The 72,089-nt window shown below is 42.3% G+C and overlaps 1 protein-coding gene and 2 long non-coding RNA genes across 4 annotated transcripts; 2 read left to right on the top strand and 1 right to left on the bottom strand.

The window, feature by feature from the left end:
• The first annotated feature begins 29,417 nt into the window (after nucleotides 1-29,417).
• Nucleotides 29,418-36,231, top strand: LOC146717047 (uncharacterized). The gene is made up of 2 exons (XR_014922666.1): nucleotides 29,418-30,024; nucleotides 34,326-36,231. It is a non-coding gene; the product is annotated as an uncharacterized LOC146717047 (long non-coding RNA).
• A 10,921-nt stretch (nucleotides 36,232-47,152) lies between these two features.
• Nucleotides 47,153-50,688, bottom strand: LOC146717046 (zinc finger MYM-type protein 1-like). 2 transcript variants are annotated; one of them, XM_085471371.1, is made up of 3 exons: nucleotides 48,757-50,688; nucleotides 48,218-48,332; nucleotides 47,153-48,011 (listed from the first exon to the last, which is right to left on the bottom strand). In XM_085471371.1, the coding sequence occupies exons 1-3, from the start codon at nucleotides 50,283-50,285 to the stop codon at nucleotides 47,484-47,486; spliced, it is 2,172 nt and encodes a 723-aa protein (XP_085327497.1). In that variant the 5' UTR covers nucleotides 50,286-50,688; the 3' UTR covers nucleotides 47,153-47,483. The 2 variants fall into 2 exon arrangements, 1 of the variants encoding a protein (XP_085327497.1); XR_014922665.1 differs by having other exon boundaries at nucleotides 48,218-50,688.
• Nucleotides 50,689-50,977: 289 nt separating this feature from the next.
• LOC146717045 (uncharacterized) lies at nucleotides 50,978-53,662 on the top strand. The gene is made up of 3 exons (XR_014915829.1): nucleotides 50,978-51,034; nucleotides 52,721-52,825; nucleotides 53,419-53,662. It is a non-coding gene; the product is annotated as an uncharacterized LOC146717045 (long non-coding RNA).
• Nucleotides 53,663-72,089: the final 18,427 nt, after the last annotated feature.

The following is a 72,089-nucleotide window of genomic DNA, read 5'->3' as shown; positions in this document are numbered from 1 at the left end:
TTATTTTAAACGTCATGTTTATTAAAGCACATCCACTGCTGGAGCACCAGCAGCCTGACTGTAGACGAGCTGCTGCTGATCTGTTGGATGTGTAGATGTGAAAGGAAAAACATTTGTTTCCACATTTATTGTGTGCAAAAAGTGTCACTGAAACTCTCAGAGTAACGGTAAAAACTTGCTGTTTGTTAAATCCTGTGGTGGCAGCTGCTGTTGTTGTTTTCTATAGTGTGAAAGCAGGAAAATAAGATCTTAAAAAAAGACGAGCAAAGCAACTTGTTTCCATGATTGACTCATAGAGAAACAGTTGGTGCACACACTGATGTAAAGACAGACGTCTGCAGGTAAGAAAACAGCTCGATGCTGCTTCCTTATACCCACAACCGCAGCCTGTGATCCAGGATGTAAACACCTGCAGGGGGAGGCACACGGGGACTTCAGAGAGTCTCAAATCTGGTTTTGTGTGTCCTGCGAATGTTGATTCAGCGTTTGTTTCTTCACGGGGCCGAAGGGCTCCGGCACCCAGCTCCATTTCCCCAGAGACGCACTTGGATGTATGGAGAGGTGTTGTTGTTTGTGTTGGATACAAACCAAACACCTGCAGCTTTGTCTCGACTGGCAGCTCAAAAAAACCTGTGCGCAAAAAGGTAGAAGAGTAATTCCTGCGGCGCTTCACACTCTGACAACTTTCCTCAGCAACTTTTTGTAATGTTTTCCAATGAATTACATCCGCCGCAGCAGCAGAAACAGAGGAGAGCAGGTTGTGTTTGTCAGGGGTAAAAATGAGAATCTGGATGTGCAGAGCGTCCACTCGTCCGTCCTGAGCCATGCTTGTCACGCAGCAGCTGAAGCATGCCTCTCCGTCTTATTTGTCCCGGTAACGTCCCGCTCTGGATGGATGACGCTCGGCGCTCTGGAGGCCCGTCGACACAGGTGAAAAGTTTGCTTCGTTAGTCACAGTTGTTTTTATTTTTCGATATCACCACCTGGGCTTTCCTGCTCGAAGTTCATGAATGAGGCACTCAGTCCCATGAGGCGTTCATGAGCCTCAGACAGGACAAATGGAGCTGATCATCTATCTCTGCAGCCGGCCGCTGCTTCTTTCTGCCATCACAAGAAAAAAAACACGGAAAACGGAAAAGAGAAAAAAAAGCACGTCACAAATGTTCCCTGTTGGAATTGTGTGATTTATGATTACTTGAATCAAAAATCATCTCATCACCTCAGACCTGCAGGTGCCTCCAATAGACTGCATATAAAGGATGGAAGTAGGTTCTAATGAAGCCGATATGGAAACGTAATCTTTTTTGTAAGCCCAGGAGGGGGGGGGGTTGGACGGACTCCTCTGGTTGTAAACAAATCCTACAGTTCACTGAACTATGAGCTCAGTACACATTTACTGAATATAACCTGAATGTTCACTTTGGAAATTATAGCCTGATAAAGCAGAGTATGCTGGGTATGTCCCTCAGTTCCACAGTCACATCCGACCCACACTCATGAGGTCCCAAGATCTGGTAGGTTACCCATTGTAACAAGGTTTCCAAACAAGACCACAAAGTAGACTCCATGCCACTTGGTTCTTGACCTTGATTTCTCCATGTGAAACAAAGTCACGTTCAGGCAACCTCTGCTGAGGGAATCCACCCTGGATTAAGTCTTACAGGCTGGTGAGATCTGGAGGCCCAGAGGAATGAGCTGAGGCAGTGGGTGTTAGAATGAAGAGCTCTTCAGCAGCTACACCCACAGCAAAACAGCCCTGTATGGAACCATGTCTGCTTCCTCTAAAACGTACCTCAAACGTCTTTGATTTGTTCCCCCAGTGAGTGACTTCAACAGCTAGCTGCTACAGCCACCTGTGCTAAAGAGTGACAGCTGGATTCTTTGGCACTTCATCGCTGCCTCTTTTTTTGAGACCTGGATGATGGTCTGAGATAGGAATCCACAACAGGAACAAATGTATTTTTCATGACCATCATGAACTGTTAAAATCCCACCTTTTATACTGTGAAATCATTCCCAGCCTCACGATGGGTTATCGTGCAGCTACAGTGAATGTTCCAGAGAAGATTAAACTTTTCGGCCTTTTTATTTTTGCAGTGTAGAAGCAGACATGTGGCTCTGCACTGCCAGTACACTTCCTTTACAAGAGCCCATCTGGGAGGCACTTCTTTTTTAGCGTGAACAACAAAAGAGATCCATGATGAGCAATGGGACCTCCAGGAGCTGCAACCTGCTGGGAATGATCCCAGAATGCTCTTGGGAGAAGAGAATTATGGGAAAAATGTTCAGATATTTTTCCAGTGCTCTGAGGGTTGGTGGCCAGCTGCTGACGGCGAGGTCAAAAGGAAGTTTCTCTGGGAAAAGAAGAAGACGAAGAAGGGGAAGGCTTTTTTGGGTAGTGAGTGGGGACGCCCAGTGTGATTGTGTGTTTATGTGGGAGAATATAAATGAGCTCGTTCCCACGGGATGCTGAGCTGTGCCAATTATTTCGTGTTGGGAAAACACTTGTGGAAAGATGGAAAGAGAGAAGAAGAGGGAGGCGGAGAGATGAAAGGAGATCAGATTTGGCCTTTTTGTTCCCAATGATTCATCAAAGAGCGAGGCTGTGTGTCGCCGCGGTTTGTTCGGAAACAGCAGCCGCAGACTGGCTGGGTTTGTCACCCTGATGGGAGGAGATAATGCACTGACACCAACCATCCTGCCACTCACTAAAGTGTCCTTGAGCAACACAGAGATTCCCACCAGCACAGCGCTCCCGACCTCTGAGCTCCGAGCTCACTGTGTAGGCAGAAAAACAAAACACTGGAGTACTCTCCTCTGGGGACGCAGCGGTGGTGGCAGCGTTAGCTGGAATAATAATTATTGTGAAGGCCGCGGACGTGCTTACCTGCTACTTCAATAAAAAGCTTTGTGGTGGGGTTTATTTTGAAGTAGCACTTTGTTTTTTATATAAGGCCATCAGTGGACAGACAACCCTGCAAGAAACTTTACAAGCTTGCAGCCAAGATCAAAATAAAGCCAAGTTCAAAGATGAAGGGTGATCCCACCCAGCACGAGCCACCTGGAGGAGTCTGCCTGTAATTCTCCAAGTGTGCACCAATACTGGATGAGCTACATTTTCCTTTCAGGATGTCAGCTTGGCTCCAACATCGTCAAAGTTGAACCAAACCAAAACCAATGGTCTAATTCATCTAGTTCGTTGTCCTCATGACCGTGTTACCTCGTTTCTCATTTTTACGGATGTTAATCTGGAGGTTTCATCATTTTTACTCAACTGTTATTTTGATTCCAATGAAGCTCCAATTTTCTGTTTTTTAACAACTTCTTTGATTCATTGACATAATCTGATCCTTCCCAACTTCATATTCCTACTCTTGGGCTCTACTCGAGTACCTTTGCGTGATTCACCACTGAAAATAATCTTATGCGTATATTCTTTATGTTTTGTCCTGTCTTTCTCTTCTAAACCTCCAACCGGTCGCAGCAGATGGCCGCTCCTCCCTGAGCCTGGTTCTGTTGGAGGTTTCTTCCTTTTAAAAGGAGCGTCATTTGATTGTTGGGGCTTTACCTTGTTGGGATTTGGCGCTTTATAAATAAAATTGAATCGAATTATACTGAGCACTTCTGGTCATGATTAATTTAAAGCAAGTGAAAGTACAATACTATAACAACTCAGCTTGTAAAAGATTGATGAAGCCTCCACAACATCACTATTTGGTTAATGACGCCTCATTTTAAGCCTCAGTGTTAGAAATCTGGCTGCTGTAATGTTGATTTTTTTGGAGCCCTAATTTTAAACCTTAACGGCATCCAAATGGATAAGTTATGGAGGGTGAAATTAGCAGAGAGCCTTAAATGGTTTCTTTTCACCAGGCTGTAAACACACAGTTTTCATGGCTCAAACATGAAGTAATCATCTGTTTCTTGCTGTCTGTCGCCTCTCTGCTTCACGCTGCAACTTCCCCTCCACGTTACACTGCATCTGCAGAGGCATTTAACCCTGATAATCTATTCACATTATGAAAAATTGATTCTGATTCAAGACATAAACTGACAGCCTAATTGAACCATTTTGGCTCCTGTGTTATTTCCCACAACCCCCCACCCCCACCCCACTCTCCGATCGCATTCCTCGCTCAGTGATTGTTTTCTCATTCCTGCAGAATTAATAGGTGGAAATTAGTCACACTCGAAGATAAACGATGTGGGATCATATTCACCACGCTGCACCGCATTAATCACATTTACATTGGCTTCAATAAAACACCATTTTCAAGGAAATCATGTTCATATTAAGGTTGGATTCACTGCTTTCCAGGTGTGTGTTTATGTAGACCGAGAAACCTTCAAGCTGGAGCGAATACTTCAGAAACAACATCTCTTTAAATGCATTTTAACCACATCATGGTGCGTACTGGACTCCTGACTTTGCGTTGTTTTGAATCACAGGCAGTTCTGGATTTGATACCAGACTGGGTCAAATATAAACTAGAAGAACACTAAGCACAGACCATCACCCCAGGCTAACTTAACCTGGGCGAGGGTCTGTGCTAAACACTTAACACTGCTGTGTGAAAACTACAATAAACTAAATAAAAAAGAAATGAACCAGATTCAGAGTATGGGGACACGCTCAGAAAGTCTTATAATCAGCTGCACACTTGATCACTGACAGCAGAATATTTTTAAAAAGTAAACTCTCCACAAGTTTCACTGAACTTGTTAAACTGCCATTAAATGTCCCCAGGGCTACGGCATCCCATAGTTATGAAGGGTGTCTCTAAAGAAATTCATTGAACTTTTGTTAGCTATGCGGTGATGGTGTAGCTGCTGTGATTGGCTGATAGAGAGAAGCAGCCACACTCAGGATTGCGGCTGCTCTAACCTGACTGTGTTTGTGATGCTGTAAAACTCTACAGAGCTCAGACACATTGCCTCAAACCCCAAAAGTCTGTTTCTGATCTCAGTAAATGTAACAGAGTAATTTCCTCTGTGAGTAAAAGATGCAAAAAGTCTTGCATGTAATCGACAATAGCAGAATATTTATCTATTATCTTTTAATCTGGCAGCATGTTCTCCTGTTAAAATCTGAGATTATTTCATATTACACATAAACGCAGACTAGGAGATTATCTAAATCTAGCATGTTCAATCGTGTTCGCCAAAACCATGTTATTGGAAAACACTGAAAGTAGTGAAAATATTGCACGTATTAATTTCACTATAAAAAGTTACAATGTTTTTGTAAAAAAAAAGTTTAACTTTAACGCCATAAACTGAACTTGTTTAGTTGAAGTTAATGATTCTAAATGTTACAAACTTTACACGGACATCAGTACAGGAATAAACGCTTTCAAATTTACAGGCTCACAAATCGCACCCTGGCTATCTTCGCTCTGTGCTGTTACATGATTTACTGATGGCTACATTCTATAATGTAAAGTTAGTATCATGGATCGCATTAGGTTCAGAAATCACTTGGAAAGCTAGCTAACTAGCATTTCCACTCAGAAAAGCAGTCAGGTGTTTCTTACATCTGATCCTGAGAAAGTGGCAGTTGAGGTTGAGCATAAGCGTCACATCTTTTGGACTTTTCCAGGAAATTAGCCCATCGGGTGTTAGAGAAAACTAAGAAAGTCTGAAAGGTCCTCTCTGGCACAGCTGGCTGCCGGCAGAGCCCACAGGCACGTCACTGCAACCCCTTCTGGCCTCTGCTCTGTGGTTGCTGGGTGACCCCTCTCTGGGGCTCTCCTCAGCTCTTCCCAGGAGGGTGGCACAGTTGGTCTTCGTATTCTGGGACCTCTGGATGTCTGGGGCCTGGATCTCCTCCATACCTGCTTCATGCCCTGGGGGACGGGGCTATGGCTCCCCAGACTCCCTAGCAGATCGTTGCATGGAGAAACCTTTTGAATACAAGCGTGCTGATCCACACAGGTGTGCACACGGGTACTCACAGACACAAACCACACCTTTCTTGGCTCCTACCTCAAAGCACATTGTGCGCTGTCAATCTTGCGTGCTGCACAATAACATTTAATATTTAGTATCTACTGTTATCTACTGTTAGCTAGTTTATTGTGATGGTGTTGTATTTATTATGTTGCTCTTTTTTGTTTGTTTTCTCTTCTGTTTTTACTTCTCTCGACAGGTGATCCGGGTGTTTTTTTTCTTTGTTGTTTTTTTTGTTTGTTTGTTTGCTTTTCTTTTTTTTTCTCTCTCCCCTCTATTTTTTTTTCTCCCTCTCTTTCTTTCTCTCTGTCCTAACCCCCAGCCATGTCTGTCCCCTCTGTAAGAACTGAAAATAAAATAAAATAAATACATAATTATAATAAAGGTCAATCAAATGGACCGATATGGCAAGGCCATGAGTAAATCCGCTTGGCATCTTTTTTGGCCTTCAGACAACAATTCTGATGACTGAAGATCCAAACGGGGCAGGCTAAAAAAAAAAGAAGAAAGAAAGTCTGAAATCTATATTTAACCAAAGAAACCATCCCTTTAAACACTGAATACAAATGTTAAACAACTAAAAACATGTAAAACATATCATTTAAATAATTGTTTTTTTTAAGGTTGCATTTAGCTTGCTGTTTTTTTCGAGACTGAGATGCATTAAATATAATTTTTATACTTTTTAAAATTCCAGCAGTTTTAGTCCTCCATATCTTCAGCTCTGTGCAGTGACCTTCAAGCAGCTTTTCTCTGAAGCCAAACTGGAGTCCTTGCCCACACACTCCATCAGAGTGCTGTGGAAATTATTATATCACATTGCCAATTTATTGTCAGGGCTTTTAAAAGTTTGAGAGGCTTTTTACACTTACAAGCATAAACACACCACACACACGTAGCACACGCACAAAACACCATCACACATTATAAGTAATTTATCAGTTTTTGAGCTGCTGCCTTTTAAAGGATTTTTCTATTCTGTTCTGTTCCTGTTTGCTTAAAAAGGACAGAGAGCTTTAATCACCCTGTGAACTATTAATTTGAAGGTCAGCAGAAAAATCAGACATTTTTCTATTTTACCCTTTTTATCCTGAGGTCCTTCAATTTGCTGCTATTTGCTGAAGAAAGCTTGCGTGGTCCTCAAATCCTAAGGGAAATGCCATCCTGCTGGTGAGGTCGAGGTACAAGACCTCAGCGGGGATGATGAGGATGATGATGGGAAGGTGGATGAAGGCTGCGTCAGTGAAGAGCCTCTGGGCTTACCCACCCTGGGGATGGGGTAGAAAAAGTGCCCTGAAAGCAGCTGAAGATGTTAATACGACTCTACAGACTGGCTCGCTGGAGCCTCTGGTGGATGTTTGAAGAACTGCAGTTAACTTCTGCAATGTGCAATAAAACTGCTTTGAATTTGATTTTTTTTCTCCTCTGGCTCTACACAGACCCACATTTTCTCTTTAGATACCATCACCATTCGTTTGGCAGCAGTATATCACTGGTGTGATGGTGATGAGCTTTCTTTCTGTCCTTGATGTCCTTATTTTTGTGTGTAGGCAGGTTTTTCACATGGAGGAGTCTGATGAAAAATACTTTGAAGACTGTCTGTTCTTTTCAAATATTATGCTTCTTTTTATCTGAAGGTGTTTATCAAAATATGTTTATCCACTGCTTTTGTTGCAGCATCTGCACTCGCTGAACCTTTGGGTGTAAATGTTTGTTTTATGTGTATACGTGATTCAGCCCTGAGAAGCTGAAAGATGTGGGCTTGTTTCTATTCAGCGTGTTTTCTACAGTTATGTTTGTAATTCTTTAAAGATGGCACTTTTGCAGATAATAATAAGATGCACTCTGATTCCGGTGGATTATTAAAGTTTGCTGATCAGCTCACCTTTTAAAATCACTGGGATCGCTGAGAGTTTGTCTCCTGCCACACTGTTCTGTTCTGCACTTTATTACATCTCTGTTCATCCTCCTCCCACTCACTGCGGTCACTGTCGCCACCTTTTAATGCGCTTTTATCTCATAGCTTTAATCTTTTATTTCATAATTTGGTCTTTTGTTGCAGTGGCAACCTGCAAATCCGCTGGTGGACCCCAGTGGTGGAAAGGTTTGGATGGTTGCATGGATGGATATTTGTTATTAGCAAACTTGGTTAGCAAGCAGCATTCTACTGTGTAAACTGAGAACATCACAGATACAGATACCTGCTGGTTAGTGCACCCTAACATCCAAATAACCTCAAGTGTAGATGTGGGTAGCTGGACAGTGTTGTGGCCACACTACTGTCTTTGGAAGAATAGATCGGGGTCCAAATTTGAACCCAGGCCGCTTCCATTAAGTGTGTTGACCAAATACTTATTTTCCACCCTGATTTACGAATAAATTCTTTACAAATCCTACCATGTGAATTCATGGATTTTTTTTTCACATTCTGTCTCTCACAGTTGAAGTGTACCTCTGGTGCAAATTACTGACCTCTGTCATCATTTTAGGTGGGGGAACTTGCACATTCGGTGGCTGACTAAATACTTTTTTGCCCCACTGTATGTTTTTCTGAAGATCTGAAAATGGCCAACTGTACCAACCTTCTTGGTGTCTGGCAAAATCCTGGTAAAATAAAAAAGGAACTGAAAAAAGAAGTCATCATTCAGAACCCGTTCGCTCGCTTACTGGCGAGCATCTTTCCTGTTTTTATAAATTCGAGACCCAGAGTGGAAGCAACAGCGAGCAGACTGAGCTTCAGTTTGCAGAAACAAGCATGTCTGTGCACAGAGGCGACCTTCAGCACTTTCAGTCTAAATAATCTGTTTCTCACAGTCCTTTCAGCTCCAAACTTTGTTTTTTAAAACTGTGAATCCTCCGCTGTGTCTCTGTGGGAGTTTTTCCTGTTAACAAGATAAAACTGGTGAAAGGAGAAAAAAAAGGTGACACTGAGTTTGAGTCAAGGCATCACAGAGGATGAATTCCTTCTTCTCCATTTCTGAAATATTTATTCTGTTAAAACATTGAACCACAGCCGGTTTGTTTTTAATTAAGTTCGTTTGAATGGTGTGAATAGTTCAAATAAAAAAATAACAAATCTGCATTTGAACACGTTCCTTTCATTAAGCTCACCCGCAGTTTACACTGAACTCATAAAGTGACTTTTGCTGTTATTTCCTTTCAGCCTCGTGTGGAGATTTCTCCTTAAAATGTGTGAAAATCACAAAATTCATTCCTTTAATTGAGAGTGGAAGCTCTGGAGTCTAATTAAAGTCAAAGCACATCACAACATTTGGAAACGTACCTTAATGATCTCAATTTTTCAGTTTCCAGTGTTCATGTTCAGTTTAAACCTTTTCTTCCAGCAGATGTTTGTCAGGCACCAAAGAGGGAGCCCATTTCTGCCTGTAGAACCAACTTAAATTAAATAATAGTTATTATTAATACTATTATTATTATTATTATCTGTGACTGAAATCTCTGACTCATCAGATCACAGAAGACTGGGTTAAAAATGTAAATGTAATCTGTTTTTTATCCATAGATACATTTTATATAACGCAACATCATTCATTGGGTTTTGTGCATATTGAAACCAGATCAAACCTCTCAAACTCACTGGCATTGCGTTGATCCATCGACCGCATGGGCGCATGGATGCATCCCTGAGATGGTCCTGTGAAGAACTCGTGTGTGACTTTATCTCTCGCTCACGTCACTGTGGAGGAATCTTGGCCCACTCTTCTTTACAGCATCATTTCAGTTCATTGAGTTGTTCGTTTATGCACAGCTCTCCGAAGGTCCTTTATTCTTTTCTTGCGGCTGCAAAATAAGTTCAAATCATCATCCCTCCACCATCGTGTTGATAGCTGGTCAGAGGCGTTTGTGCTTTATGGACAAGCACCTCCATTTTTGGTGACATTTGTCCAAAGGACGTCTTGATGCATGCTCAATCATCCAAGTAAGGAACCCCTTCTCCCCCCAAAAATGATTCTCTTCATCTGGACATAGCGTTTTCAGTGGGTGAAACATTTTGTCACTCATCCAAAAGTCATCCTTCAGTCTCGGCTGACTGCAGGTTTCCCCGACCAGCGACGGGTGCTAGTTTCAGTCATTGTGCAGCTGTACTGTTTATAAGGTTGGTTAAACCTAAAGTCTTTTGGATGAGTGACAAAATGTTTGTCCCACTGAAAATGCTACGTGCATGAACATGTTCCAGAAGTCTTGGTTTGTTGTGATGCAGATTGCCGACCTAAGTCGTGCTGCCATGTTCTTTTTTTGGAGAGAAGAGGCTTTCTCCTGCTTCCAAACAGACCATACCTGTTCCATGTGCCATACCTGGCATGAACTCTAACCTTTCACACGCTAGCTGAAGAAACAATGGAGCTCTTGGGGGGGGGGATAGTTTCTCTGTGTTGCTCAGTCTGAGCTTGGGTTGAATTTGCTGGGACATCAACTCCTGGGAAGACTGTTTTGAATGTTTGGCACTTGTGAATGATGGACTCGTTGATGATTGATGATGATGATTGTTTGGAAATTCCCTCACCACCCTTCCTCGATTGATGAGCACTGCAGTCGCTGACGGCTTTCGTCCTCAGCATTCTGTTAACACACACCTGAAAGCTCCAGACCAGCAAACTGAAACACGTCTGCTTTCATAGAAGTGCTCGCGCTGACTGATGATCACTTAATCACTGAATTTGATTGTGAGTGTCTGGATGCTACTTAGCTTTTTATTCCTTTGGAGGCATTAAGAGTGGACCGCCTCTGCATTCTGGCCTAATTTGTCTTAAAGAAACTGTGTCGTATCTGAGAAACGACACACACACACACACACACGGTGAGTTTCAGGTAATCCCTGGGCTCAGCTCTGAGCTATCAGTCTAATCGTGGACGTAGCCTTGCTGTGTGTCCACACCTCTACGGCTGGTTGAATCCTATTGGCTCAGGCAGGCACAGCAAATAACCGTTTAATACACACCCTCCCTCTGTGTATGTGTGTGTGTGTGTGTGTGTGTGTGTGTGTGTGTGTGTGTGTGTGTGTGTGTGACCAAACAATTGTCTCTTTTTATTTACCGGGAGGATATACTGATGTTAAAAGGCCAGAGGCTGGCTGCCATGCCGCTTTCCATTTGGCTCGCTCTTTATACACTGACCCCCGCGGGCATCGCCCCGCCCTCCCCACACTGCCTCCACCTCCGCCTCACTGCCTCTTCAGAGTCAGTGGGTGTGTTGATTGAGCTTCACAGCGCAGAGACCTTTTTCAAAGCAGATGTTTGGACTCGTCACAGCAGGAAAAGCGCAGAATAACCGTAAAGATGGCCGAGTTCCATTTAGCGCTGCATTAATCCACGCCATTCAGCGAGGAGCCTTAAACAGCTCACCTAAATGGCATGCAACCATTTATACTGGTATCAGCTACACCTGCACTTTTCCTGATATGGAGAGTAAAATATGTCAAAATGAGAGCGTGCGGTCTCTTAATGTGACACTGGAGGCGAATGGCGACTCTCTCACATCCCTCGGAGACCTGAATCGGCCATACACTCAGCCAAGATGACATTTTTGAGGGTAGAGAGCAGCCTCGAGGGTTACCAAGAGAAAAAGCAGGATCCAAGGAAGAAAAGCAGGAGGAAAGAGACAGGAAATGTCACGGGGTGCGCAGGATGTCCTCAGGGAACATGCTGGCAAGTTTCCTTTGTGAAGAGTCTTTTCCTCCTTCTGCTGATGAGAAGGTGGATAACAGATCAGATCCAGGAAGTGATTAGCCTAGCTTAGCAAGGAAACTGTTAGGGTAGTTTGATTAAATAAGGACACTGCACCGGATGTTGCTCGGGTTATTTTTTGGCAAAGGTGGTCCATCAGCAGTGAATTTAGAAACATTTTTAATAAGACCATTAGTTTTATGTGTTATCCCTTAAAACTGGCCTGAGGACAGAGTCAGTAAAAATGGATATGATTTAAAACACTATCTTCCCATTTAGATAAATTAAAATGTAACCCTGCACTTTTTCTGTCAGACAAATTCCAGCTACAGATACTGGATTACCTACTTCTGTCAGATTTTTAGATCCTATGTAGTTGATGCCTGTGTGCAGACCTTTGAATCCATCCAAAGGGCAACTCAACAGTGAGCAACACGTATTTTTCGGACCATAAGGCGCACCAGATTATAAGGCGCATTAAGTGAAACAAAACAGTCAGATAAGTCAAACTTTACTCATCTCATTCTTCTTGCTTCCTCCACTTCCGTACCATTGATTCATTAATGTTGAATTCTCTGGCAGCTGCTCTATTCCCATGTTGTTGCAGTATATTAATGACTAACCTCGTATTGTGGATGGATTATCTCAGTTGTTCTCCTGACTGAAGTTTGGTCAGTTTACTGCATCCTGCCATGCGATTGCATTTGTCCCTAACAATCAGGAACCCTCACGTTAACTTCGAGTGGAAAAAAGTTAGCGTTCGTCCTCCAGCTTCACTGTGTTTATGTTATGCTAACATAGCTGTGTCACAAGCGATCACGTAGCACATCATTATATACCAGCTAGCCCAACTTCAGTAACCCTACAAACGTCACTGCTGTTTAGTTTTCTGTTTTTATTTATGTTGGAAGTGATAGCAACACTGATCACTTTATTAAAGATGAAAGAATTTACACAGTTTTTAGCTCTCAGTGACGCCGAAGTGTTCGTTTGATTTTGGAACCTGAAGTGGACAGAGTTTTGGACCCAGATTACTCCATGAGGCTCCTGACTACAGCAGCCGTAATGCTCCTACAATCCATCAAGCGGTGTGGCTTCGTAGCTTACCAAAGTCATACTCCAACATTTTTTGACAGATTTTTGAGCGCTGTGTACTACATAAAATCGGTTCGAGGTCAGTAAGCAGAACCAGAATTCATACATAAGGCGCACCGGATTATAAGGCGCACATTGTTGAGAAAATTAAAGGATTTTAAGTGCGTCTTATAGTGTGGAAAATACGGCAACTTACAGCTTAGAACCAGTTACCAGCGACACAGACTCCAACACAAGCTCCACAGAAGAAAAACAAACAAACACCTGTGTGACTTCACACAGGATTCAGACAGAGACAAGATTAGAGAGCAGTCTAGCTTCTATAGGAAATGTTCTATGCTAGTCAGCAAGACCAGCTGAGCTAAGCGGACATTAGCTCAGCTGGTTTTCTTTCTTTAGTGATATTTAATGATGTTCAAAGGTTTACTAATAAAAGTGAGAATGTCTTGTAATGCAGTGACTTCTGGCCTGTGTTACGTGTGATGACTCTGGAAATATTGCTATTAGCGCTGTCAATAGATAGCAGCATCCACAACTAATGTATGCTTCCCGTCAATATGATATTTTAAGCTGGAGGTGCTTCGGTGAAAAGAATATTCCTTCTTGCACAATGCGCTTAATACTTTATGTCAGTCCACTGTTCCGTCTTGTTATTTTTTTAATACTCAAATTTCCCATCGAGAGGGCCAATGTGCGTTTATCATCTTCCATATTGAGATGATTGGTTCAGCTGCCCGTCACTACCAGATCAACTGCCCATTTGCGCATTTGTGAAGGTAACTCTACTTGGAAAAACTGCCCGAAATGCGTTGACAGAAACATTTTGAGTCATTCTGCACTCCAGATGCGTTAATAGCGTTACTTTTTTTTTATCGCATTAATCATGATGACGGCTTAATCTGCGTTAACGTGTTAATTTTGACAGCACTAATTGTTATACGATGTTATCTAAGATGGGCTGATATATTTTTCAATAATGTATAGTCTTACAAGCCCTCTCTCACATGGCTCGTTAAAAATATTCGAGGGAGTATCAGTCAGTTTAATCCACGCTGATGTAGTTCAGTGTGGTTCATATCGATGGATGACACAGAAAGAGTCAATCTGATGGTCTCTAATCATTAGACAATCTGTAAGCAGATGAAATTCTTCTCCCTGTTCTGTCTGGTATCGGATTCAAACTTCTACTGAGCCGACTAGGAAATGTTTCACGTAAAATGACACGATACCTCGAAACCCTCCTCATCGTCTGTCAGGCAGCAGAAAGCTCCGTACAGCAGTCCGCACTTGTTCTTGTCACGGCCGCGGCTCGCCGTAACACGGCAGTCCGGCATGGACGGGATGGAGGCTGACTGCGGCGCAAATACCAGCTGCCAATCGTCACACTCCTGACCTTTTCTGTGATTCTTCTGTCTGTGAGCGAGCAGAAAACGTCTGCTAGGAAACACTGCACAGTCAGTGAAGCGCAGGTGATCTCAGGGTGTGTGTCTGATCAATAAAACTGCAACACTACACTGATTACGACACTAAGTGAATAAATATACTGTTAAAGAATGGTCTGAATAAAGCAACGTGAACCAGAGGAATCCAGAACAGTTAATGGGCAATAAAATCTTAAACTCTCGGCCTGAGGTCCACTTGCAGCTCACGTCACCCATACTTGCCCGTATATTGACATGAAGAAATATAATGCAACACATGTGAACAAATAAAACAAAGATTTTTCTTTTGCAGGATCCAAGGTGAGTGTCTCTTTTTTTGACGTCAGACTTTGTGCCGTGTCTGTTTGTGGGCTTTTGACTGGCCAGCATTTCTTTGCACCACTTGTAGCTTTGGGATGCTCTTGACAGTAGTTTTTTATTGATTTTTTTTATTGATTTTTTATTGTTTTCATGTGGACAGAGAAATCTTTCAAAATGAACTCATAAACATCCCTCTTTACATACACATGTATCTGTGGATTTCATCCCATGGCCTGGTTATCCTCTCAACAAATTGTCATGGCTACTGAACGGACCCACGCGCAGACAGTTCTTTCAAGGAAACAAAAAGGGGATTTATTTACAATAGGGATCACCTTAGTGCAAAATATATGTACAGTGAGTTGGGAGGGGGTCCAGGGCTCCAGGGAGAGGAGGGGGGGGGGGGGGGGGAATCCACACACACGCTTCCTCTTCCACTCAGTCACCGCCACCGCTCCTCCGCACACACGCACTCCTCTTCAGCTGCACTCGCTCCAACACTCCACACACTGGCCCACTTGGACAGGTCCGGTGATTCGGTCCAGAATTCAGGTGGTTCGACGTTCCAGCGGTGAGCTGCTCTGTGCCACTGCCTTAAATAGCAGCTGAGGAAATCAGCCAGATCAGCCGCAGGTGGACACCATCACACGGGTGCGTGGGCCAAGAGTGACAGCCCGTAATGAGCTCCACCCAGGCAGAGAGGAGGAGGAGAGACAAAAAACCAAAACCAACAACAACAAAACCTGTAGCCAGCGTGGGCCAACCAGAGAGACACGGGGACCGTGACACAAATAACTTTTCCTGGTCATTGTTGTGATGCGTTCATGTATTGCAAATGTCAATAAAGTTGTTCGGGTGGTACTTCAGCATCAAGCTGACGGACCTGGCTAGCTCTACAGAAACTGAGCAAGCACAAACATTTATAAATGTTTCAACAAATATAGAAAACTCTTTCTGTGCAGTGTGGACCGCAGCATGTCTGCAAGCTATATTCACCAGGAAGGAAAACACTTCAGTATGTTAGCAATTTAAAATGATTCATGATTCACAATTCAAGACAATACGGTCAATTCACCTATTACTGGGTCCTGCTGCAAGGTGCTCTAGCTCCTCCCCCTTTACGGCAACTTCACTTCATTGGTTGGCCCCTCATACAGTGAGTAGTAAACAGATGGAGGGGCTTCTCTGTGATAAACAGAGTGTTTAGAGCAGTCTAAAGCCTGAGTTGTTGGCTCACAGGTCCACTGGACATACACTGAGCTCAATATCAGAAACGCTGGCCATGTTTAATGTGAGCATCTGTCACTGAAACAGGAAGTACGTGACAGGAAATAGGATATAGGTCCACAACATTAGCTGCTCTGTTCGGTGACTTTGATTTTGAGAAGTTTAGTTTGTCAAACTACATCTGTCAATGGCATATTTAATACACAGTAACACAAAAGTACTGGTCAGTGAATTCACTCGGGGCAGAGGAAAGTGTCTGAAGTAATGTAAATTGACACACCAGGGCCTCTAATCTTATTTCATACATTTACATCTTCAAGTTCAGCAGCTGTAAGTTTGACATAATCAGAAATGAGAAGAATTTGGTTAATAAATCCACACTTCTAACAGACATTTGAAGATAAGATCATGGCGCTGGATCAGAGCTCTGAAATTTCTCTCTGTTTTACTTTAAGGTCTATTTACAGTGTTTATTCCCTGGATTATTCCCATCTCTCTGTGCTGGTCTCCAGAGGCAGCTCCCAACCATTATCTCCATCCTCGTTCTCCCTGACTGTGTTTAACACGCTGTAATGACGGAGCCCGCCTCTGTGACTTCTTATTTTTTTCTCTGCTTTTGTGTCATTAATCTTCATTGGTGACCACGATGGTGGGGAAACAAACACATTAATACATAAATGGGTCAGTGCGGCATCAGCGCGGTTCACTGTTTCTCCTCCTCGCTGAATTTCAATAGACTCACAATGCACAGTGTCAGCAGAGATGCATGAAATATGATCATTTTACCGTCCACTGGCTATCTGTGTGACGTGATGTATGTTTAATTAGTAAATTTACATGCTTACCATGTCCCCAGTCCCCTCTTTTATGCATGCAAACACTTCATAGTGAGAAGTACGGGATACCTCCCACAGATTAAAGCTGCTGTGATTAAAAAACGCCTGTGCACACTCAACGGTTAGCACAACAAATTTTTGGTTATTAAATTCTCATTGGTTAGACTGTCGCCAGTCGAAAACACAGCTTCTCTTCTGTTTCAGGATCAATCAGTTAGTTATGGCAACCTGCAAAACACCCCTACATTGTCAAAACTGTGGACTCACCCAACGAGCTTTTAATCAGCATCAGCTCTGAGCTAACATGTTAAAGTATGGCTGCGTTTTGTTCACAGGTCAACGACCGCCATGACACATGTTCTGTCATCTTTTTTAATGCTTTATTGCAGGGATATAAAACTCATTTTACATCGTGGGCTGGACCACAGAAACTCTCTGATAGTGTAAAGACACTTAAAGACTACTAAAGTACTTTGGTGTAGTATGAAAGAATATAGTTGTTGTCTTTTTTTAATAGGAAAACTTTTAAAGCTTATCAAAATACAGCTAAAAGTATGCACTCCTTCACATTTTCCAAAGCCTTCCACTGGGCCGGATTGGAGTCTGTGACGGACCGATTCTGGCCCTCGGGCCTTGTGTTTGACATACAAATTCACCCAAATCTAAAAAAGCTCCCACCAGACCCCCCGTTTTTGCGTTTTTTACTCCTTTTTCCAGCATTTTTGACGTGTCATAACTTTATAAGTGCAACTTCAAGGTATGAAAAACACATATAAGCTCTGCTAAAAACAGCAACCAAGTTAATGTTACACAAACTGTAAGGTTCACGATCTAAAGATTAAATGGTTTACCAGCTGTGAGCATCAGTACAATGGGATCTATCATAGTTTCTGTAATATATCTATATTATTGCTAAAGCACTTCTGGATGGATGCAGATTGCATTTCGTTGCCTTGTACTTGTGACATGTGCAGTTGAATTCTATTCTTTTCTATTCTATTTAATAAACTACAGCAGATGAATGTGCATCACACAGAGGAACCTACCACCATGTGTGATTGGTGGCTTCTCAGAAGTTCTCCTTACATGAAATGCTGTCACAGTTGGCATAAAAGTGTCAGTTAATGCAACACGTTGTGATTGTCTGATTTAAAATCCTCTGTGGCCTTGCACAGAAACAGAACATGTCTTTTATCTACTAAACTGTGGACCAGAGCCAATGTTCTCTGTGCACCTCACAGATGTTCTGGATGTTTTTTTTTGTTTCACACTTTGGACTTTTATGAAATCAAATTTGTGCACAACTTGTTTTTAGATGAAACAGTTGAAGGTAACTAGTTTATTCCATGTTTCAGCCATTATTCATTGTATTTAAGTCAGTAATTCTGTCTCATTCTTTGCCCCAAATCACCTGCGCAAACCCAAAGCATCAAAGCGAGGATTAGAAGGTTAGCTTCTGTAGTGTTTTCAACGAGGATGTTGGTGACACCGAGTTAAACCACAAATGAAGACCCTGGAGTTTAGTTGCAGCTTGTTTAATTGTCTCCATGAACATGTGGTGAAAAACTGAAATGACAGAAAATAAACTCCATCTCAACAGGCAGAAGCATGTTTACATCAATAAAGTGCATTACTCTCACTAAAACATTCATGTTAGCAAATACACATTAATATCCAAAGTTATCTGTACAAACTGTCATATAAAGTAACTTACGGCGTTCCGGCCTGATAATTCGGAGTAGATGGCATTTGATTACATCTCCATACTGCCTTTAACATGAGGAGCCTGTTTCTCAGCAAAACCGAGCGCTTGACCAAAACCGGAAGTGCTTGACCGGAACCGGAAGTGCCCCGCCAGAACAGGAAATACATTTTAGCGATATTTTCCTTTTAACTAAAACCTATATACAACATGAATTATTCATTTTAACAACACATATTAATTTTTAATGGCAAATCTTTTTAGAATTATTTATTTCAAATTTATGAAACTATTTATTCAGAGAAACGCCTTAAGGGCAACACACTCCCCGCCTGGCCTCTCGAGGCCACTATGCTAAACGAACATTATGCATTCAGTCCTTTGGCATGAGGAGGATAACTTCTGTAACTGGTCGCAAAAATGTCTTTATGCACCCTTCAGTACATATCTTTACCTCAATTTTCCTTACTCGATCGTCCTTGCTTGGGAATGTGGCAGTGACCCTGGCCATGGGCCAGCTGTTTCGTGCAACCTGCTTGTCCTTGAGCAGAACCAGGTCACCAACTTGGAGGTTTCTGCGCGACCCGGTCCATTTCTGCCTTTGCTGCAATGTGGGTAGATACTCTCGCCTCCAGCGTGTCCAGAACTGGTTGGAAAGGGCTTGGACCCGTCTCCATTGTTTGTTGTAGAGGTCTTTATCCGAAAAGTCTCCAGGTGGGGATAGGAGGCAAGATTTCTGCGTAAGGAGCATTGAAGGGGATAGGACGAAGGGGTTCTCTGGATCAGAGGATACTGGGACGAGCGGCCTTGCATTTATTATGGCTGTAACCTCAGCCATGAGTGTGCATAACACGTCGTGAGTCAGTTGAACCTTATTTTGTAGTAGCATGGAGTCCAGGATTCTGCGGGCGACTCCGATCATGCGCTCCCAAGAGCCTCCCATGTGGGATGCGTGTGGTGGATTAAACTCCCAACTGCAGCCTTGGACAGTTAGGCACTGTTGGAGTGATTTATCCATTCCAAGTTCCTTTGAAGTGCTAATAAAATTGGTGCCACGGTCAGATAGCAGCTGTTTGGCGGGGCCTCTCAGGGCGAAGAAGCGGCGGAGGGCGTTTATGCAGCTGGATGTGTCCAGAGATTCGATTACCTCAATATGCACAGCTCTTGAACTCATGCAGGTAAACATGATGGCCCACCGCTTACTTTCAGCTACTCCGCCCCTGGTACGCCTGGTTGTTATGGACCACGGTCCAAAGACATCAAGGCCGACGTAGGTGAAAGGAGGACAAGTTTTTAGGCGTTCAGGTGGTAGGTCCGCCATGAGTTGTTGTTCTTGTTTTCCACGTAGTTTGCGGCAGGTTAAACATTTGTGGATTACTGAATTGACTAGTTTTTTGCCGCCTAAAACCCACAGCCCAGCAGCTCTGATTGCTCCTTCCGTCAGATGACGACCTTGGTGCCTTGTTAGCTCGTGATAATGGCGAGTGAGCAGAAGGGAGATGTGACTGTTTTTTGGAAGAATTACTGGGCTCTTTTCAACACTCTCAATTTCTGCGTGTTTGAGTCGGCCTCCAACAGAAATGAGACTGTCCTGTAACATTGGGCTGAGCTTCTTGAGGGGGCTCTGTTTTGAGATTGGCTTGCTAGCATCAAGGGCAGAAAGTTCCTTCTCAAAGTATGCCTTCTGTGTCTCTTTGAAGATGACAGTTTTTGCTTGAGCAATCTCCTCTGGAGTTTGAGGCAGATGACATTTGTGCCAGCCTTTGCATTTTTTGTTTGGATTAGTCCCATTGAAGGACTTTGCAATGTGGATAAGATTTGCCATGGCTCTGACTAAAGACTGAAAAGTAGAAAAGTGCTCAAAACGCTTACAGATGAGTACTTGGAGGTGAGTGACGTAAGTTTTTACTTCTGGTCTAATTTCTGAGTCTTTATCTGGTTCAATCAGGTCAAACCTTCCACTCAGTTGTGTTGTCTCTGCGGCAGGACGGTGGATGAAGGGTGGTCCGGTGAACCAGGTGGACTTTTTTAGTTGGAATGCCGACAGTGACCTAGACGCATGGTCTGCTGGATTTTCCTCTGTGCGCACATAATGCCACTGTTCTGGCTTTGATGACTGGCGAATGCGCTGTACTCTGTTGTGAATGTATGTGTAAAACCTTTTTGACTCATTACAGATGTAGCCAAGCACTACTTTACTGTCCGTATAGAAATGCACTGCATCAAAGTCTAAGTCTAACTCATCTTGGATGAGGTCAGCCATTTCTGCTGCCAAGACGGCTGCACATAGTTCAAGTCTTGGTATTGTAGGTTCTGACAGGGGGGCTAGTTTTGCTTTGCCCATTATGAACCCAACCTCGACCTTCCCATCTGTTTGAACTGCCTTTAAGTAGGCCACAGCTCCTATGGCCTTAGTAGATGCATCTGAGAACAAACACAGTTCCTTTCGCTTTGCTCGACTTAGTGAGGTGGATGTGTAGGTTCTGGGAACATGTAGTTCTCTTAGATCCTGAAGGGAATTTCTCCATGTTTCCCATCTGCTTCGTTTGTCCTCTGGAAGGGGTACGTCCCAATCTGAACATTCTGAAGTAAGCTCTCTGAGTAGGGCCCTTCCTTGGATTGTAATGGGTGCCAATAGGCCCAGGGGATCGAAGACGCTATTGACAGAGGACAATACGCCACGGCGAGTGAATGGCTTGCTTGAGGTGGCCACTGAGTAAGTGAATGTGTCTCTTGTTATTTCCCAAATGAGTCCAAGGCTTCGCTGGGATTGTGTCTCTTCACCACTTAAATCTAAGTTTTTAATGACAGGAGCACAATCTTCTGGGCAGAAGGCCTGCATAACTGCCTGAGAGTTGGAAACGAACTTATGCAGGCGTAGGTTGGATTCAGCGAGTGAGGCTTGTGTTCTTTGAAGCAAGTCTATAGCCTCAGCAGGAGAGGGGACAGAGATCAAGCCGTCATCTACGTAAAAGTGCCTCTCCACGAACTTTACTGTATCTGCACCATAGTCTTTCGAACCTGCTCTGATGGCCTTGCGTAGTCCATAAATGGCAACAGCGGGGGATGTTGAGTTGCCAAACACGTGGACTTTCATCCGGTACTCGACAACTTCGTTGTTTGGGTTGTTGTCCCTATGCCACAGAAAACGGAGGAGGTTGCGGTGGTCTTCGCGTACCATAAAACAGTGAAACATTTGCTGTATATCTGCCATGATTGCAACACTTTCTGTCCGGAAGCGGAGAAGAACTCCGACAAGTGTGTTGTTTAAATCAGGGCCAGTAAGGAGGACACTGTTAAGAGAGACACCCAAGTACTGGGCGCTAGAATCGAAGACAACCCTGATCTGATTGGGTTTTTGGGGGTGGTAGACTCCAAATGTTGGAAGATACCAACACTCTTCTCCCTTTTCCAGTGGGGGGGCCACCTCAGCGTGACCATTGGAGAGGATTTTTTCCATGAAGGCCACATAATGCTCCCGCATTTCAGGTTTCCTATTAAGGGTGCGTTTTAAGGAGGAGAACCTCGTGGCTGCCTGCTGTCTGTTGTTTGGTAATTGCTGGCGGGGTTCCTTAAATGGAAGTGGGGCGACCCAACTGTTGTCCACGTCTCTGTACATAGTATTGTCCATCATTTTTAGAAAGAGAGTGTCCTGTATTGAGTGAGCTGGTTTGTTGTCGTTATCTGTCCGGTTAAAAACTGTTTGACCCAGAGTTTGTTCGGGCGCTTTACCTGGCCTGTTTGTGTGTGGCATTTCTTTGAGTTGCAGGAGGCTACTGCATGGTTTGAAAACTGTAGGGCGGCCATTTTCCAGAACGACTGTCTTCAGGGTGCTGACTGTAGGCCTATGGACATTACCCAGACAGACCTCCCCAACTACAACCCACCCTAGGTCTAGGCGCTGGGCGAAGGGGGCATTATGGGGGCCGTTAATTCTCTGCCTGACCTTGTGTGCCTGTAAAATGTCTCTCCCTAGTAGCAGGAGTATTTCGGCTTTAGGGTCTAGCTCTGGGATGTACTTTGCTATGGTACGGAGGTGCGGCTGGTGTAGCACTGCGCTGGGAGTTGGGATTTCATTCCTATTGTTAGGGATGTCCTGACACTCTATGAGCGATGGTAGAGGGATCACCACTGACCTATCCAGTGACTCGATATGGAAGCCTTCAGCTATTTTACCCCATGTTTCTACAACACCAGAGCATGTTCTAAGATTGTAGGCGAAAGGTTCACTTTTAATGTCAAAAAGTTCGAAGAACTCAGGCTTGGCTAAAGAACGATTGCTCTGATCGTCTAGTATTACATATGCCTTAACAGCTCTGTCTTTGTCACCTTTAGGGTACACCCATGTGAGACATATCTTGGAACATGAACGTCCCCACTGACCTGGACCGCACACGTCTGTGCAGCTTGTTGTGACATCAACCATGTCATGACTGTTTTCTCTCTCCCCGCCATTCTCTTGTGCCGGAGGTGGAGCCTTGTTGGTCTGTGGTGGAGGACCGGGATGCATGGCTGCATCGTGACTTGTGCTGTCACATTCAGAACACTTTACCGAAGATTTGCATTCCTTCGCAAGATGAGTATCTGAAGAACAGCATCTGAAGCACAATCCTTTCTCTTTGAGGAAGGCCTTCCTTTCGTCCAGTGCTTTATTCCTAAATGTTCTGCATCTTTTGAGCGGGTGTGGCTTGTTATGTAGTGGGCAGTTCCGGTTAAAGTCCTTGTTAGGGGGAGAAATATAGGTTTTGTGTACAGTAATTGGCTTGCTGGAATTTAAGTTTTTTGCAAAAGGTTTTTCTGGTTTTAAGTTTTGCTGTTGGAAACTTGGATCATTGCGTTTCTTTGCCTCTTTACATATGAATTCACAGAAGTACTCAAAAGGTGGGAAACAGCCTTGGTTGTTCTCTTTATATTGAGAGCCGTGTGACATCCACCTCTCCTGAAGTCCATATGGGAGTTTGTCTACGATTGGGCTGATTCCACGAGAAGTGTCCAGATAGAGTAGACCAGGCAGATGGCCGTCTTCCTTAGCGCCTTGAATCTCTTGCAGTAAATCTCCTAGTTCACGAAGCTTGACATGATCTTTGACTGTTATTTTGGGGAAACTGTCCAACCGTTGGAAAAGTGACCTTTCGATTATTTCTGATGCTGCATAACATTCATTCAGTCTTTCCCATGCTTTGCATAGAGCTAATGTGGGGTTGTTGACATATACTGAACGTATGCGTTTCACCTGATCACTTGACTCTCTCCCTAACCACTTTGTCATGAGATCTAGCTCTTGAATGGGGGTGAGTTGGACTTCAGCTGTTGCACTGGTAAATGAAGAGCACCATGCTCTGTAGTTCTCTGGCCTATCGTCGAACTGGTAAAGGCCTGAGATTATTAAATCTCGACGTGCCATGTATTGGGCAAAGGGCTCTGCTGGATTTAAAATGCTGGCCGTGGTGTTATAGTTATGCTGAGGTACGAATGGTGAGCCGCATGGGTTGAGAGAGGTATTTTGTTTCTCCACTTTAGGTTTTGTTTCACCTTTCAGCTGGCTGGGCTTATTTAGAGCAGCAATATTATCTTTGGTAAGTCTTGTTTCAAAGTTGATGGGTTGTGGCTCTAAATTGCCTTCTTCAGAGGGATGCCACGTTACAAATGTGTTGGGTGAACTTGCTTGGTAATTTTTGTGGACTGGGAGATAGCTTGGTCTCCATTTGAGATCGTACATATTCGTTTGTACGTTCTAATTTTACGCTTTCTGATGGAGATTTTCTACTCTCAGGTTCTTCTTGTATAGCTTCAGCTTCCTCTAGCACTTCTGCTTCAGCTACAGCAGCATCAGCTTCCCTCTGTAATGTTAACACTTCTAATTCTGCATCTATTTTTGCCTTTTCCAGTTCGCTTTGAGCTTTTTCAACCTTCAACTGTGCTTCTTTTGTTGCATAGCATGCTCTCACCTTGGCAGCCTCTGCTTTAGCTCGAGCATGGGCAGCGCTTACTGCTGATCCAGATGAGCGGCTGGTCCTTAAACTGCGTGCAGACTTGTTACTGGATGCCATTTTGACCGTGATGAATCACCAGTAGCCGCCTTTTTCACTGTAGTGTTTTCAACGAGGATGTTGGTGACACCGAGTTAAACCACAAATGAAGACCCTGGAGTTTAGTTGCAGCTTGTTTAATTGTCTCCATGAACATGTGGTGAAAAACTGAAATGACAGAAAATAAACTCCATCTCAACAGGCAGAAGCATGTTTACATCAATAAAGTGCATTACTCTCACTAAAACATTCATGTTAGCAAATACACATTAATATCCAAAGTTATCTGTACAAACTGTCATATAAAGTAACTTACGGCGTTCCGGCCTGATAATTCGGAGTAGATGGCATTTGATTACATCTCCATACTGCCTTTAACATGAGGAGCCTGTTTCTCAGCAAAACCGAGCGCTTGACCAAAACCGGAAGTGCTTGACCGGAACCGGAAGTGCCCCGCCAGAACAGGAAATACATTTTAGCGATATTTTCCTTTTAACTAAAACGTATATACAACATGAATTATTCATTTTAACAACACATATTAATTTTTAATGGCAAATCTTTTTAGAATTATTTATTTCAAATTTATGAACCTATTTATTCAGAGAAACGCCTTAAGGGCAACACAGCTTCAGATGAAGCAAATGAATTAATTGACTAAAACTGAACAGAAAAGCAAATATATATACTTTAATATTCTGGCTTCAAAAGCAACACGATGAATCTGAAATCAAACGCATATATTTTAGAAAGACTTCCAGTTAAGTGATCTTTTGTCCGCAGCCAAAAGGATTTACCTCCAAACATTCAGTGTGAACTTTATACAGTCGAGTTTCTTTGAGTAAAATCTAATATCAGTCACTTTGAACATCAGCAGCAGGTCCTTCATAGAAGTTTAAAGTCTCGCTAACCTTCAACTGAACTTTGAAAATGAGTCATTGAGGTGAATTCAGTCAGTTTGTGTTTACTGTGAAAAGAAGAGCACAAGAGGATCCACTTCATCGGCTCCTGCTCGTTATTCGCGCTCGCTCCTTAATATGTGGGTGCATTGAAATGACTGGCAGAGTATGTGAGCCTTTCACTTCCACCGCTGCCTGTTCACAGCGCTTTCACAGGGCTTTTATAAAGGAGGATTAAAAACATGACCGGAGCTAAATGAACTAACAGGCAGGGAGATGGCTCTGCGCCGACCGGCCTTGGTGACGGGACTCAGGTACGAAAGAGAGCCAGTGCTGCAAAAAGAGAAGAAAGAAAGAAAGAAAGTTATGTGAATGTGAAGCAGATGGATGTCTTACACTCTCTGAAAGCTTGATAAGATGAGAACTCAGAGCTGAAAGAGACACCAAAAGGCAGAGGCGAGGAAAGAGAAATTTAAATTCTCTAGTTTTCTTAATGCATTCAATCAGGCTGCCTGAACGTGGCTGAAACTCCTCAAACATGCCTGAGGATCAGAAATGAAACTGCTGGCAAGTCCAAACAGGAGTCTGTGCTCCAGCTGTTGAGGCCTCCTCACTGACCCCAAATACTGAACATAAGCAGGAGCTTTCAGGGCCTAGAGGAGCTGTTAAGCCTCCAGTTGTTTTGTTTTTTTGGTGTGCTGGGCAGTTCAGCGGGGCAGAGAGCATTTACGGAGTTCATATACTGTGTGTGAGCTCAGTCAGAGGAAAAGCTACAACCAGTCGCTCTAAACAGCCAGTGCGGAGTACATTAATAAACAAGTGCAACTAAGAAAAAAGACACTTCAGATATCTCTGATGGCTCCACCGCCATTGTCTAACATCCACAACGTCCTGTGAGCCGCCGAGCCTCTGGCCTCAGAGTTAGATGGCCTGGTAGGTGTGAGTATGAGTGTGTATTCATATCTTTGTGGGGAGAAAAGTTGTAAGTTTACTATACTTGTGTGGACCAAAATCCTGGTCTCACAAGTTTGAAGGCATTTTTGAGAGGTTTTAGTGACAGGGTTACAACTGGGTAACATTAGGGTTAGGGTAAGGGGCTAGGGAAAGCATTATGTCAATTAGATGTGCCCACAAGATATGAATACCCGACGTGTGTGTGTGTGTCCTGTTAATTTGAGAATCGCAGCGAAGAAGCTGCAATGATAAACTGACACACTTTCATTGTTACAAGTTGCAGAAGTTAACTGGAGGAGACGCTGAGGAGCAATTGTGAGACAATGGAAGGCAGCTGCTGATAAATACTGTCATTAAAGCTCCGAGACACTCGGCGCGTCCGAGCAGGAGGATTCCTGAAGGGAAATCTGCTGCTGCAGGCACGTAATGAAGGGATAGATCAGAGGAGGACCTTTCTCTCTCATTTTCTTCTAGCGTTCTGCCTCCACCTGTAACTCTAACAGTCTCCCACAAACTGGTGAAGTTTCCGGTTGTTGTTTGGCACTGTGGTTAATAATATGAACACTGGAACTCTTAAAGGAGTCAAATACCAAAAATCTGAGGTTTTGCACTTACCGCTCATGTAACATGTCAAACCTGATTCTTTAACGTGATTTTAATAAAATTACATTTTATTTGGTGTGACCACCTTTATTCTCAGCTCAGTTCAAACTCTCTGAGCAGCATTCTGTGATTTCTGGAAGTATCTTCAGGAATAGTTCTCCAGGCTTTTATTAGAAAATGTCTAATAAAATGCATTATTTGCAAAAATGCATTATTTGCAAAATTCATCACAAAAAATAAGTTTGTGCAATTTTTCATTAACTGTAAAAAATAGTCAAAATGAAAATTGTTATTATTTTAGTGTTAAAAGTGTTAAAACTCACACTAAACATGTTTTTATTAGTTTTATTAGTTTGTGTGTTTAGTTTACAACATGGAAGGGCAACTTTACCAGTCAGATCAAAGAAAACATGCACCGATATAAACACCTCAACAGGACTGATATCGACCTGAACATCAGGTAACAACAGCAAGGCAATTATGCCTAGCTAACAAGAAGTCCACACATTTTCAAACGCGTATAAAACAAATCAGGTTTGGGATCGAGCAGCGATCAATTCTTTTGCGAGAGTTTCCAACACAGACAATGTTTTACACCCGGGTAACCTGCAGTGTTGAAAACGTGTTTTCTGATGATGTTTGCTACCCTGCAATCCGTCCTACTCTGTGGTAAAATCAGCGACATTTGACCGTCGTGTTGCTCCCATTGAAATTTATGTAGCCTATTATACAGCTGGCATGCGAAGTGTTAACTGATGGCACGACACGCAGTGAATTAATCTGAGAAGGTGCATTATAAATGAATGGCCAGGCCAGCGATGCACTTCACAAATTAGCTTGCATAGACACATTAGTTGTGCCGCTTCTTAATGATGGTATCTTAGCTAGCAACCCTTTTGAATTTTCTCTCACACGAAGAGTGTCCTCAGGTAGCCGTCTGAACGCTGGACACTTGGAGACCTGTGTCTCTGAGTGGGAGACCAGAGATCACATTAACATGTGTATCTCTGTATTAACAAACATGCGATATCGGCCCAGTTTATTTTTCTTATCATTGTTGTGAGGAGACCATAAATAGCATTTGCATTTTCTGTTGTACAATTAATTTGCTGTTATTTATTTCTTGTTATAGATAAAAAGTCTTTTTTTGTTTCAAAATAGCTGATTACTTTTCGCTGATAGCTGCCAACATCTGCGAACAAATATAATTCTATAAAGTTGTTCTATATAGTGTGTAACTGTTAATATAGTGTTTTTTAATGCAATCATTTGGCACATTGACTTCTGAGGAAATTTTAGATGGCACTCGTCATCAGAAAGGTTGCCGACCCCTGGCCTATCTAAAATCTAAAACTTAAAATTGTCCATAGCCTGATGTTGTTACCACTGTCCTGTTTGAAGTGGAATGAGAGAAGCTGGTTATTTTGTGTGTGTGTGTGTGTGTGTGTGTGTGTGTGTGTGTGTGTGTGTGTGTGTGTGTGTGTGTGTGTGTGTGTGTGCAAAGAGACAGCCAGGTTCATGATCGATATAAGGAAGTTTTTTCCAAATAAGGAGCCAAAAAAAAAAAGATAGAAAGATAGAAAAAAAGATCAAAGGATCCGTCAACCAAGAATAATGTTGGATCAGTGTTTCAATGTTTATATCTTTTATTAGATGTTCATGTGGTTTGGTTATTTGCATTTTTGGTTGAAAGTACACTGAGAGAGGACTTTTTGTTAGTGATCTTAATAGTAATTTTTTTTTCATATTAATGTAATTTTTCATCTAATTGAATACAATCAATTTGTGTATGATTGTCAGTCCGAAGAGGGAGAGAGGAAAGAGGGGAATGTGAGGAGAAAGTACAAGATCAGGAAGAACCAGGTAAGAAAACAGACAGGGAGCAGTGACAGGAAAAACATAAACTGTTAAACTGACAAAGAAAAAAAAACTAATTTTACTCATACAATCTGGAAGTTTTTATAATTGTTTTTATTAATATTTTGTACATCTGTACATTTCAAGACTCTTCTATTTCTGGAGTGTATTTTTTATGTATCTGTATTATATTTTACACACACATTAAAAGGGAATCTCTGTCCAAAAAACTCACTCAGTTAACTTATTACTCACTATGAGCATCATTCATCATTTCCCTCCAGTAATTAAGGTTAGGGTATGTATTTTTTTTTATTCCAATTATTCTACTTTTGCAGCATTTAAATAAACTTTATCAGATTTGATGGTTTTGTTACCGACTTTTCAAAAAAGTGTTTTGCTTTTCTTTCACAAATGTGGGGATTAAACTGTGTTAAAATGTACAAAACAGTGATGTCATGTTTTGTGACGAGGACCCAGGCACTTGATGAGACTTGATGAATTTAAGAATCTTATGAATTAATAAAGAAATTTGCAGACTTGCACAGAGATGGTAAAATTATGATGAGTGATAACGGAGACGAAGACAACAGATGACGAGGACAGGGAGGAACAGGGGTTTAAATGCACCAAGGAGACAGTCAGAGAGAACTCAGGACAACTGGAGACATTTAAGGATGCAGGGACTGACAGAGATGGGGAAGAAGTCTCATCGTAACGAGTAAAGTTTATGTTGCCTGGCTGGGCAGCTCTCTGGGTGCTCAGCACCCCCAAAGCTCTGATCCTAGAATTGCCCCTGCTTTAAGCATATTTTTATTTGGACTGCTAAGCAGGATGTTACAGGAAAAATGATTCTATGTTTCTTTACCTTCTTTTAAATGTACAAAGATGCCTTTTGTCTGCCCTCTGCCTATGGTTAGATTAGTTTAGAATTATCTTTTTAGACTTTCCCAGCAAACACATCTTGTTTCTGGGACATATTGTTTTAGATTGTTTTATCTTCCCTAGCTCTCTGCTGACGAGACTAGCACCATATATGGAGTTGTTTTATTTTATCTGTTTATTATTTGTTATCCTGTTCTCACTGTCTCTGTGCTCTGTGCCTATAAAAATTACCAAGCCACTGTGCATGGTGTGAGTTGTTCCTGGCAGCTCACCCGTGTACACGTTTGATAAAGAAAGTAACTTTGTCTCATTGTGTCTTTATTTCTCCTGGGTCTTTTACAGAGTTTTCCCCCAACATTTCTTGGTCCTTCGACAGCCGGATCACCTCCATCGTGTCCCATCTCCGTGACCAGTCCACGTTGTTCGCCTGTCGACAGCCCACACACCAGGTGTGTGGAAAAAGACCAAGAGCGTTAAATTCGGGTCTTGGCCAACGTCTTAGAAAGCGACCCACGGTGGTGGGGCCCGATCGAGGTGGACCAGACCCGGCGACACTGACCAGGTAGATACAGACACACTGACACAATCTTGCGTAAAAGCGTATTTTAAATTCAGGGAATTTAAAATAGCGAAAGTAGCTCGTCGCGACTGGAAGCTCCCCACTTCTGTGGGTTTAAAGTAGCTCGTCGGCTGGTAGCTTGGAGCTCGTCGACTGGAAGCTCCCCACTCTTGTGGGTTAGGTTTGGAGCTCTGGGTAGCTCCCCCAGCTGGGTCAAGGGTGATATAACACCCGCTGGAATACAAAAGTTATTGGTAGCTCGTCTACAGAAAGACTGGCAGCTCCCCTTATTATAAGGGTTCCGATCGCGCGAATAGGTGTGAATGTGAATGTATGTGTGTGTATTGTTGTAACTAACGGAGCAAGCTGAATTTTCACGGTCCAATAAGAGACTGAGCTGCTCCTACTGTGTTTTTCTTTTACTGCTATTCACTGACGTGCTGGTGAGTTGAGAGAACGGTCGAGTTCCGTCTCGTAAAGTTCACACCGCTTTTGGAAATAGTCCGAAAGTAGAAGGGCGTGTGAGCAACCACTCTCGTCTCTAATACCAGCGAAGGTGATAGCAGCTGTATTGTGTATATATTACTTAATAAACAAAAATAAGTAAATACATAAATAAGATGGGTAATCAAGCAAGTGAAATTAAAACTCACTCCTGCTGACGAGCAGTGGTGAGAAAAGAAAAGTCCAGACGCCGGACAAAAACAGAGAGAGATTTAAGAAAACAAAATATAAACAGTCAGAAGAACAGAACTCAACTGCCAGTTTAGTAAAACCAGAAGACGAGACACTGTGCAGTTCCCACAATCCTTTTAGTAAACCATCACTCACTCCTGCAGCCGCATCTGCAGCAGCACCCATATCAGGAAGAACATAATAATCCCTTATTAAGTGAAAACTAGAGATCACAGTAGTTTTGTAGTAGTTTAAAAAAGGGTTGAAAACAGACCCCACTGAGTAGATATAAATATAAAAAGTACGAAATAAAGATGAACAAAGGGAAAATTACAGTAGAAATTATCTTTAGAGTATTTGAAATTAATAATAGCAAGGATAACAACCTGTAAAGTGATATTATCAATGAAACACAGTTGGCATGATGACCATGCCCAGCATGTATAAAATGAATATAAAGCAAATAATTCACACGAAAATATTTTAATAAAATAAATAAGGTATATTAAGGCTGTGTCATTGTTCAGCCAAGGACAGTGTGTGAAAAGGTAACTGTCTCCACCCTGGGAAAAGGATGATTCTGCAGGTCATCTGAAGCCCTTGATGGATACAAAATAAAATATAAATAATACATTATAATAGAACTGCCTGGTCCGCCATGCAACAGAGAGAACAAATGTGACCGCAGATTGGATGAATTCTAAATTATCTGTTTGCTGAATAAGATGATCCTAACTAACAAATTGGCTCAGTAGTAGTATAATGGTACACACTGATAAAATATTATAATATGCTATTGCTGTTATATAAGACAAAGAGGATAATATTAACAATGACATAATATTAATATGAAGAGGCACCTTAATCGGTTATGATGTGAGGTGGATAATTGTTAAGCAGTAGTCTGCATCAAGCTTAAGGTTTGCTGAAACTCAGTGTAATGACATGTGAGATGAAGACAATACGGAGAATAACTAAACTAATGAAGTGCATAGAGGCACTTGACCAGCTTGAAACCTATCATCCTAGAATGACACATTGCTGAGATATAGAGCACACCTATAATAACAACCAATAAGCAAAACCCTGTAGACAACAGCTACAACTACAGGATTGAGAAGCTGAATTAAATATGTAGACACTGCTAAGCTGATGAGCATGTTCCACATTTTCTTTTCTTTTTATTTATTTGTTTCTTTTAGAGCAGAAGCTGCTGTAACACACCCAAAGAAAGACTCTAGGTCTGACCAACCGTTTCAGTCATGGGCAAAAAGATGTCAGTCAATAAAATTCTAAAAGATAATTTATTGACAAAAAATATATCAAGAGATAAAAGATAAAACAGTCCAGTGTCCCACTTAAGAATTGTATAAAAACACACAGTCCCAAGGCCAGAGCCAGCTATGCCACACAGCCAAGTTACACTCCACATGTTGCCTTTAACAGGGTTAGAAGTCGTCCTTGGAGACCCACCACCCTGCAAGCATATAGTCAGTGGTCACTCAAGCCTCTGGAACTCTGCTGCCTTTAGGCTGTGGCATATAATAGGCCCTGGACTGCACAGAGAGACAAAACAACACAGCAGTGTTTGTAGTGTGGGCTATAAGTAGACCAGTGTATCAGTGCAATCAAGTACACCTGCCTCTAATTAGTCCAACCCCATTCCAGCCATTGGCTCACCAAAAATGTGACACACACAAAACCACTCCCAACCCAGTGCAACTTCACACAATAATATGGAGCTGAATTAACACAGGCACATTAGTCTACCATGTTACAAGCTGCATGCTATTACAAGCCAACATATGCAGACTTCTGCCTTGTTCGGGTGGCAGCATTTTTCTTTTTCTTTTGTGTCCTGACACGTTTTATGTTTTTTGTTTTTGTTTGATTATTTTGTTGGTTTTGGAAACGAATTTAAACGAACTTGTGACAATACTTGAGAGTCACAGTGACACATAGTGATTAGGCATATGATTGAAAAATGCCTAGGTTTAGAGCTGTGAGCTATGCAAAGTTAAATATATATATACATATATATATATATATATATATATGTATAAATGGGAAACAACCCTAACTTGAAAGTTTGAAATGTGTGAGATCCATGAATTGTTTGAAAAACTAGAAATTATTCAAAACTGCCTTAAGTGAAAATGTAGTGTTGCATCTATTCTCCCAAACCAAGACAAACAAAAAAGAAGAAGCTTTCTGTAACTTCAAAATAAGGCTGACTGTTGACAATAGACTAAAACACTAATCCGCAGGTGGCTATCAGGAACAGAGAGGCGAGCAAAGTCATAAACACCAAGGCTGCAGACAGCCACGCAGAAACAGCAGATAACATAGAGACAACGCCTGCTAGAACCGTGGAGAGGAAGGTCACTTCCCACGAGATTGTAGGAGTAGAGGACAAATTAGTTGTAAAGTCAGCTTCAGGCCACACAACTGCACAACAATTAACTGCCCTTTTAGAACTAGTACACACAGCAAGTGGCCGCAGGTGCTTTATTAAATGCATATATGACCCGTCGTGTCCAGTAAATTTGCTAGGTAGAGACGCTCTGACAAAACTTAAGATAGCAGTCATGCCATTCTTTTCTGGTATTACACCTGAGTGCCAGAAACCGACCGAGTATCACAACATTCTGAGATTTAAACAAACTCCAGGCCCAGATCCACCTTATGATCAGCAAGTGTGGAAGCTAGGAGAACAGCATTTGACCTTACAGCACAGGCCGAAATTGTGTAGGTTACGCAGTAACCACAGATAGTAAAATAATAGAAGCAAAACCACTTTCTTCTTCATGTCCTGCACAGAGCGCTGAGCTGATAGCTGTGATACGCGAAAGCTAAATACACAAAGACAAACTAATAAACATACATACAGACAGCCAGTATGTTTTCCCTGCTGTGCATCATTTTGCAAAAAATTTGGCATAACAGAGGAATGATTACACCAACTGGAAAACCGGTTCACCATGCCAAACTCTTACAACGCCTACTGACTCTTTCATTACTACAGGCAACAATTTTGCTGACAGAGCAGCAAAATAGGCGGCACAAAAGACAAACATCACATTGATGGCAGTGAACACACATCAGATTCCACTGGATGTGTTGAAAAATGCACAAAAGCAGCAAGCACAGCAGAGCAGGCAAAATGGCTAAAACACGGTGCAGTTCTGACAAACGACTTAATGATGTGTTATGGCAAGCCAGTGTTGCCAAAAAATTCCTCCACAAAATGGCGGCATTAGTGACTCATGGCTGTACGCATTTGTCAACGGGGGGACTGACCAGTATTGTCAACTCTCATTTCTACACTGTAAATTCTACACTGTAAATTTTGAAACCTCAGCAAAACAATTTGTCAGAACGTGCATGACGTGTCAAAAATATAATGCTCAGGGAAACCTGAGACCACACAATCCATATGGACCTTATTGAGCTAAATGAATGCCAAGGGTAAAAATACACCCTAGTGGTTATAGATGTATTCTCAAAGTGGCCAGAAATCTACCCAGTGAAAAAGGCAGATACAATTTCAGTAGCAAAATGTATGTCTAAGTTGTAGGAAAATAAAGAGATGATTGTAAATGACGAAGAATGTAATGATGTCTATCAAGTGTCTTGCAGACTAAAGCCCGGTGACTGGGTTCTGATCAAGGTGCTCCAAAGGAAAAACTGGAGCACACCCAGGTGGGAGGGGCCATACCAAGTCCTCCTCACTACACCGACCGCTTGCAAAATTGCGGAACGACCATCCTGGGTCCATCAGAGTCACTGCAGGCGAGTCAGTGAAGCCATCTAAACACAGCTGACGGCAGGCTTGCCCACTTGTTGTGATCTGGCCCGGTGGAGGGGTCAGCTTTCCTGGCCGGGGGGTCTACTCGCGACAGGAGGGTGTGTTCCGTCGTCATGAGGTGGTGGCTCTTATCAACTGCAGCGGCCCTGACCATGGCCGGGCTCCTCACCTTTGCTTCCGTGAGGGACAATAAGTCACGCTATATGAAGAAAAGGCAGACACTGTATGACAAAGGAAAGTACACCAAGTTTCCCCATGGCTATGCCACTAATTTCTGGTGGCAGTTTATGAACACTACAGCTTACTTGAATAATAAAACTGACTGCTATGCAAATACACTTTCTGCCCACCGAGGAACGAGAGGAAGTGTATGGACTGTTCACTCAACGAAATCTGTGCCAGTAACGCGACACTGATGAGCCTCAACTGTCGCTCCAACTACAGCTACCGAATGATACTACAAACAAAGACTCATTACCAGACAGGATGTGCACGGACGGCACCAAGCAGTAAAGGAACCAGAGTTTCGCATCTGAGGAGGAGTGAAATTCTTACAGAGCTTGATCCCCGGCATTGGAGTTGCCGAGGTGCGGGATCACGTGGAAATCAACCGATATGCTCTGCTACGACACATCAACTTAACTAAGGCCCTGGGAACGGCCTTAGCAGGAGAACAGCAGGCCATCAGAACGATGGTGCTGCAGAACAGACTGACACTAGACCTGCTAACAGCATCACAAGGAGGAGTTTGCAAGCTGATCGGGGAGACATGTTGCACTTTTATCCCTGATGGATACAAAGCTGGAGGAGACATTTATGAAGCTTTGCAGAATTTGACCGCTCTGCAAAAATATGTCACTGACCACACACCTGGAGCAGCTACAGCACAAGGCTGGCTGGACTGGCTGTTCAGCGGTTCATGGCTGGCTGCTGTAGCAAAGTCATTTTTCCTTCTAGGTCTCATCATGATAGCACTGCTCATATTAGTGTTGTGTGTGTTGCCATGCCTAAGAGTAATGATTTCAAAGATGATAACAACTACAATGACTGCTTATGTTGCCGTGCCTGAAGAAGAACAGCATCCCGTTGCAATTCTGTTAGAGGAGAACTTGTAATAACTGCTAATGAATGACGTGGTGTTTAAAAATGACTTGTCAAGTGATCACGCACTGATTAAAACATTAGTAGGTTATGCAGGTTTTCATCCTTTTATTTTTTGAAGTTTTCATTTTAAATATGAAGTTTTCATCATTTTTCATATAAAGTTTTCAATTTAAGGTTTGCATCATTTTAAATATAAGGTTTTCATCCTTGTATTTTTTGAAGTTCTCATTTTACATATTAGGTTTTCATCATTTTTAAATACAAAGTTTTCATTTTAGTTTTCATCCTTTTATTTTTTGTAGTTTTCGTTTTAAAATATAAGGTTTTTATCTTTTATTTTTTGTAGTTTTAGTTTTATTATTTTTTCTTGTTTATTCCACTTGTTATTTCATTTACTATGATTTTCATTTACTATGTTTTTCTTTTTATTATTTTCTTTTGTTTTATTCTTTAGACCAGATGACTTCCATTTCTGCTATGCTGACATTTTGAAAATTAAAAAATTGCTTAAGATACTTAATAAATAACCTTCACAGACAATTGTTGTATACATTTAAAATAAGTTAAAACAGGAGGGAATGTTACAGGAAAAATGATTCTATGTTTCTTTACCTTCTTTTAAATGTACAAAGATGCCTTTTGTCTGCCCTCTGCCTATGGTTAGATTAGTTTAGAATTATCTTTTTAGACTTTCCCAGCAAACACATCTTGTTTCTGGGACATATTGTTTTAGATTGTTTTATCTTCCCTAGCTCTCTGCTGACGAGACTAGCACCATATATGGAGTTGTTTTATTTTATCTGTTTATTATTTGTTATCCTGTTCTCACTGTCTCTGTGCTCTGTGCCTATAAAAATTACCAAGCCACTGTGCATGGTGTGAGTTGTTCCTGGCAGCTCACCCGTGTACACGTTTGATAAAGAAAGTAACTTTGTCTCATTGTGTCTTTATTTCTCCTGGGTCTTTTACAGAGTTTTCCCCCAACACTGGATTATGACTTTTACTTTAGTAAAGAGTAAATACTTTTCTCACCACGGTGCAGTCACGCCTGTTAAACTTAAACGTTCACTGATTTCCTACAGATCAAAAATTCTCATGCAGCATGTAGATGTTTGCGTAGACAGAAAAATGTCCCGGGTGCGGCTTCAGTCTGTCTGCAGATAATTTCCCACGCGGTACCATATCGGTGACTTTTTTCACATTGCCATCATTTGCTGCCATTTTTTCTCCCTTTTCCTGCCTGTGGCACAGCACAGCCAGCTTGTTTCCTTCAAAACATGTTTTCTTTATTTTTGCTCCGTTTGACTGACCTTTGACCCACTTCGCCTGCAGCCTTCATCATCTCTGGTGGTACCGTGCACTGCTGTGTCTCCAATCATCTAAAATAAAAGAAGAAAAACAACAACACTGACTTATGAGAGTCTGACAGCTGCTGCTCACAGGTCTGAACACGGTGTCGGCGGGCATGCCTACCACTGAACTTTGATTTTGCCATTTTGAGATAAGATGCGGGAGGGGCTGGAGAGCTAGCAGGTCCGTATATAGGAAGCGGCGTATTTTACCTGCAGGGTGTTTCCATTTCTGCTCCCTCTGCTGGGTTAGATATTATACACTGTAATTCAGCCGGGGGAATAATTGACCTGTCAGCGGGTTCACGCCACCAGTCCCGTCACTCAGCAGCAGCGGCCCTGTTCCTGCAGATTGATACAGCCCGGTTCCCCCTCAGAGGGCTCGTAACCTTACAGACATTTCACACTCAGACATAAAGATGAGGAGCTGCTGGAGAGCTGCTGCTTTTCCCCTCAGCTGCTCAAACTCAGCATCAACACACTGAAACTGAAGCTTTGCCTCCATCAAGGCTCGATCAGCTGAATTGATGGAGGCAATTCAAGAGGTATATATCCATATTCTGCTTTTCCTAAATCTTGCCTTTATCTCCTGTCCCATGTGGATGTTCATATTAAAGATGACTACAGCTACTAATAATGAGGTCATAGTATGTACAGTAATGTTTTCCTGCACACTGCTCTAAACACTCAGGTTGACAGTTTTTTCTGCTCTTGGATCTTTATATCTGAATGAGGGGATCTCCTAATATGGTCATTTTAGGCACAGGAGCTCCACCAACATGATGTGCAAATCTTTTGCAGCCAGTCACAGCAGGTGTAACGGCTGCCTGTGATTGGTGTGGGAGCTGCTGCAAGATTCTCTGTTTGAAGTTTATTTTTGGTCACATGATTTAAAACTTTTTGTTCATCTGTAGTTCAGATTCTGAATAAAAATGTGAATAAAATAAAAAATTTAATTAAAAATTAATTAAAAATAAATGCTAAAAAAATGTCATAACATGCTGAATAAGAAGTAAAAAACAAACTAGAACATAATCTGAATAGAATGCTAGCCACAAAGTTAAATAAAATACAGTGAATTAAAATGTTAAAATATATATTCATATACATTTTTAAGTTTTTTGTGCTGAAATCGTGTTTTTACAGCTTTGTTTTCTCTGTTTTCCATGGATGTTATCTCATGTCCAACACAGCAGGAACAAATATTTGACAAACAATGACAGTGACCCAATAATCCTTCAGCCTGGCATGCTGACGTTCTGTATGCTTCAGAAAGGATCGTCCACGCATGACTGCAGCTCGCCGTGACGCCGTCGCCACAGATCTGCGAGCAGCGATAACACGCAGGAGGATTAAAAGCGGGCGACTCTTCGTCCTTGTTCGCAGTTCGTCTTTGAAGCTGAACCTGTCAGCTGGTGGAGAGACACGACGGTCTGTCAGGACAGGGAGGGGGTCCACACACACACACACACACTTACCATAATCAGCAGGTGAGTACAGTAAGGGACAAACTGTTGGAAAGTGACTGTGTCCTCCCTGTCAGCTTGAAGCAGCTGCTGGAGGAACAAACCTGCAGCATTAGAGCTTCACACTAACCCTAAGCCATTTGTAAAGGCAGAGTTTATCCACTTAAAGGTCTCAGACACAGAAGAACACAAAACATCCTTAAAACTAATACTGTACGTGTTTGAAGTCCTTGCCAACACGGTGACGCTTGGCTTCGAGCATGTCCAAAACTGCTGCTCTGTGGGGTGTCTGCGGTCTGTGGGGGTCAGTATCTATCAAAAGTGTCCAAGGAACAGGGGTGAACCAGCGACAGGTTCGTAGACAGCCAAGGGTCGCTGATGCAGATGGGCAGCGAAGGCTGGCCCGTGTGGTCTGACCCAGCAGATGAGCAGCTGTAGCTCAAATTAGTATTTATAACAGGGGGGCCAAACATACGACCAGAATCAGCCTGCCAGAGACTCCAATCCAGCCCACTGGATGGCTTTTTATCTTTTGCTACACTCATACTACAACAAAGTACGTGTTAACCTCTTCGACATGTCAATCGCTGTGAACAAAGAGAAACTTGTAAATAACTCATGAAAGAATAAAGTTACGTTGAAACCAAGCACACCATTGTTTTTCTTGTGACATTACCAATAAGTTTGATGTGTCACATGGCCCTCTTCCTATTGAAAAAACAAAAGTTGTATCCAAGATGGCCGACTTCTAAATGGCCACCGTGGTCACCACCCATCTTGAGGAGTTTGCCCCCTCACATATACTAATGTGCCACAAACAGGACTTTAATATCACCAACCATTCCCATTTTATTACGGTGTATCCATATAAATGGCCCACCCTGTAATTAGTAACATTTGAACTACAGTAGAAAAAGAAATAGGACAATTCTTTCATTCCCAGAAAACATCCTATCTGGGCAACAAGCTACTAGAACCGGTTCTGCAATTTTACACATTTACTTCTTACAGCTTAATCCCAAAGAGTGGTGCTGCCATATTTCTTTCACTGCTGCAGCAGCTTTTCCTTATTGTGCAGAAAAAATAAGATGCATGTGAAAACTGCACTTCTTCTTTTTGTCTGTGACCACATCTCTGGGATTAAATGTGCAGCTAAACTTCATTTGCACTCACAGAAGTGAGTTTCACTAGTCGCGCTTTGAGGCAACAGTTGTGATTTAGCAGTGTATAAATAAAATTGAATTTAATTAAACTGCACAGTAAAGATCAAAGTAGGCCTACAGTGTTACCCAGAGGTATAAAATAAAGTATTTAAAAATGAAAAGAAATCTATGATATTTATGACTTAACCACCAACCCCCCAACCGTCAAAAGATGAACATTTTTGCCTTTAAAAGTAGAAAAATTCATTTTGTATGTATGGACATAAATCAATGCAAAAATGGAAAGTCTTTTAACATGGGAATCTATGGGACTGACTTTTTGGAGCCAGCCTTAGTAGACATTAAAAGAAACTGCAGGTATCTGCCCCTCTTCCTGTTAGATGGGAGTTCTTCCTCCCCACCGTTTCCATGTGCTTTCTCTGCTTATTAGTGAAAAGCAGCTTCTCAACAAAAAAACGTGACCATCTTTCTTGATGATTTTTGTGTTAATTATCAATTTAGTCAAAACAGCACAAGTTGAAAGCACAGCTACAATAAAATTAAATGTTAAATCTTCTTAACAAACAGGTGAAAATGTTGAAATTTCTGTTTGCTCCTCTGTGGGCTTTACTAATATTCTCTTCTCTCTCTTTAAAGGCAGGCAGAGGAGCTCAGAGTGTCTTCATGCGAGCTGAAGAGCTCTGCGTTTCCTCTTAGCTGATTATGTAACCCCACCCTGCTGGCTGACTCGCAGTCAGAGTAATGGAGGGCCGAGCTAATCGATGCTCAGACCGTGTGATTTATAGCGTTTGCTGAAATCAGCAGTACGAGCTGCTTGAGAGTGGCGAGGGGATTCTCTCTCCGGCATCCCTCCCTCACACTGTACCGCTCACTGCTCGTAATTGGATCTCTGTATGAGGCTTCCAAGAAGTTCTCATCTGGGCTTTACCCACAATGCACAGTTCTCTCCTCATAACCTAGATTACTAATGGAGACAAATGTTGCAGATCCTGGGAGAGTTCTCTAATTGGAGGAGTAGGAGAGGAAACAGAAGAGCGAAGAGACAGAAAGCGTTTTAACAGGATCTCGACTGCGAATCTTGTAAATCCACAAGTGAGTAAAACCAGAGAGTAGAGGTTACTCTTCTTTTAAAGTCCTGTGGTACTTCAAACGCAGCCGTGGCGCTACGGCTCTTTAACGTTTTCTTTTCTTTGAAAACGCAGGAATTGATTTAAACTTTACACTGTGCTGTGGGAGAAAAATCTGAGACTAGATTTGTCAACATTGATGCTTACAGCATGTTTCATCTGCTTGTTAAGAGATGAAGTATCGACTATTTTTACTGGGCCGAGCCTCTGCTGCATGGGCGTGAGTCCTAAAACGCTGTTCAGCTGTAATTCTTCCCACATACGGCTTCTTTGATTAGCGCTCTTAGTTCTCGCAGTTTAACTTGTTATTTGGCCTAATCATATTTCTAACAGTGTCATTCCCCACCACGGGCGACTAATAACCAAACCCAAAGCAATCTGCTACAAAACCAGGCATTATTGTCATCGATATCTCAATGTCAGCCGGCACTCCAGAAGTCTAAGTCCAGTCCTGCATTGTACAGATTAGAAATATTCCCCAGGCCAGTCCAATTCTTCTAAATAATATAAGTGAACACCTTATCCACACAGTCATTTCCTCCAGATTAGATTACTGCAACTCGTGAGACGATTCGCAAACACTCAAACATATCACTCCAAGAATTACACTGGCTTCCCGTTCGCAACAGAATCCAATTTAAGCGTTCGCTGATTACTTTTAAATCACTACATGGTGTGGCTCCAACTCCTAACACCTTACATGGCCTCCAGACTCCTCAGAGTGCAGGATCAGTAGGTAGTGATGTGCGGATCGATCTTGAAATATCAATTCCTCCGATACCAATCATTTATGATCTAGAATCGATTCTCACATTAAAATATCGATATTTTAGTAATTTAGGGTAAATTTGTAGTTTATCATTAACAGGAACACAGTGGAAAGAAACTATAACATTCAGATTGTCTACATTAAAAGGAACTACTTCCTCTTCCGCCTTTCATAGTCATGTGCGAAATACGGCTGCATAAATGTCCAAATTCAGAGGCTGCTTCCACCTGAGGACCCGGCCTTCGCGGTCTAAAGAAAGCCGGGTAGTACAGCACGAGCTCCCTCGGTGGAGTGAAACTGCCGTCTGCTCCTTGCTATCTAAAATATAACCGGGCTCTGGCGTAAACGCTCGACGGTCTCACACTTCTGTTTAATCGTTTTCTGTTTGACGTTTATTCAGCTGTGTGAAAACCCCGGAGGAACCCTTCCGAGGGATTAATAAAGTTACATTTAATTTAATCTAATCTAATAACTTTAATCTCAGCCAAACCGATTTGCTCACGAACAAATAAAACACTGAGAAAGCCAAACAATAACATTTTTAAGTTATCAAAGTGACTTATATATCATGTTTAACCCAAGAAAGACCGTGGGGGTTTGAAGACCATGTGTCGGTCAGCTCAGATATTTGAAGTTTACACAGCTACATTCTCACCTGAAAATATGTTAAAAGTTTTTTTGCGACCCAGAAAGAGAAATAAGAGTAATATTAAAACTAAGTCGCTGGCGCCATTGTTGGAAACTGGAATTGGCTGGGCCGCGCTATGAATTCTGCGATATGGTTTTTCAATTTTGTTGTCCGGGTGGAAAATCGGGAGAAATTCGGCAGAATGGTGGCTCCGGGAGATTTTCGGGAGGGGCACTGAAATTCAGTATTCTCCTGGAAAAATCGGGAGGGTTGGCATGTATGATTGTGGCAACATCACTAACCTTGTCAAACACCTCAGAGTAAATCATATCACAGAATATGACGAGCGTATGTTGAGGCGAACTGAAGAGGAGGACACGGACAGGTGCTGCTAGGGCGAGACAGACCTCTCTCACGGAGTCCTTTAGTGCTGCAGGCAGGCAAGGTGTTCAAATAGTGCACAACTTCAGGTTTTTTTATTTCTATATGATGAATTCTGCATTATTAAGTGATAAGAACAAGTAATCTGATGTCCTGTACTCATTATGATGCTATAATTTGAGATACAATAAATAAAATAAGTTTTTGTACAAAGTATTGGTATTGGATCAGTATCGTCGATACCACCCTGAATATTACTTGGTATCAGATCGGAAAGAAAATCAGTGGTATCGCACATCACTATCAGTAGGACAGGCTGTATAGGCTGATTTGCATTTCCTCTTTTATGTGTTTTGGAATTTTCTAATTCTGTTTTATTTTGTTTGGGTTTTTTTTTTTACATTTTAAGTAAAGAAAGAAAATGCCCCGCACACAATTACACCAGTGCCTGAACTTTGTTTTCAACGTGTTTTTCTAATTTCTCCCTTCGTAACAGCTGTATGGGGAGTCTCTGAACTGGATCTCTGGACTGAGTTGTGTTGTTGGAGACTTTTGGAGCATTTTTTAATATATTTATCTGACCAGTAATATTGCTTCTTTGAAGTTAATTGTACTAAGAGGCCATATGTTATTAACTGTTCTTTACCTTGTGTTAATTTTACAAAGTTTCTTTTAAAAAAGCAGTTTGGAATCATGTTGCTTTATTTAATTTCAGCTCAGTTTCTTTTATAAATAGCAATAATACTTTTAAATTTTTTAGTCAGGCTTTAGAGACACTAAAGAACAAATAAAGATCTAACAAGTCTCCAATAATATATTTTTAACAGCCAAGCTCAGATTTGATAGCATTCCCATTTTAACTATGGTGTTCCTCAAGGCTCTATCACGGGCCCACTATTGTTTTCAATATGCATGCTTCCATTCAGCCAGGTCTTTCATAATGACATAATTGATCATAACTGTTAGATGTCCCTCTGCAATCCAACCCCTTTAGCCTTTATAAAGTTTTTGCAAGCCTACTTTAATATATTTTAAATAGCCTCTAAGCTCGTTGTTTTATAGTGTTAAACAAGAAACACCCAACGAGCTGCATTCTGAGGAAGGAAACGCCTTGCCGGAAAATCACATGATAAAAAGAGCACTTACATTTTCGTACATTAAAACTCAAAATGTGCTCAACTATACTTCCTCTGAAACTGTTCATCTCAGCACAATAACACATTAAACTGTCTTCACCTCTGTGAAATCTCGCAAATCTGCATGCAGTTATAAAGAAGCCCTGCAGCAAAGTGTCAGGAAGCAGCTTCATCAAACCACCACAGAACAGACTCATATAAATGGACCACATCAAGACACACACACAGACACTCATGGAATACTCTGCTGTAACACATTGCAGATTTGTGCACAGACAACGAACTCCGGGTGTTAAAAGTTGACTGAATCCATTTAAATAACCGAAGCATTAAATAACGACGCATATTAAAGAGAGATAGAAGGAAGCTGCTGCACTGTTCACCAATTATTACAGCACAGTTTATTGCCACAGATGTTAGAAAAAAAGACTCAACAGCAGGCCAGCGCTGACACTGTACAGACTGCAGATCTGCAAGTCAGCTGCTGCTTTGTAGACACAAAATGAACAGCAGCACTTAGTGACATTATTACAGCAGATTTTCTATCAGTGATTTTCACACTTTTCATACATAAAGAGACATCTTGGACTGCAATATCTGCATGTTTTGATTATTAAAAGTTTGGTTTTATTGACTCGTTCAAGGGTCCTTTGATACATTTCAACCATCAAGTGACACACATTATCATATGTAGTGAAAAAAAAAAAAGTATCATATTCTAGATTCACCAAAATGGACCTGCTTCTCGTTATTTCCTGTCATCCAGTGGTGGATGTTCATGTTAAACATGAACCGCACTGTCGATGAACTATGTAGTTGATGCCTGTGTGCAGACCTTTGAATCCATCCAAAGGGCAACTCAACAGTGAGCAACACTACCGTTTTTTTCGACCATAAGGTGCATTAAGTGAAACAAAACAGTTAAATAAGTCAAACTTTACTCAACTCATTCTTCTCACTACTTCCATTTCCGTACCATTGATTCATTAATGTTGAATTCTCTCGCAGCTGCTCTATTCCCATGTTGTTGCAGTATATTAATGACTAACCTCGTATTGTGGATGGATTATCTCAGTTGTTCTCCTGACTGAAGTTTGGTCAGTTTACAGCATCCTGCCATGCGATTGCATTTGTCCCTGACCATCGGGAACCCTCACGTTAACTTTTATCGAGTGGAAAAAAGTTACCATTCATCCTCCAGCTTCACTGTTCATGCTATGCTGACATAGCTGTGTCACTAGCGATCACGTAGCACATCATTATATACAAGGTAGCCCAACTTCAGTAATCCTACAAACGTCACTGCTGTTTAGTTTTCTGTCTTCATTTATGTTGGAAGTGATAGCAGAGCTGTACGTTTCATTTTTTTCAGAAATCTCTCAGTCAGAACATGATATATCATGTTTAGGTGGAAACTAGCGAGCTAACTTCCTGCTAACTTCTAACTCCATTAAATTTAATAAATTCTCTTTTCATGGATGCCTGGATGTTAAACTTCATTGTTACACCTGGTAAAGCAGCAACGCTGATCATTTTATTAAAGATGAAAGGATTTAGACAGTTTTTGACTCTCAGTGATGCTGCAGTGTTTGTTTGAATTTGGGACCTGAAGCAGATGGAGTTTTGGACCCAAATTACTCCGCAAGGCTCCTGACTACGGTAGCCGTAATGCTCCGACAATCCATGAAGCGGTGCAGCTTCGTAGCTTACCAAAGTCATACTTCAACATTTTTTGACAGATTTTTGAGCGCTGTGCACCTCATAAAATCGGTTCGAGGTCAGTAAGCACAACCAGAATTCATACATAAGGTGCACCGGATCATAAGTTGCACTGTTGATTTTTGAGAAAATCAAAGGATTTTAAGTGTGATTTATAGTAGAGACGATGGGGTTTATGGGGACTCACTCAGGCTACGAAAATTTCAGGAGCCTTCAAAGTAATGAATCATAAAAAATGTACACAATCCATTTTGCTTTCCCCTTGCTAGATGAATCTGATGCTCTTATGTGTTAGGTTTAATTGTACACTTTAAAAAATGTAAGAAAATTGATCAAAAAAAGAAGAATTGATTACCAAAATGGATGTGCATGTAAGAAGTATAAAACAAAAAAAGAAAACTTTGACCATATCGGTTAAAATGCTAAACAGTGTACACCAGGTCCTCATCAGTACTGAGACGGTAATATGAATATTTACATCGGTTAAGATTATTGACACACAGCAGAGGTGACCCTGTGTAATCACATTACCATTTCAACATTAATGTTATGAAATAAAAATAAAGAAATAATGACAACCTTGAATTTATATCAGTCCGAACAGTGCAGTACCATCAGCAATCATTCAAGAGTTGTTTATTCAAATCTAAATATATTAAAGCATCAAACTAACAGGTTCATTAGCTTTCTCTTTGCAGTAGTTTTTAGAAGTGAGCGCCCTCTCCTGGATTGGTCAGTATTTTTTATTCCTTCTACTCTCAAAGTTAAAACTTTAATTTGATTAAAATGTATGCTAGTAGGCATATACATATTAAGTGCTTTTTAGTATCACTGTAACGTAACTTTTCTAACTCACTTAATTCTGGAATGATTTCTACTGGCATGGTGTATAAAGAATGTAAGTAGGTGTACTTTCTTTTTACAGTGACTGTATATGGCTTAAACTTTCCATTAAAATCTAAAGGACATGATGTTTATGCTCCAAGTGTCTTGGTACAGTTAGCAACATTACCTAACATTAGCTTAGAAACGGAATCCAATAATCACTAACGTCTTTAAACAACTGGCTCCTAGCAAAGCTTACATATATAAGGACAAAGATAGGTTAGATAAGTTTAGTGAGCAAGCAAGCTAAGGTTAACTAGCTAGCTCGTACACTGCATATTAAGAAATTTGTTTTTGTTTGCAGGTTACCTAACATTAGCCACAAAAAAAGAAAAAATTGTATTATCTAATGAAGGCCATCTCGTTAAATAGAATTTAACCATCAGTTGAGTTATAATCTGCACGGCATCTGATTTATGGTGGAACTGTTTAGTTTTCAGGACAAATCCCCAGCGTTGCCAACTCCTCAGTAAGGAAAATTGGTATTGGCTGTCCTAAAAGTCCCTAGAAGTCGCTAAATGACATCATGGTCTAATTTGCATAATTGGTCATGCTTACGTAATTGTAATCAACGCTGTAGGAGAGAGGAATAACATTATCGAAGAGACATAAAGTCAGTAAGAAAAACACCCTAAATGCATTTATAATATATTTAGAACTACAAATTAAATTTTTTTTTTTAATGTCCCAATTCCAACCCTCCTCCTTTATCCGAAATAGGCACTCCGGCGGAGTTACTTTGTGTGTGTGTCTGTGTTTAAGTAGTTTTAAGCCTAGTGATCCACAAAAAGTAACAGTAAAAGAAAAACATTTTTAGCAATAATGTTGTTAACAAACTACATTAACAATAGAAATGGACAAAGAAGAGACAAATAGCTGGTGTGCCAAAAAGCTGCAAAACATTATCAGGCAGCTGCAGTGGCGGCTCCTGAAAAAAATCTCAGGGGGGGCAATTTTTATGATATCGACTAAAATGACCCATTTAATGAGTACATCAAACAACACAATTTTAATTTAAATTTAAAATGAACAACCATATTCTGGCCATTTGTATAGATTTGTAAAAATGAACAACCATATTCTGGCCATTTGTATAGATTTGTAAAAATGAACATGAACAGATTTTTTTTTTTTTTTTTTGAATGAATGAAAAATAACTATTGAAAACAACAACTGTAAACTGATTGGGGGGGTGGGCTAAAGAGAGAAAGAGAGAGGGATGGAGAAAGAGAGTAAATATGGTTAAGGGTTCTTATTTGTACAAGAACTTTGCTCGTCTGTCTTTCTGAGTGGCAAATTTCTCGATGACCCTGGTGTTGAAATCAGGAAGTTCTTGTGTGAGTTTTTTCTCTATGGACAGCATAGCCAGAGCGTTGAGCCGATCCTGAGCCATATTGTTTCTCAGGAAAGTTTTTATCCTCTTTAAAGTAGAGAAACACCTCTCCGATTCTGATGTTGTCATTGGTGTGGTGATGAGGATGTTAAGAAGACTTACAGTTTCGGTGAATGTGTCTTGAAGGTTGTTTTCCATCAGAACCTGATAGAGCGCCAGCGCACCACTACAACTCTGAAACTCCTCGTTGTCGTAGATCAGGGACAGTTCTGTTTTAAGTCTGGCTTTGTCCAATGAGGGATAGGCTTCCACTGTGGTTTGTAGTGCTGCATCTGGAAAATTTTTGCTGTGTTGTTGGAACAAGTCTCCTTGCAACAGAGTGGCGCTGACAAGGTGCTTGGTGAAAGAAAACCTCTCCTTGGCATGGCTCATAATGGTGTCGCACACCTATCCAATAATATATAATTGGTAAGAGTTAGATTCAGTGGTAAGACTTTGGCACATGTCTCATGTTAATCATTATTCTGAAAAAAAAAACTGTCCATAACAAAACAAAACAGTCATGACCACTATATCAAATGACATCTGACAGCATCGTCATTAGATTTTATCTGATGATCCGATTTAAATCAGACCAAGCAGCTAGTGCTTACCTCCAGTGCCAAATGGTGTTGCCTGTCTTCCCCCAATGTTCTCCGTCTCTTTGTGGGTGGGTCTTGAACAGGTCCCCTGTACTCCTCATCCACAACCAGATTAGGAAGTGCCTCCCTGATCCAATACATAAGTTTCATTAATGGCTTCTGAAAACTGAATAGGGATATATTAACCAAACACAAACCAAACAAAGGTTGTGTTCTAATTACCGGGAATTACCGGATTTAATTAATAACCGGACCTGGTTTAATGGCTGGGGGAAAACCAGTGCAAGTAAATAAAGGCCCTGGCCATAATTTCAGGAAATAGCCTATGGTATAGGCTACATCAAATCATTACTGGGAATATACTTCATCAAATATACTTAATCAAATATTTTTCATAAAATTACTTCAAAGGCTGATATAAATCAAAATTATCTGAATTCCATTAAACATTTAAGTCACAGAACACAGAATATATGCAGAGAATTTGATAGAATCTATGCATAGATAATTAACATTTATTCTAGGTTACATATTTATGCTTTTATGCCTACCTGATAGCCTGCATGCGGCTGATGAATGTCTGGGTGATCCCTGCGATGGTGACAGAATCGATGTTTCTCTTCTGTAGGTGGTTATACAGCATGTCTACATGTGGCATTATCTTGTGAAACAAGGCCAGGAAAAAACAGAAAGCTTCGTCTTCCAGCATTCTCACGAAACCACCGGCATCTCTCTTTGTAGGGGCATCAAATCCTTCACTGTTACGGATGGTCTGAAAACACCTCACCAGATCGTCTTTATGTTCATACACTGTATTCACAGCACGACTGTTGAAGTTCCAACGGGTTGCCGATGCACTTGGAAGTCGGTGCGCCACCACCTCGTCAAGCACTGCAGTCCTCTTGCTCGATTTAGTAAAAAAAGAAGCGAATCCTGCTATGTCGGAAAAAAAGTGACTGATTTGAGGGATGTGGGAGGTTGCTTGTTGCATTACCAGGTTTAACTGATGGGCATAACAATGTACGTAGTGAGCGTTAGCATAAATGTCCTGTATCTTACGCTGCACTCCTCCAGTGGTACCCCTCATTACAGCGGCCCCATCGTAGGCCTGGGCGATCAACTTTCTCTCTTGTCCCTGGGGGAGGATGAAGCGCAGCCTCTCCGATAAGGCACTGGCTATTGCATCTGCACAAGCATTGGGTAGCTTGATGAATTCAAAAAAACGCTCTTGAATACGGTTTCGTTGGTCAATGTATCTTAGCACCATGACTAACTGACAGTGTGTAGAAATGTCAGTGGTTTCATCAGCTTGAATGGCTAAAAACTTCGCTGCCTTTACTTCTTCCACGATCCTTTCTCTCAGAACTGCCAACATGCAATCCAGGATCTCGTTCTGGACTGTTTTCGAGGTGCCTTTAAATACAGTAGCATTTTCAAGGTGTTGCCTCAAGTCGTGATCAATTGATGCCATCAAGTCGACTAAACCTCTAAAAATCCCTGGATTGTCTGAGGAATCACTTTCATCATGTCCCCGCATTGCTAGCTCAAAAGCACCACAAAACTTAATACAATCGATGATTTTAGATAAAATATGACGGTTTTTATCTACCTCTTCGTTGTGCCTTCTTAAAGCAATCCGATGTCCATCATCTAGCTGCGCCGCTATGCTAGTTTTCCCTAGCACAGCTAGCTTTACACTGTTGTCCATATGAACTCGTGAGCTTTCATGTTTCTTGATTCGTTCGGAGAGGTGCTTTAAGTCGGTTTGTCCAGATTGTGTCCACGTCAAATCACACTTGTCACTTTTGAACAGTATGCACGGGAAACAAAAAAGTGCATTAGCTGTTCCACAGCCTGTCAGCCACGACTTGCGCTGGAACCAACTCCGACAAAAAGTCCTGTTGTATGCTTTTGACTTCTCCTTCGTTGCCTGGGTTAGTTGAATTTCGGGCTTGTCAGGTCCCAACTCTTTAACTTGCAGTTTTTCTGCCATTGTCCTTCTGGCAAAAGGGTAGGTTAGAAGCGATCTAACCGAATTTGGGGGAGGCTGTGCCTCAACCGTTAACAATACCGCTGCCATCGTCTCTCTCTGACCTTATAGCTCACTTAGGCTACTGACTGAGGTAAAATTCTAGAACAGCAAATCTTCGCGCGTTTTCTGCAGGGGCGCAATTTTAAGCGCCCCCAAACCATTTAATTCAGCGACGCTGATAGGTCAAATATTTATTATTTTCCCCTGGCAACCATTTAATGATAGGCTATTTCGCTGCATATCAAGGGCGCTTTGACGAGCGCCCCAGAAGAAGAAAAACACCGTTTGTTGGTTGAACTTTAATGAGTCAGCTGGTGAAAATGTTAAAATACGCCTGGCTGTATATGGGCACACACATAGTAAAACTATCATTGATGAATTTTTTAAAAATATATATTTTTACTCCTCCACATTTGGGGGGGCGGAGCCCGAGCGCCCCCTATGGGCCAGCCGCCACTGGGCAGCTGGTGTTCATAGCAAGCGTCACCAGGTATCTTCAGTCCATATCGGAAGTACAAGATGGAGTTAAGGCTCTGCAAGGACATCCAATTTCTAAGTTTTCAATGATTGGAATTATGTATTTTAGTGCACTGATTTATTTTAGACAAAGAAAGATGTACATTTACCACTGCTTCTGCACTGCGTTACAGTCAAGGTGCGAGCGGCGCAACTCATGTGTGATTCATTTGCAGTTTGGACGTGTGGAGGGGGGGGGGGGACATCTCCTGCTCTGACAGCAGCTAGGGGTGACTGCTGCGTGAGGACTATCCGCTGCATGTGAGCGCTGCTTGTTGAGAGTAAGAGCGATACGTGCTTTCACGTCAAAAAGTCGTCATAAGTCTCCAATAATGCCAGCAAAAGTCAGCAGATTTGTTGCTAGTCGCTTTTTAGAAAGAAAGTCGCTAAGGGGGTCTGAAAACTCGCTAAATATAGTGACAACGTCGCTAAGTTTGGCAACACTGCAAATCCCACCCTGAGCTGGCTAATGCTAGCTGATGCTAACTTTCCCTGCTAATGGTCACCTCAACCTGAATTTTCTGCCATTAGCTCAACCTAGCATTCAGCACAGAGCATACCGCTAATGTGAAGCGGTCATAACAAAGATGAGTTTTGCCTCTTCGTATGGAAAAATGCTATCTTGAAGGAGTAAACTCGGCTAAGTCATCCAAAGTCTGGGGACTGACCATTCTAAACTCATCATCAGTTTTGTGTAATGTAGCTAACTTATCGTTAGCTGGCTAACCATCTTACATGGTAACATTATTATGATCAAAATCCTCTCAGTACAACATTGTACTGTCAACCTAAATTTCACTGAATTAAATCTGGATCATTCGTGAACCCGCAGTTGTTATTGAAGCAGTGTTAAACTCATGAGTAGCCATCAACAGGATTTCAGTGGTAGTTAAAGTACTCACTTAAAACAGCAAATTAACACTTTAAAATATTGTACTTCTCAATATTGTCAACAGCGAGGGTAATTGGCATAATAATGTTAAATAAATCTATTTAACTTTGCTATTAAACAACAGGATCTAATATATAAATAACAACGGACAAGCCCAGTTAAATACACAAGTTTATTTCATTTCTAGATCGTAGCTGAGAACTGCCTCTATGTGAAGAAGACCTCTCATTCTGCCAGTGACTCCATCTGTAGAATCAATCCATGTACAAAGCAAAGCTAAACCTAAACTAAAAGTAACTGTATATAAGGAGAATATTACTATTATATCGATATCATTATATTAGTCATATATTTTATTTACTAATTCAATTACTCTTAACATGCACTCTGTGTAAATAATGTTAGTTTGTAAGAAAAACATGAACTCTTTGTTAAAGTATATGTTGTGTAATATTCCGATTTACAGTTGTGCTATTCAAAGATATGCATGTCTGTGTACTCAGTATGCCATGAAGAAGATTATATTTAGTGGTTAATCTACTGTGTTACATTCCCTTCTCATTGTTTATTCATGAAATATAACAGCAACATTTGAAGACAGTACACAGAACAGTTTTTGTGAAGCAAATCAGAAATAGACAAATACAAAAAATAGACAAAAACTGTGTAACAGCAGTTAATATTAAAATGCTTCATGCAAAATTAAAAGGAACAGAATAAGTCAACAAAAGAGGATATGATAAGACCAATATTTGACAGAGGACGCATAGAACTCAAACTTTTTCCATATTAAATGGCGATTAATGTGCATCTGTAACATTTACATCAGCATTAAATATTGGTCTGTACCCAGAAACCAACAATGTCATCAGTTCATCCAAGAACCTCCAGTAGTGACCTTTTACATCTCTTCAACAGGAAAGAGTGAATTTATATACTGCAATATCATATTTGTTCATGTGTTCAAATTGGTTGAATCAGTGGATAAAATAAATAAGTAATGTGTAAAATACTGTGACATATCAAAACATTTGCATTTGATTAGTTTGATTAGCTAATTGTAATCTCTTTACAGCAGATTGATGAGACAACAGCAGAGCAGGAAACGTGAGCAGATACAGGAGACACGGTGTAAAAGGAGCCATCACGGAACAACAGAAAGGCTCTGAGACCAGGGCTGGTAAAGTGAACACTGTCATCATGTCCACATGCAATCAGTTTGTCTTTTAAATGATTTTCTGAGTTCACGCTGAGCCTCTTTTTAACTTAATTCCTATTAATTATTCTTTTCTCTGTTGTCTGGCTTCTTTACCTCCTGCGTGTTATCTTTCCTTGGATACCTGTCATGTGTGCATGTTTCCATTGTGTACATTATCTTTCTGCTAACAGTAATTTCCCTTTGGAATAATATAAAAGTTAATCTTAACTGGAAGCACATGATCAACGTGGGGACGGCCTCGGTGTAGCGATGCAGAAAGGTTTCCACGCTTAAAGTCAGACAGTCAGAGCATTTCCGGCCCCCAGGCAAATTCATCTGCTAAACTCTCCTCGCAATTAAGAGATGAGAAACTTCTGAAGACCTCTTCTACCTTCACTCATATCTCCCCTCCACCCGTCCCCCCTCGTCATCCCTTGCTCATCCCTTCCTCCTACCTCTGTGATGCCCTCCTATCTGTGTTTGCAGTCACACTGGGATAATTGCACACCTATAATGGAGAAATTAGTCGGCCCTGAAATGAGCTTGTCTCCCTCTCTTTCTCTCTCTGCTCTGAGAGGTCGAACGCTGCCGCTCACCTCGCTCTGCCACATCAAACCCTGACGAGCTGCAGGAGGAGGAGGAGGGATCACCGCTGCGAGGCATCCTCCACAAATCAGCTTTCACTCTGCAGCTTCCTGTCTTCCTCTTCCCTCTGCTGCTCCTGCTTCTTATTATAATATCACTTTAATGTCGCACTGCAGGTGTTTTATGACTATAAAGAAAAAAATAAAATGGAATAAAAAGCGATGCAGCGGCTGTCAGCTGAAGAAAGTGGCCTGTCCACGTTTCTTCATTAGTCCCTGGAAATGTCTTTATCAAACGTATTGATCTGGTTTTCTGGTCCTGAGATATGATCGTAGCTTTAAGAAGTGATTTTAACAGTTTGAACCCTGCAGGAATTTTTCATATTATCTTTATAATGATGACGGCTACATGCATAAAATGTACGGTGGCTTATAAAGTACTGCTATTGTACCGTGGACAGTGTTTTTGAACCTGTGGTGAAAATTTGGTACTAATACTGAAATTGTTAAAAGAATATATGAAAATATATGAAAATATGATTTCCCTTTTTTTTAAATAAACAGCCACTAAAGCTACAAGCATACAAGAAAAAACCCAAAACGCTTGAATATTAAGGAGCTAAAGAGCATTAAAATCAAATTTACTCCGATATGAATACTGGGGGGGAAACACGACCTCCGACCTGAAAAACAATCACGGTCACGTGGTATTCTTAATATGCTCTACATTTTCCTGCTCCACATTTTATTCTTCAGTTATATATGTCATTACAGCATGTTACACGGGTGCTTTTTATAATTGTATGAGTTCTAGAGGCGACTACTGCGGTCTCCTAGTGACCAAATCAATGCCAAGGAAGGTTTTTGCAGGTTGCATAGACACTTTTCAACTACAACAAGTGGTTTGCAGATATTCAGGACCAGTTTCACCTAACTGGCAACAAAAACTCACCAACCAGTCAAGGGATACATAATTTTTATCATTTTACCCACTTGACCTCACTGTCACATGTCCAAAGTGGCAGACAGCCTAATGTCACACAATTAGTAGTCAAAGGCCGTGTCCAAATTCATGGGCTGCATCCTCCCGAGGCCGCATTTGTCGGCCAATTACGACACAGCGACGCAACAAAGGCTGTCCAAATTCGTAGCCTCCGACAAATGCGGCCGACAAATGCGTCCTCCTTTTCCCCAGATTTGAAGGATGGGTCGGGTGTATCCTTCGCGGTCCACCATATCCCAGAATTCATACCATGGCCCAGCCAATTCCAGGCGGCAGCTACTTAGTTTTACTATTACTCTTATTACTCTTTCTGGGTCACAAAATAAACTTTTAACATATTTTCAGGCGAAAATGTAGCTGTGTAAACCTCAAATATCTGCTTGGTTTATCAAGACATCGCATATTTGCAAAAATACTCAGAGGTTTTCATTGACGTTTGTTACCCACCAGCTCGATAGCTAACCGGAAGGTCGAGGCTCACTACAGCTGGACTCCCAACACATTGTTTTCAGACCACCCGCGGTCTTTCGCTACTCAGGTTAAACATGATATATAAGTCACCTACATAACTTTAAAATGTTATTGTCTGGCTTTTTTTTTTTTGCCGTTTAATTTGTTCGTGAGTAAATCAGTTTGGCTAAGATTACAGCTGAATAAATGTCAAACTGATTAAACAGAAGTGTGAGATGATCGAGAATTTACGCCACTGTCCTGTTAAATTTTAGATAGCAAGGAGCAGATGGCTGAGTTTATTAAACTCCACCGAGACAGCTCCTGACGCAAATCTGAAGGCTAGACCGTCCAATTTCACAGCCGCTCACTTCCGGCCTTCGGAGGACCTGGCCCACGTAGACCGCGAAGGCCGGGTCCTCAGGAGGATGCAGCCTATGAATTTGGACACTCCCAACGTCTCAATACTGGGCCTTAGCTGAAACAAGCTGTGTTAGCTCCTCCCCCATTCCCCATTGGCTGCCTCTCATGAACATGAAGTTTGAACAGTGTGTGGGTGGGGCTTCTGTGCCTCTGATGACATCACACATATGTAAGAGTGTAAAAAACTGTGATGAGCTGAATGTTTAGAGCAGCCTGAGCTTTTGGCTCACAAGCCTTACTGTACATACACTGACCTCACAATATGAGCCTCCGCCAGTGAAACATCAGATATATGACAGGAAGTAAGAAGAAGCAGAATAGATCATCTTAAAGCTGTGTGTAATCACAAAATTCATCAATCGAGATTAAAATTAAAGATTAAGAAAAGGTAATTTTATGGCCTGATATAAAATGATCTAATTAAATTTTGTGAGTGCTGCTTTTCGCGTAATCAAAAAAGAAGAAGAAAAGAATCGATAACTGCAGATTTACATAAAGTATTCAAGTATTTTCAAAAAATATCTTGTAAATAAGTTTTAAAAAAGCCCCTTAATGTGTGTATTTAATTCTGTGTGCATCACCTGCTCTGCCATACAAACACAGCCAGAGTGATAACATGTTATTGGACTGTATGATGCATACACTGTGGCTCAGACCTGCAGATCTCTGGTCACTGAACCATCAGCAGGAAAACAGATAGCGAGCGTTCAGGATGAGGCAGCCGTCGGGATGTTTGCTGATTGAGAGCTTTAAACCGACAAAGAAAGTGTAATTGAAAAGGCGAGTTTAGCCCGACAGCCTTTTGTGATATCTTTTTAATTAAGTTTCCCTTTCTAATGTGCGATCGGCGGGAGCGATAGGAGCGGCGGCGACACGCACAAGGTTTTGTTCATTAAAATGTGGATCTTCAAGAATGTGGTGCTACTTAAAATTCATCCAGATGAGAGGGGGGAAAAAGCTGCTGTGGATACACAGCGACTCACACCGAGTCCACTTTACAGGCGCGAATACACAGAGGATAAAGCATACATGTGATCAACGTGCAGAATATTAATATCACACCTGAATACTAAGCTATTATCACAGGCTCTGCACACCATCTTATATACAAAACCCTTCTTGTAGAAGACTGAGAACTGAGAGATGCTAGAATTTAGTCAAGTCAGTCAGCAGATTTAAAAACACCAACGTGAACTTCAGATACAAAAATGTACTTGTATATTCATTCATGTGTTAAGTCTGATGGCAGTAATCGTTCAGTTACCAACAAATAACAAACTATGAGGCACTGCTCAGACTTAAAAACGGCCCCAATAGTTATGAAGGCCACGGTGGCTCAGTGGAGATATCTCATATTACTGTCACGTAGTGTATTTTGTATGATTTACTGATGAATTTCAGGAAGTCCAAAGCTTTTATTGATTTTTTTTAAGCACTACAATGTACAATGACTACAATGTTTCCATACTGTAAGGTTCATTTATGTCTATGTCAGCTGCCATGCAAATGACATCCAAGCATCCCTTCATCCATCCACCCATTTTCAGAGATGTGGGGGGCAGCAGCCTACTCCAGCTATCAAACTGAGAGAGGCGGGTACACCCCAGAAATGCCCCCAATCTGCCATACCTACTTAATTTGCAAAGATGGTCATTCTTCATAAAATTGTTACCATTTATAGTCTCACTTTAGAAATACACAAGTCACTGTAGTCTTCTCCTAATAGATCAATCGCACTAGAGAAAAGTTGGCAGTTGCCTGATGATTGCATTTGATCTTTTCACAATGGGCAACCGATTGCAAGTAGTTAGGCAAGTTACCAAGAAGTTGCAATTTCAGTACCTACGACCTCCGTGCAACCACATTTGGTGTTCTGACTCTGACTGCAGTCACTCTCAGACAAAGTTTATTTAAAGTCAAGTTAAAAACACGGATCGTCAACATGTTACAGCAACAGTGAGCTCAACTTGTTTGTGAGGCATCTCTGTCCGGTAGGTGACTCAACTCAGCTGGTTATAGTCTTACATAAAAGCAAGCCGCTTAGGTCATTTGTCATTAAATCAACATGTTGCAACAATTACATCTCTACATCACTTTGTGGAGGAATTTATCTTTCTAATCTGCGAGCTTCTGGCTGGAGTCTTAATGTAAGCAGTCAATACCAGCCAACTTGACCCCATTCAATCACAGACTGATTAACTCTGTTTTACTGGAAGTTTATTGCCATCTTCATGCAGCAGAGTCAGTCTGAAAACAGCAACTGATGATGAGTTTGAGTCTATCCACAGGATGAGAAGCTCAGTGGAGAAACGGGCCATATTTGCTTTGTTGTCAAAGGAGCTTGCAAAGAAAAGTGTCTGGACTTCTTTAAGTTGCTTGAAGACGTTTCACCTCTCATCCGAGAAGCTTCTTCAGTTCTAAGGTCAAATGGTGGAGAGTCCCAGATATAAACCTAGTGGGAGTAACCCCCCACAGAGGGACAAAAGGACCCCCTGATGATCCTCTAATCGCCTGAGCCAAGGTGTGAAACTGGGTGTGGGTCCCAATCAGCCAGAGTTTCGGGTATGTTCATTGTGAAACCTGGTCCCACCTTATCATGCGAATTCCTGAGGTCAAATGGCCCAGGATGTGAGTGGGCGTTAAGGCGTCTGGGAAGGGATCTCAAAACTGGATTATAGATGGCAGACAGTTGGTGTCGTAAACCCCCGCCTCTGTTCAAAGATGGTCACTCACAGTGGACATAGATGGCTTCTTTCACTCCTCTTTCAAACCATCTGTCCTCTCTGTCCAAAATGTGAACATTGGCATCCTCGAAAGAGTGTCCTTTATCCTTAAGATGCAGATGGACTGCTGAGTCTTGTCCTGTGGAGGTGGCTCTTCTGTGTTGTGCCATGCGCTTGTGAAGTGGCTGTTTGGTCTCTCCAATGTAGAGGTCTGGGCATTCCTCGCTGCACTGTACAGCATACACCACATTGTTAAGTCTGTGTTTTGGCGTTTTGTCTTTCGGGTGAACCAGTTTTTGTCTGAGCGTGTTGCTGGGTCTGAAATACACTGGGATGTCATGCTTGGAGAAAACTCTCCTGAGTTTTTCTGATACACCGGCTACATAGGGGATGACAATGTTGTTGCGTCTGTCCTTCTTATCCTCCCTCGCTGGTGTCTGGTCTTCTTTTCTGTGCCTCTTTGCTGACTTTAAGAACGCCCATTTAGGATAGCCGCAGGTTTTGAGTGCTTCCTTTACATGTGTGTGTTCCTTCTTTTTTCCTTCAGGCTTAGAGGGAAAATGTTCTGCCCGGTGGTGTAGGGTCCTAATTACTCCAAGTTTGTGTTCCAAAGGGTGATGGGAGTCAAAGAGGAGGTACTGGTCCGTGTGTGTGGGCTTCCGGTAAACTTCGATGTTGAATTTGCCGTTCTCTTCAATGTGCACAGCGCAGTCCAGGAAAGGCAAACAGTTGTCCTTTGTGTCTTCCCTGGTGAACTTGATGTTTTTATCCACAGCGTTAATGTGCGCAGTGAAGGATGGCTAATACTCTCTTTTCAGGTTCAGTGAGAATCCTGTCAAGCTCCTTTGACTACGATGACCTGGATGACTGAGAACCTTCACAGACCTATTTGCTTTGTTATGTATCGTCACAAACTGTGTGCAGTACGATTTATTGATATTTTAACAAAGCCTGTGTACCAACTGCCAAAGTTACAGCTTTTATATAAATACAGTGTTTCTCAAAAAAAAAAGGTACGCCTATTTCAGCTGCCAAGCAAATGTCATTGTGGATGATTTTCTAGTGCAGGACGAGAGCTGGGAAACAATTTATTTAAAAAAGAAAATGTTCTGAATCTGAATGTATCATTTTTAAGGTGAAAATGAATTTAGAGTATGTAAAACAAGAGGAAATAAGGAAAAGCAGAAGCGTTTCCTGACAATAAAGCATGCGTTTGAGGGTTATGGATGGGATTCATCTCCTAAAACCGCTATCATTACACTTACTGTTATTGAATTGTAAGCAGGTGTAGTGCTTGAGTCTTGCTAGCTTTATGTTTAGTTACACAACAAGATGCTGCCAGTTAAAAATACCAAAACGTAAAGAGTCTTCGATAGCTTTGAAGAGAGAAGATGGCGTCTGTACGTCCGTAAGAACTCTTTGTCTTCAATCAAACAGAAAAGAAGCGAGGAGAAGATGACGCTCGGCATGAAAAGAAAGCCTCGAGAGGGTTTTGAGCGGAAGCAGAAAGACCTCTCCAGTTTTTCATCATGAGTAAAGTCAGACAGTGAAAGCCCAATCAGAGCTGCAGGGTTACAGAATAAATTCAATGGAAAGAGACTCATCACAAACAACAACTTCTCCTGACAGCGCTGATTGAGAGGCACAAAGACACAAACAAGCAGCTGTTTGGGCTGCGTTCTCCCTCACTTCCTGTTTGTCTTCGCAGCTTGAAGTGTTTCTTTCCTCCAGTTAAGGTCTATTCAGCGTCTCTGGAAACTGGCGTTTTGCCTTTTGTGTCTTGTTGATGACTTTGGAGGCGAGTTAATGAAAGGCGATGCTGAAGGCAGAAAGCGAGGAGAAATAAAGACCAGTGTTGTTTTTTAAAACGCCATTACGGGCGGTGGATTACAGCTGAGGGAGGAGAGAGCGCACAGTGAAAGACGAGTCGGCTGTTTCGCTAAAGCTTTGTGTTTTAAGGCGGAATGAAGCAATGATCTCTTAAGGTTTCCCAGCATGGAAACGCAGGAGTCTCCTGGATCATTTATGCTGTCGTCTGTTTCTTTATGATGATTCACACTAAACGTGAAGTGTGGCAGTCATGTTTGTACAGGGAGTGCAGAATTATTAGGCAAGTTGTATTTTTGAGGAATAATTTTATTATTGAATAACAACCATGTTCTCAATGAACCCAAAAAACTCATTAATATCAAAGCTGAATGTTTTTGGTAGTAGTTTTTAGTTTTAGCTATTTTAGGGGGATATCTGTGTGTGCAGGTGACTATTACTGTGCATAATTATTAGGCAACTTAACAAAAAACAAATATATACCCATTTCAATTATTTATTTTTACCAGTGAAACCAATATAACATCTCCACATTCACAAATATACATTTCTGACATTCAAAAACAAAACAAAAACAAATCAGCGACCAATATAGCCACCTTTCTTTGCAAGGACACTCAAAAGCCTGCCATCCATGGATTCTGTCAGTGTTTTGATCTGTTCACCATCAACATTGCGTGCAGCAGCAACCACAGCCTCCCAGACACTGTTCAGAGAGGTGTACTGTTTTCCCTCCTTGTAAATCTCACATTTGATGATGGACCATAGGTTCTCAATGGGGTTCAGATCAGGTGAACAAGGTGGCCATGTCATTAGTTTTTCTTCTTTCATACCCTTTCTTGCCAGCCACGCTGTGGAGTACTTGGACGCGTGTGATGGAGCATTGTCCTGCATGAAAATCATGTTTTTCTTGAAGGATGCAGACTTCTTCCTGTACCACTGCTTGAAGAAGGTGTCATCCAGAAACTGGCAGTAGGACTGGGAGTTGAGCTTGACTCCATCCTCAACCCGAAAAGGCCCCACAAGCTCATCTTTGATGATACCAGCCCAAACCAGTACTCCACCTCCACCTTGCTGGCATCTGAGTCGGACTGGAGCTCTCTGCCCTTTACCAATCCAGCCACGGGCCCATCCATCTGGCCCATCAAGACTCACTCTCATTTCATCAGTCCATAAAACCTTAGAAAAACCAGTCTTGAGATATTTCTTGGCCCAGTCTTGACGTTTCAGCTTGTGTGCCCTGTTCAGTGGTGGTCGTCTTTCAGCCTTTCTTACCTTGGCCATGTCTCTGAGTATTGCACACCTTGTGCTTTTGGGCACTCCAGTGATGTTGCAGCTCTGAAATATGGCCAAACTGGTGGCAAGTGGCATCTTGGCAGCTGCACGCTTGACTTTTCTCAGTTCATGGGCAGTTATTTGGCGCCTTGGTTTTTCCACACGCTTCTTGCAACCCTGTTGACTATTTTGAATGAAACGCTTGATTGTTGGATGATCACGCTTCAGAAGCTTTGCAATTTTGAGACTGCTGCATCCCTCTGCAAGATATCTCACTATTTTTGACTTTTCTGAGCCTGTCAAGTCCTTCTTTTGACCCATTTTGCCAAAGGAAAGGAAGTTGCCTAATAATTATGCACACCTGATATAGGGTGTTGATGTCATTAGACCACACCCCTTCTCATTACAGAGATGCACATCACCTAATATGCTTAATTGGTAGTAGGCTTTCGAGCCTATACAGCTTGGAGTAAGACAACATGCATGAAGAGGATGATGTGGACAAAATACTCATTTGCCTAATAATTCTGCACTCCCTGTATAAGCGAATACTAAGAGTGACCAGAAAAAAGTATTTTCTCACACAGAAGAAAGACATAATGGCCTCAGCCCGGTCACTGTTATAGAAACTCTGTCTGGTTTGTGATGACAGCCAACTTATTGTGATTTGAAGACTTGCTTTGAAAAAGAAAAATATCCAGTCCTTGTACCTGTTGGCCTTGAGTGACCGTGAGACCTCCCTCGCTCTTTTCTCCTCGCCTTCTCTCCACTGGAGGTTTGTCTACACCGATTATTTTGCAGGACATGGCTCACACCCTGATATTTTTCTTTGTAAATGGATTTCCTGTGCAGGGGGCCTCATTGTACCTTCAGAATTTGCTTGACTGAACATTTTATAAGTTGAGGAAGAATGAAAATAACTATTGCAACTCAAAGAAAAGAACAGAAAAGCGAAGGCTGAATTCTTTCTAATGGCCAGCAGAGGTGATACTGGTTGTACAGAAGTGTATGAAAAAATGATCCCATTGCTCACTTGATCTCTGGCTTCAGTAAACGCTTGCTTGGTGAGTTTATGGTTTCAGGTCTTATTGAATAAATAATGTTCATTTTGTACATTATGATCCCAGTTAAGCCATAGAGAAGGGTAAACATGAGCATCCTTCTCAGTCAGGTCCAGCAACAAGATGGAGAAAGTGAAAATTCCTTATTTACCAATGGGTGGTGTCACAGTGGCTACATCCATCCTACAGTCTATGACACTAGAATGAAAAAGTAAGCTGCTGCCATATTAATTAAAAGTCATGCAAGTCCATCCTATGTAAATTACTATTTATATTAATTTGCATTGTTTACACTCCTGATTTTATTTAAACTCCACGCAAGTGACTCTGCTTTTACCTATATATCAAGATTAGCTGTAGTTACAAAGGTTTTGCCTTTAAAGGTAACCCAAGTATATTAATCAGGTACAAACTACCTTAATCTGCATGACGGCAGTGTGGAGGGTGGGTGTTTTAAAGGTGTCCCACCACCAAGCAGTTTGGATGGAGTTTAAAGCCGGCTTTAGTAAGTAACCCCCCCCCCCCCCTTTCAGACCATACGGTGGCTCAGGTGGTGGCCTCAGAGTTGCTCCTGATTCTGGACTCTGGAGATCAGAGGAAGTTGCCATGCCTGCCTCAGGAGGCAGCATTCATCATAGCACAGCATGCAGTGGGGTTGTTCCAAGGTTACACTGCCTGCTCCACATTGCTGATTACATAATCCTCCAGCAGGGTCAGGATCAGTTTATTATAGTACTCATTACAGTGATAAAAAAAACAAAGTGCTCTTTATATATGATATTACTGAAGTCGACACTTGGACAAGAGGTAATAATTACGAAGCATAAACAAATCAGCCATTGCTGGGCTTTGGATTTACAGACATCATCATATAGATGACAGTTTTAAAACCCATAGCATTTTTAAAAGACTAAAATCCCCTGCTCATTTACTCTCTCGCTTCCATTTGAATACACAGTTCACCAAATTTAATGAATAAAATTAAGTATGATACGGATAAGTGGAAGACACTATAAGGATGGCTGGATGGATGACACATGACAGTAAGTAATTCAATGAAAGACTTTAGAAAACTTTAAGAAATCCTGGTGAACTATTGCTAAAGACCACTTTTAAAAATTGTAATAAAGTCTGTCTCCTTGAAAGCAAAATATAAGAAGTGAGGGGTGGCACAAGACTTTTGCACAGTACTAGTATATTGTAATGACCTGGCTGGGGTTGTTAGCCAGGTGCATTCTGGGTATTGTGTTGTCTCTGTGTTTTCTATCGTTCTGCTAGTTCATATGTGTTTGATTTGCATGTTGTGTTAGTGTTATGTTAATGTAAGCCACAGTGAAGTTGATGTGTGTTCTGTGGAGGGGGGTGAATTGGCATGGTTGGCTGACACCGCGACTCTATGTGGTGGGAGCGTGATAGGGGTTCGGTGTCAGCAGTGTTACGTTGTTGTTGAAAAAGATGGTGAATAAATGCCTGTGGTGAACCACTACTGCCTCCTGCTGGATTATTCGGGGATTACCAGTCTGCTGCTGAGACGCTCGGGGTCATGCGGTGTACGAGGCACGAGCGCTCTCCATTCATTGCAAAGTTTAGCGATAGCTGCTAGCGCCCCGCTAGCCATTTAGCTAGTGAGCAGTTTAGCCAGTCAGCTCCCCAAACCCACAGTCGTTACAATTGGTGTCAGAAGTGGGATTCATGAGTGTCTAGCAGACACTATGGAGCCGACCATAGGCGAATTAGAGCGTGTAATCCGAGACAACAGCTCGCTTCTGGAAAGCAGTTGGTTCAGCTCGCTAGACCTCCGCAGTGGGTACTGGCAGGTGGAGCTCACTGCCGAGGCGCAGCCCAAGACTGCATTCACCATAGGGCAAGGACTGTGGCAGTTTAAGGTGATGCCTTTTGGACTATGCAATGCACCAGCCACGTTCGAAAGGTTAATGGAAAGGGTCCTCAAAGACATTCCCCGTGCCCGCTGCGTGGTCTATTTGGATGACTTGCTGACTCATGCTAAGGACTTTGAACAGGCCGTGGCCAACCTACGAGAGGTTCTGACTGCCATCCGCGGGGCCGGACTAAAGCTGAACCCGGCCAAGTGCAACCTTCTTGCTCGCCAGGTGAAGTTCCTGGGACATGTGGTGAGCGAACAGGGGGTGGCTACTGACCCCGAGAAGGTGGTTGCTGTGGGGGACTGGCCTACCCCATCGAACGTCACCGAGCTACGAAGCTTCCTGGGGCTGGCCTCCTATTACAGGAGGTTTGTAAAAGACTTTGCCACCGTCGCTAGCCCCTTGCATCAGTTGACAAACAAGGGTCAGCGGTTTGGTTGGACGGAGGGCTGTGCAACGGCTTTCGAGCAGCTGAAAACTGCCCTTGTGAGTGCCCTGGTCTTGGCGTATTCCTTTTGGACACCGACGCCAGCAACGTGGGGGTCGGAGCGGTGCTCTCCCAGAGGGGAGAGGCTGAGGAGCGAGTGGTGGCATACTACAGCTGCAGCCTCAGCCGGGCCGAGAGGAATTACTGTGTTACCCGGCGTGAGCTGTTGGCTGTGGTCCTGGCGGTTCGTCACTTCCGACCTTACCTCCTGGGCACTAAGTTCCTGCTCAGGACAGACCACGCCAGCCTAACCTGGATGCTGAACTTTCGCCAGCCAGAGGGTCAGGTGGCCCGGTGGCTGGAAATACTACAAGAGTACGACTTTGAGGCCCAGCACCGACCAGGGCGGCAACACGCCAACGCTGACGCCCTGTCCAGGCGCCCCTGTTCTGCGGATGAGTGCCGGTACTGCAGGCGCATGGAGGAGCTGGACCGGGGTCCGACATCGGCAGCAGCAGAACCTGAGGGTGTGGATGAAGGGCAGGAACCTTTCACCGCGGCGGAGCTACAGCAGCACCAGGTGAGCGATCCAGCGCTGGAGATGGTGAGGGACTGGATGGAGGCAGGGACACGGCCAGACTGGTCCGCCGTGTCTTCCCAAGGGCCCGAGACAAAGTCGCTGTACTCCCAGTGGAACAGCCTGGAGCTCCATGGCGGTGTAATCTACCGGCGGTGGCGAGCGCCAGACGGGGGAGGCGACATACTCCAGATCCTGGTTCCCCGGGCCTTGCGGCCTGAGGTCCTCCGCTGGGTCCATGGGGCTGCAGGTACTGGCCATTTTGGGAATGGCAAGACGTTGCGACGGCTGAGACGGCGGTTCTACTGGCCGGGGTGTCGTCAGGACGTGGAGATCCACGTCCACTGCTGTGACGACTGCACGGCGCAGAAAGGTCCCAGCCAGCGCTCCCATGCCCCATTGCAGCAATACCTAGTTGGGGCGCCAATGGAGCGGATCGGAGTGGATATCCTGGGTCCATTCCCTGTTACTGATGCCGGCAACCGGTATGTCCTGGTCACGATGGATTATTTCTCAAAGTGGCCAGAGGCGTACGCGGTGCCGGATCAGAGTGCGGTGACGACGGCGCGGACTCTGGTGGATGAGATGTTCACACGGTTTGGTGTACCGGAGGAGCTCCATAGCGACCAAGGGAGGAACTTTGAGAGCCAGGTGCTGGGAGAAGTGTGTCGGAGGCTGGGGGTGAGAAAAACGAGGACCACCCCCCTCCATCCTCAGAGCGATGGTCTGGTTGAGCGGTTCAACCGCATGCTGGCCACCCAGCTGGCCATCCTGACCAGCCAACATCAGAGGGACTGGGACCAACACCTGCCCCTTGTTTTGTGGGCATATCGAACAGCAGTGCAGGAGTCAAGTCAGTGTACTCCTGCAGCGTTGATGTTCGGAAGGGAGCTCCGGACCCCGGTGGACTTGGTGTTCGGAGCGCCCCCTGAGCCGGAGATTGCTGGTGGACCAGAGATGGACTACTTCCGGCGGCTCAGGGAGCGGTTGCACACGGTGCATCAACTGGCAAGACGGACATTGGAGGGAGCCGGGGCCCGCCAGAAACGGGCGTATGATACCCGTGCGCACGGTCCTATGCTGGGGGCCAGAGATCGGGTCTGGGTGTTCTGCCCCCAGAGGAAGCGGGGGCTGACCCCCAAGCTCATGAGCCACTGGCAAGGCCCGGGCGAAATCCTGGAACAGCTGTCGGAGGTGGTCTTCAGAGTCCGGATGCCGGGGCGGGGAAGGCGGGTGGTGCTACACAAGGACCGGCTGGCGCCATACCATCCGCTTGCCCCCAACCCGCAGGCTGGTGTGCAGCCTGGGGACTCCTCGCCCCCTACGCCCGGCCCGGATGGGGGCGCCATGGATTCCCAGTCGAGGCCGAAGCGTACTCGACGCCGGCCCGGACATTTGCTGGACTACAGTGTGGACAGTTAAGGTTGTGGGGACACTAAACCTTTTTGGGAGGGGGCTGTGTAATGACCTGGCTGGGGTGGGTTGTTAGCCAGGTGCATTCTGGGTATTGTGTTGTCTCTGTGTTTTCTATCGTTCTGCTAGTTCATATGTGTTTGATTTGCATGTTTTGTTAGTGTTATGTTAATGTAAGCCACAGTGAAGTTGATGTGTGTTCTGTGGAGGGGGGTGAATTGGCATGGTTGGCTGACACCGCGACTCTATGTGGTGGGAGCGTGATACGGGTTCGGTGTCAGCAGTGTTACGTTGTTGTTGAAAAAGATGGTGAATAAATGCCTGTGGTGAACCACTACTGCCTCCTGCTGGATTATTCGGGGATTACCAGTCTGCTGCTGAGACGCTCGGGGTCATGCGGTGTACGAGGCACGAGCGCTCTCCATTCATTGCAAAGTTTAGCGATAGCTGCTAGCGCCCCGCTAGCCATTTAGCTAGTGAGCAGTTTAGCCAGTCAGCTCCCCAAACCCACAGTCGTTACAATATGTTTGAGCCTGGCTGTCAGTATCTTATTCAAAAAATGTGACACACATATGAATCGTAACATGACAAAAGTATGCTATGTAGCTAAGGTATAGTTAGCTAGTCATGTACCCTTGTCTTGCTTTTGGCAAAAAAGCAATTATGCTCTTAAATAATGTATTGCTGATTTAAATCAGCTTTTGTTTGAGGGCAGACATAAGTTGGTATCATAAATCATGTTAGCTGGTGAAGTTGTTGAATAAGCCAGGCAGCTAGCATTCCATTCCATTCAATGCTAGCAAGCAAGAAAGCTACTACAGCTAGCTAACTTAGCTACAGTGTATGAATAGTTTATAATGTTAGCTGATAAAATAAAATGAATATGGTTTGCTTTGGAAAATTTGTTGATTTTTATGCATACAAGCAAGTATCTCCAAAGACAAAGAAAGGCTCCTACATGAATCAAAGGTCTGACTTTTGAGACTAATTTTCATTTAAATCAGGCTTTATTAAAGTAAATACTGTTTTTGTCAAAATATACAATATGAAAAACAACAGATGAACTTATATGAAACATTCACATTTATACCCAATTGAAAAAGTCTTATTTTTATTCAATTTTTTTAGTTGTGACCAGAGATGGGCAGATCCGATTACTTTTTTCAAGTAACGAGTAAAGTAAGGGATTACTATTGCAAAAAAGTAATTAGATTACTGTTACTTCCCCGTAAGCAGGCTGCGTTACTGCGTTACCAAACAGTGATTTTGTTTGTCAGAGTGTCTCATGACAATGACGTAATCGCGTGCGACATTCATGGCAACAGACGTGTGTAGATCAACAATGGATAATATATAGAGTACGGGAGAGAGTATGACCATGCAGCGTTTAAAGCGTGGAAGTAGTGACCTTACTTTGAGTTTGATTCTGTAAAAAGTGACGAAAACATTATCGTCCGCTGTACACTGCGTGGGAAGAAAACCTCTTTTTACAGCGAAGAAAACCCCTATACTTTCACAACCCCAATGGGAATGTGAAATTTACAGAGAAACCCCCAGATCCCCCCACTGACATGACCGCTGTGACACCGGGCAAACCTCCGCCTGCTCCACTCCTGCTAAACAGGTGAATATAGATTTAAGAATTTTCTGCTGTGTTTTACTTGCATATTTGAAAGAGCGAGTGTAAACACAAAAAAATTATTTTATTTTATGCTGGAATATGCAGAAAATAGGTTTAAATGTTCAAGTCAAAGACTGTTGCATATCATTTAATTTTTGCTTGATGCAATGTGCCTAAAATTAAAAGATTAAAACTAATAAAACAAGTTTTAAAAAGAGACTTTTTCATTTGATTACATTTTATATGATGGATTATGCAGAAAAAATTGAACTGGGCTGAAAGGTCTATTGCTTTATAACGTATTCAGGTTGTGTATCATGTTTTTAAAAAGTAACTAAGTAACTACTTTTGAAAATAAGTAATCATTAAGGTAATGGGATTACTTTTTTGGAGACGTATTCAGTAATTAGTTACTAATTACGTTTTTCAAGTAACTTAACCAGCACCAGTTATGACAGTGTTTTAAACCAGCGGTCCCCAACCTTTTTTGCGCCATGGACCGGTTTATGTCCGACAATATTTTCACAGACCAGCCTTTAAGGTGTCACAGATAAATACAAGAAAATAAAACCAGTACCAAAAAAAAGAAGATTTATTCATAACACAAAGACCCAGGGAAACCGAGTTAACGATAAAATAAAAATAACGATAAAAATCCTGAAAACCATACATTTCACTCCCGAGCCTCAACTCTCACGGCCCGGTACCAAACAACTCGGGGTTGGGGACCGCTGTTTTAAACTATCAACTGAGAATTGTTTTTAGCTAACGCTTGCTTGCATGCTACCACAAACAAACTGTAATATCCAATGTAGCTGCTAGCTAGCTAACCTTAGCTTGTAACATCTCTTTGATTCCTCTTTGAAGACACATCAGTGTTAGTTTTTGTCCTTATATGGTGTTTCTCTTGTGTCAGTTATTTGTTGATGTTAATAATTTCCCTCCATTGGTAATCTAATACTGCTGACTGTCGATGCAGTAGTGAAGAGGGTCACTGAGGCAAAACACTTAGTGGAAAACTATAAAGTTATTAAATCACTCATTTTAAATTTGCTTTACAATACATCCATATTCTACCAATAAAAAGTCATGTTAAAAATGTTTCAAAAGCAGATTTAGCCTCATACAATCGAGTCCAGAGTAAACACTGAACATGTACATGAGTCTAAATCTCCAGTGGAGCTTGATTTTATTTTGAAAAACATGCATGCTCTGTTTGGTGCATTTCACCTGTGTGTGTGTGTGTGTGTGTGTGTGTGTGTGTGTGTGTGTGTGTGTGTGTGTGTGTGTGTGTGTGTGTGTGTGTGTGTGTGTGTGTTTGTGTGTCAGATGTGACTGCACTAATGAATTAAACAGCAGGCTCATTGCACACGCAAACATACACTCTCTCAAAACAGCCTCCAACAATGACCACTCACTGAATCCCATTCAGCCTTGATTTAATCAAACTCCACTCGGCCTTTAGTCTTTTGTTCACTGATTTTATTTTTCCTCTCTGCCGTGAGTGGCTGCGGGGATGCACGGGCAGGGAGGGAGAAAAGCTGCGGTCAGATAAACAAACAGGACGAAACCATCTTTTGTTGTAGATTAATGGACGCCGTGCTGTCCAGCGGGGTGTTATTGTGAGGTTTATTTTTTGAATCATTCGGGTTTAATTGCAGATGACAAAAGCAAGGGGATGGGGCTGAATGGAAAATTACAAACATCCTCCTTTAAAAGGGAGGGCTTTGCTGAGGAAAGGGCGTTTAAACACAGCATAGACACAGGATGAGTTCAGTTAATGGGAGATTTCATTTGTGTTAACCCAGAGCTGTGATTGAACCTCTGAACCTCAAGCTGGGCTTTGGTTCAAATGAAACCAGACCACCCCGCACAATAAAAACCCACAACCCTTTAGAAATGCCTCAGAGACCACTGCCATTTCTTCAGTTTATCTACTGTTTACCTTTGTCTCCTGTCCTGTTCAGATCTGTACATTAATATTAATGTTGTTTGGTAATGTCTTTTTCTCACCCACAGACTGTATATAAGCATCACCTTTGAAAGACTCCACCTCAGAGACTATCAAAGATGGACGTGGACTTAAACCTGCATTCTTTTTCAGCTCCACCAGGGGGCGACCCTGTTGACTTCAGGGGTACAGTGTTTCGTTTCTGACTACAATCACTGCTCTCGCAGTTTCTGAAGTTTCAAACTCACTAAGCAACCTGAGTGTCCATGGAAAGATTTCGATGGTACCAATCAAAGACAACTTTGTTTCATTGTAGGATGATGGGTAGAGCTGATCATTTACACAACATTGCAAATAAAATGCTTACCATCATTACCATCATTTTACCGCGCATAGCTCATAGTAAAGTCTGCTTTGGATTATTGGCTGTTGGGATTTGGTTCTATACAAAGAAAAGTCAAAGGAGAATATCCATTCGTCCATTTTCTTCCACTTTTTTCCCGTCTCAGATTGCTGCCCTTCCCACAGCCTAGTTCTGTCATGGTCTGGGTGAGTTGTGAAGCCCCTGTGTTCCTGGCGTCTCCACCCCTGGGCGGGGTCCCTTTTTTTCTGACCAGTGGCACCTGTGAGCAATTAGGCTGTGGAGATATAAGACTAACGCGTGCAACCACTCCTCGCCAGATCATCAGCCCACCCATGTTAGTGAAGGTTTCGCAGTCACTGAATGTTGTCATGTTTTTCTAGAATTAATTCTGAGCTCTCTGCTCACAGTTAAACCTCCGGACATCTTGCAATCAGGTTCCTATTTCCTCATTGACTTGGATCGCTGGATTACTCGCAGCCTCTCCGGACACACTCACTTGCCTGCCCCCCATGCCCAGCACATTGTGGATGCATTGAATATCTCCTTCATGTCACCCAGACCGTCTTCCTCCTCTATGCTTTGCCTCTGCCTGTAGAAAGTAAGACTGTTTGCAAATGCAACCTACATCTGGGATCTGTGTCCGGAATAGTAACTAACTACTTGTTTCCTTGTTTCACTGACTTGGGTTTCTTGCTTCCTCCTTTTTCCCCGGGTTCCTACTATGGATATTGCCCAGTGTCGGGTTCCCAGCTATGTCCACGACATCCCCAAAGCTCCCTCATGGACTCCCTCACTGACTATTTAATGCGAACCATGTATTCACTGTAAATGTGTATATAGAGTGACTCATGTAGTGTCTCTTCCAGTAGGGCAACGTTTATAGTATTCACCTGGCGTGTTTAGTATTGTGCTCAGGGAATCTTAGTTTAACCTTCATTCGTAGTGAGACTAGCTTCTGTTTTTGCTGCAGGGTTTCCTTTGCTCATTGAGATGATAATTAATCGGATGATCTCGTGGTGTTTCATTATTTGAAGTCATAGCTAAATCTGAATTAACAATAACTGGTCTGAATTTACGTAATCCCCAAGGTTTTAGTATATCACGGCAGACGTTGTTTATTTGAGTTGTCACCCTGTCAGTACTGTTATGTTGTGAATAAAGTTTCGGATACTTGCATTCATTTCACATGAATGGGTCATGAGTAGTGTCTGCACCTGAGTCCTTCCTCCTGTGGGCAGTTGCTCTTATTTTCTTCCCACCGTCACCACTTGCTTGGGGGGGGGGGGGCTTCTTGTGGCTCTCTGAATTATTGTAGGGTCTTATGATTTAGGAACCTTGAGGCTTCTGTGGTTGTGATTTGACGCTGCATAAATAAAATTGAATTGAAAGCCTTAATTAAGAATTTAAATTATAAAACAGGTGACTTTTTTTTTTCAAAAAAAAAAGAAAAAATACCGCTGTACAGTTGTCATAAAGGGAGAAATTAGCTGTAGACCAAAACAGTTTTTAAGTGGTTTTATTTGTTTTTTGCATCAGGCTGTGAACATGTTTCTGTTTTAGAGTTGGGCATTTTAACATGGGAGTCTATGGGGACTGACTCACTCTAGTGGACATCAGAGGAACTGCAGGTTTGGAGGCCACGTCCATCTTTTATGTCCAGTCGG

Source organism: Copadichromis virginalis, linkage group LG2 (assembly GCF_057382275.1).
Source record: "Copadichromis virginalis isolate Kocher_CV1m ecotype Utaka linkage group LG2, C_Virginalis_male_GT1.1, whole genome shotgun sequence".
Taxonomy (NCBI): Eukaryota; Metazoa; Chordata; class Actinopteri; order Cichliformes; family Cichlidae; genus Copadichromis; species Copadichromis virginalis.
The sequence above is the reverse complement of the archived record's forward strand: the minus strand, read 5'-3'. Positions and strand labels throughout refer to the sequence as shown.

Bases quoted from the DNA above. Each gene is read 5' to 3' on its own strand.
- LOC146717046 (XM_085471371.1), bottom strand. From the start codon at position 50,285: ATGGCAGCGGTATTGTTAACGGTTGAGGCACAGCCTCCCCCAAATTCG. The intron at 48,333-48,756 runs GTAGGCATAAAA...GTATTGGATCAG, and splicing joins AGCCGCATGCAGGCTATCAG to GGAGGCACTTCCTAATCTGG. The intron at 48,012-48,217 runs GTAAGCACTAGC...ATTATTGGATAG, and splicing joins AACACCATTTGGCACTGGAG to GTGTGCGACACCATTATGAG.